The sequence below is a fragment of the Periplaneta americana genome, chromosome 13, assembly GCF_040183065.1.
Source record: "Periplaneta americana isolate PAMFEO1 chromosome 13, P.americana_PAMFEO1_priV1, whole genome shotgun sequence".
In the NCBI taxonomy this organism is placed as follows: Eukaryota; Metazoa; Arthropoda; class Insecta; order Blattodea; family Blattidae; genus Periplaneta; species Periplaneta americana.
The window spans coordinates 105,503,956-105,564,903 of record NC_091129.1 but is presented as its reverse complement, the minus strand read 5'-3'; the positions used below and the strand labels follow the sequence as shown (position 1 = coordinate 105,564,903).

Genomic DNA, 60,948 nt, shown 5'->3' with positions numbered 1-60,948 from the left:
AAATTCAGCAGTGGCAGCCTTCCGCCTTCTGACCGGGCATGATTGTTTGGCAGCTCATTTATATAGAATTGGCATCTCCCTCTCACCCAATTGTGTATTAGGTGGAAAGGACGTAATCATGGATAAGTACCAGCTGGAAAATTGTGAACCTTTGCCTGTTCATCTCAACATCACAGAACAATACTGGACTGCAAAATGGCTGATAGCTTCATCACCATGATACCAGAACATTGGTACCAACCAAGCAACCAACCAACAATTTTTTTTTATACTTGACGTGTAAAACCATGTACCTCTACTTCTCTGTTAGAAGTGTACTTTGAATTTGTTCATCTTAAAAAAATCCATCACCCACAACTGGGTTTAAGTTGCAACAGTTGCTTCCTAGGTAAGAAGAGTTACCATTACACCACTAAGGACAACACTGAGTTAATATAAGCAGCACGAAAATTGTAATATATTCTAAAATAACATCCAAAACATCATTTTCATGTAGTGGTTAGCTTGCCAGACTGTGAAGCACAAGGTCCAAGGTTTGCTTCCTGGCTATATCCAAGAAATGTTTTAAGGGAACAGGGCCCATTCACCCTCATGATTCGAAAAAGGGGAGAGCCACAATAGGTGACAAACTGTGGGTAAAGAAAAGCTGACCAATTACACGTTATGGGGACTATTAATCTCTGACTATGCAGCACCCCTACTCCATCTGATGGTTTGGCAGTTGACTACTAGATGGCAGGTGCTTATTTCAGACCTGGTCCTCGTGCAACTGTAATGGCATGGAGTTCAGAATAACACTCAGGTTGCTTTTCCATTATCTCAGTAAAAATCACATTGATAACTTGATTATTTAACATTTTACAATGGTGAGATTAAAAAGTAAGCTGAACCCTGATATTACTGTCTTACCATGTTGGAAGCTTTGTCAGTCCTAACCAATAGATAAATATATGAAAAGAGAATATGCCCAAATGCCAAAACGAAAAGTGTGTAATCTATATGGCACATAACTAATTAATCTTACAGCAGTATCCACCTATGCAACTTCTGTTGGACTTTAAACACAATTCTGAATTCTTTATCACTACATAAGGAACAGATATTGCCCATGTTAAATATATCACTACAATGCATAACATCCAATTTGGTTAATATGTGGATAAAGCAGTAAATAGGGATAGGACGAAAAGGATACAATCTAATACATAAGGTTCATGTCTTCCTGAACTGTCATTTAAGTTTGAGCCCGGTGTCTCTCTTAACAAGGCACTGCCACGGACTGAATTATACACCTGTCTACTCTTCTATAAACATTGCTTCGCCCTCGTAAGTACAGCCAGAACGCTGAATAATTTCTGTAGCAGCCCAAATTCCACATCGGATGCATGTTTCTATGGGCCTACCCAACACAAGTTGGGCAAGAAATCCTGGAAGCAAAAATAAAAATTTAATAATTTTCCACGTCTGTCACTGAAGAGTGTTTCAGTAGTGTTTGATCTTTTATTCTGAATGACATGTCTAACAAATTTCTCGTGTTTATCCAATGTTCTGAGAGAACAGGTGTTCGAATACAGGTATCCTCTGACAATTGATCTCAAAACTGTAATCATCGGTAACATTCGACAAATGCAACCCTTTTATCATGAGTATCAAGCCCCTAGAATTCCGAAAAAATGTTTTCCTAATATCATTTTTCAGAACCAAAATACCAGAGTGATTTCATTTTCCTTGCATGTACTTCCTTTCCATGTACATTTGATTGCCCAGTATTTGTAAGAAGTGTTCATTCTATGCACACTTCTCTTGTCCAAGGACTTTGCAAAGAACTGGTTTTAACATTGCCATTGTTCGTACAAGAAAGCCCAACTTCATCTTTCGAAGGAGATGTGTTCATTACAGCTTGGAGGAAGTTTTCAAAATGTGCTTTTATTGCAGATCTGAACCATTATAAGAGACTTTAATAGTAGCTGTTTTTTTTTTCTTGTGTTATATGAAGAGTCCACTGCAAGAGTGATGGATGTCACTTTTTGTCGAAAATGAACCAAAACTGTCAGTGCATAGCTTAAGACATATAGAATGTACATAGAGAGTTACATGGCATTAACACTGATAGTCATTGTCCAGTAATGATCGGAGCTTTGAGTGCTAAGCATTTCAAACTTTCAATCGCTTCTCCTGCAAAATGTATGCCAAATGACATCCATCATTCTTGCAGTGGACTCTTCATATATTAATTCCTCTAGATTGCTTTCAATTTCTGATCCTGGGGTATATGCTCTGCTTCGATCATTGTCATTATTGTAATCATAAGATCTGGCAATGAAGATCTTGATTTGTTTTGTGATCTGACAATAAAGATCTTTATTTGTTTTGTGATCTTTTAGCAAATGCTTGCCTCCAATAACATATTATCTGGTAATTTTCCCTAGTTCGACTGGTGACGACGAAATATTTTGTTATCATAGCAGTCATCTATAACAAATTTAAATGCCACAGGAATTCAGTGCATTCAATAGCCTTCCTGTACCGTATATATTATGATTATGATTATTTTGAGAAGTGAAATTCGAAGAAAATTTTATTTTATTAGACAAAAAATAACACATACAGAACCAACTGTATGTAGTAAATAAATATCAGTCACTAAAATCGTGATTTTAATTTGATTATCATCTACACAGCAAGTCAATTATCCTATTTTATATTAAAAATAATAATAACTACAGAAAATACTCCTATTAAAAACTTTTATCTACCATTGTCAATGTCAGCTTGCTTCTGTACAAGAAGACTCATTTTCTTTCTTTTGCGAAAGTATTCAAAATGCGGAGCTGCAGCACCCCCAGACATTTGTGGCTCTTGTCTCGTTTTATGTCGTGAAATACATTTATTAAACAGTCTATTTAGCGGCTCGAATTTTTTAAAAAATTCGCTTTCATTGACATGCACGCAATCATTAGTGAAGTCACTTCCTCCCCTGGTGCTGCCATAGAGAATTGAGAGACAAGGACGGATGGTGAAGCAACTTCCTACCCTGGAGCTGCCAGTCTCGTCTCGGATGCTTTGCGCGTTAGTTTTACCCCTCCCCCGGCTAGCCACTTTCCATGAATCCAGAGTTTCCAGGCGCTGCAACATTTGCAGCAGTTTGAAATACCTTTCTTTAATGTTGAGAGTATAACAAGTGCAACAATGTTTAATTCTGTACAGTATTTACAGTCTATTCAGTTAAGTACCTTAGCAATTCAGGAGAAATGTGAAATTAAGTGCCCATCAGTTGAATCTCATATAATGGAAAGAGCTGCTAAACAAAATAGCCTACAAAGCTTTCATATTTTTGCTGATTTATCCAGTATCCCTGCTTTCTTCTCTTGATCTCCACACTGTCTGTATTAGATTAATGTGTTTCAAAGACAATTCCATCAGCTGGGGCAACAAGATGGAGTTTTAAAATGAGAACAGTAAATGTTGTTATCAGTGACAGGTTATCATATTTAGTACTTAAGGGTAGATGGTGCGACATCATAGTTATAAATGCTCACGCCCCTACAGAAGAGAAAGACGACTATATAAAGGATAGCTTCTATGAGGAATTGGAACATACTTTTGATCAGTTCCCTAGGTATCACATGAAAATTTTATTGGGGGATTTCAACGCTAAAGTAGGACGGGAGGATATTTTTAGACCAACTATTGGAAAAGAGAGCCTACACGCAATTAGTAGTGACAATGGAGTTAGATTAGTCAACTTTGCCACATCGAAAAATTTAATTGTCAAAAGTACAACATTCCCCCATAAGGATATACATAAATATACTTGGACTTCTCCAGATGGATTGACACACAACCAAATAGATCACATCTTGATAGATAAACGGAGACATACTAGTATAGTAGATATTCGAACTTTCAGGGGTGCAGACTGTAATTCTGACCATTATTTGGTGATTGGAGAATTAAGAGAAAGATTATCAGTAGCCAAGCGAGTAGAGCAACAAGTTAATATTACCAAATTCAATATTTTGAAATTAAAGGACGAGGAAGCTAAGCAAAATTATCAGGTCGAAATTTCGAATAGGTTTGCCACTTTAGAAAGTTCCGACGAAGTTGAGAAAGAATTAGATGTTAATAGCGTGTGGGAAAATATCAGAGATAGTATCAAAATTGCAGCTGAGCAGAGCATAGGTTATTATGAAACTAAGAAAAAGAAACCGTGGTTTGATGAAGATTGTTGCATGGTAGTAGAAAGAAGGAAACAGGCAAAATTGAAATTCTTACAGGATCCAGTCGAGGAGAAGAGAGATAATTATTTCAATGAAAGACGGGAAGCAAGTCGTACACTTAGGAATAAAAAGAGAGGTTACTTGAAGGAAAAACTGAATGAGGTAGAAACAAATAGTAAGAATAAAAACATTCGAGATTTATATAAGGGTATAAAGGAATTTAAGAACGGATATCAGTCAAGGGTAAATGTGATCAAGGATGAGAATGGTGACTTGCTTGCAGACCCTCCATCAATCCTAAACAGATGGAAAAACTATTTTGCGCAACTACTAAATGTACATAGGCCAAATAGAAATGATCGGGACGATATTGAAATACAAACTGCTGAGCCATTTATACCCGAACCCACCCTTTCAGAAGTCGAAATTGCGATAGAAAATCTGAAAAAGTACAAGTCTCCAGGTATCGATCAAATTCCAGCAGAATTAATACAAGAGGGTGGAAGTGCATTATATAGCGAAATTTATAAACTTGTACTTGCTATTTGGGAAAAGGAAATTGTACCAGAACAATGGAAGGAGTCCATAATTGTACCTATTTTTAAAAAGGGGGACAAAACCAACTGTGGTAACTTTCGAGGAATATCACTTTTGTTGACGTCGTACAAAATTTTGTCCAATATTCTTTTGAGGAGATTAACTCCGTACGTAGATGAAATTATTGGGGATCATCAGTGCGGTTTTCGGCGTAATAGATCGACTATTGATCAGATTTTTTGTATTCGGCAGATAATGGAGAAAAAATGGGAGTATAAGGGTACAGTACATCAGTTATTCATAGATTTCAAAAAGGCATATGACTCGGTTAAGAGGGAAGTATTATATGATATTCTTATTGAATTTGGTATTCCCAAGAAACTAGTTCGATTAATTAAAATGTGTCTCAGTGAAACATACAGCAGAGTCCGTATAGGTCAGTTTCTATCTGATCCTTTTCCAATTCACTGCGGGCTAAAGCAGGGAGATGCACTATCACCTTTACTTTTTAACTTCGCTTTAGAATATGCCATTAGGAAAGTTCAGGATAACAGGCAGGGTTTGGAATTGAACGGGCTACATCAGCTTCTTGTCTATGCAGATGACGTGAATATGTTAGGAGAAAATACACAAACGGTTAGGGAAAACACGGAAATTTTACTTGAAGCAAGTAAAGCGATCGGTTTGGAAGTAAATCCCGAAAAGACAAAGTATATGATTATGTCTCGTGACGGGAATATTGTACGAAATGGAAATATAAAAATTGGAGATTTATCCTTCGAAGAGGTGGAAAAATTCAAATATCTTGGAGCAACAGTAACAAATATAAATGACACTCGGGAGGAAATTAAACGCAAAATAAATATGGGAAATGCGTGTTATTATTCGGTTGAGAAGCTCTTATCATCCAGTCTGCTGTCCAAAAATCTGAAAGTTAGAATTTATAAAACAGTTATATTACCGGTTCTTCTATATGGCTGTGAAACTTGGACTCTCACTCTGAGAGAGGAACATAGGTTAAGGGTGTTTGAGAATAAGGTGCTTAGGAAAATATTTGGGGCTAAGCGGGATGAAGTTACAGGAGAATGGAGAAAGTTACACAACACAGAACTGCACGCATTGTATTCTTCACCTGACATAATTAGGAACTTGAAATCCAGACGTTTGAGATGGGCAGGGCATGTAGCACGTATGGGCGAATCCAGAAATGCATATAGAGTGTTAGTTGGGAGACCGGAGGGAAAAAGACCTTTAGGGAGGCCGAGACGTAGATGGGAGGATAATATTAAAATGGATTTGAGGGAGGTGGGGTATGATGATAGAGACTGGCTTAATCTTGCACAGGATAGGGACCGATGGCGGGCTTATGTGAGGGCGGCAATGAACCTTCGGGTTCCTTAAAAGCCATTTGTAAGTAAGTAAGTAAATGTTGTTCATGAGAAGAAGGATCCATTGCTAGAATGTTTTCAAACCATAATGGAATCTGAAACATCTAACAACATCGCAATAAATGAGGCAAGTGCCCTGGTGCTTACTCTTGAAGATCCTGAATTCAATTTCTGGCTGTTTTTTTCATTTATTGATGTATCATGTAGATATATTATACAACCAACTACAACATCACCATTTAGATATTTCTAAGGTTCAAATCTGCAAATAAAAAAATTAAATTATGGTTTATTTGACACTCGCATCTGCAGGGGTTATATCAGCATCGCCGGTGTGCCGGAATTTTGTCCCGCAGGATTCTTTTAAATTCCAGTAAATCTACTGACACGAGCCTGTCTCATTTAAACACATTTAAATGCCATCGACCTGGGCCAGGATCGAACCTGCAACCGACTATGCTACCGAAGCCGACTATACATATCAAGCTTTGTTAATGCCATACAGACAATACGGAACAGTGCCAGTTGAGCAGCGAGATCTGTGAAAATGAAAACCCTAAAAAGCGTCGTAAGGTCGAATGGATTCAGACAAGGGTTGCGGCAGCCAAGGAAGTGTGTGACCTCATTATCACACAAGCTAACACCCAATTCCAGTTCATAGATCATCTGATATTATCTTCTCTTTTGTGTCAAGAAAAATTTGAATGCTACAAAAGCTCATTTCCTGAAAATGACCTAAATGTATGTGTGAAGCTTTTTCCAATGTGTTGTATCAGAGACAAGAATTAAAAAATATCAGTGACTCATTCAAGCTCTTGCAATTTCTCCTATCTGAGAACTTGCAGGCCTCATTTTCAGAAGTTGTGTAACTACTACACATAGCTATCACCACACCAATGACAACTTCCGAACCAGACCGTTGCTTTTTGTGTTTGAAGAGAGTAAAATCCTATCTCAGAAATACGATGAGAGAAGAGAGACTGACCGCATTAGCTATGTTTTCCATTGTAAAGACTATGTTAAACGACATCGGATTTTAATAAGAAGATGATTTAAAAAGTTTGCAACCTACAAGACAAGGCGCATGGAACTAATCTTTACATAAGGTAATTGCATGGTTTATTTTTGTATGCAGCCCCCTTGAATTCAATACCCACGAGCCGCCACTGGTCAATCCCCATTTAAGGTTAATTATTTTTTGTCCCAAGAAAAACGTTAAACAGAGGTTCCAGTGTAAATTTTTCTGTATATCAATATGCTTAAGTCATCAGGAAAAAATCCATTTCATCAAACAATTAGTCATTTAAGAGTTACATCGTATGAACACAGCAGCACACCTTCTCTCTGCAAACCAACTTGTTTTTCTAATTACTTGTACTTACCATATGATAAGCTAGAATTTCTGGTAGAGTCAGTTTCGGACTTTTTTTTACTAAAAAGATGGAGGAGAGTTCTGGCTATTGATTTATTCTGTTACCTTTCAAATCTGCAGCAATTACTGACAAAACTTATTAAAATATCTACTAGCATAAACTACTCACTTTTCAATACAATAACTAGAAACAACATCAAAGAGTCAGATTCTGAACTAAATAAATACAGTGGAACCCTGTTTATTTGAATTTCTGATTCATTTGGATTGATTCTGTAAAATTTATTAACTATTTTATTATAACTGATCTGAATCCATGACAGTGTCTGAGACATTACATTCAAGCTGCATGCCCTCGTATTGCATAACTACACTGTGGCTAGTTAATAAACTACCAATAAATGCTACTAAGAGAGCTACCAGCATTGAAAGTTAAAAGATACCTGAGTCAGTATCTTAGGCCTCTTTTTACATTCAACTCTATCATTCTGTCAATCGTCTCTAAACACATACCTTCATCTCAAACAGCAGAAATAACTAAAATGCTCTCTCAATTAATATCACTCAATAAAATAATTGTATTCCAATGGATACCATCCCATTGTGGAATCCTGGGAAACGAGAATGCAGATGCTTTAGCAAAGAAGGGCAGCACTGCTACTTACAGACCTGTTACTAAATCTACGTATTACTCTGTGAAGAGATTTATTAAATCTACATACATAGACTTCAACAAACAAAATTTGATAACACAATCCCAAGGGAAAAAATGGAACTCTCTGCATCAAAATCCACAGTTAATTCCCGATTTACCACGAAAATAGTCTGTAGCTGCATTTAGATTGGCAACAGGCCATGGCAAAACACCTGCATAGAATTGGAATATATCAGTCCCCTAACTGCCCATTGTGCAACTCAAACCAAGAAATGGATTCGGAACACCTCAAAATCTGTGCTTCATTGGCTGGTCATGATAATATCTTTGAAAAATATTGGAGTGCAAGAGGTCAAATGACTTTATTGTCAAACGCCTGGCATTAGAAAACCACAACATCAACTCTTTAAACTGTCTACATACTCAGCCATGTTAAGTCACATGAGAAAATTTTTAATATTAAAATGCGTGTGTAATCACAGAGAAGCATAATCCAGCATGGACTCAAAATCACTAACTTGACGATTTGAGCCTCTTTTACAGTAAATAATTAATCTGCTTTCTCTCACTCCTATTCATGTTTCTTAATTAAAAAACACGCTTATCTACTTTTTACGTGTAACTTAAGCTAAAAGTCAATTCATAAATATGAACTCACCTCCTACAAAAGCATCTCCAGCTCCATTAGTGTCTACTACTTTTTCTGGTGGCAACTGAATGGCAGCAAATTCATTTACAATACCATCTAAGTCGAGGGAAAGAAAACAAAACAAGTTACTCCAACTGAAAATATATTGTGCTCTAAAAAAAAAAGTTTCTTCGATATTGAAATACGTAAATGCTTATTCGCTTGAAATCCAAGAAACAGCACACAAAATAGTGCTACCTACTCTTTAGCAAATCATTACCAATATCTTGATCACAATTTTCAGACTTATAAATTAGAATGGAAATGTTAAATCATCTGTATGATATGACATCGATTCTGTTTCTCATTTTTCGCACCTCTATTTTAACTTTATGCTTGCTACACGTTTCAGTTTGATATCTGTATGGTTGTATATATCACAGTTAGTTGCTCCGTCCGTCCATCTTCCATCAACCTACCCACTCACGAAAGTTTTCATACTGGTGAAATGTACCTTGAATCTATTTCTTCCACTGTAACATTATAGTCCCTATCATACTAGGATGAAGATACAAAATGCGCTGTTACCACAGAGAGAAAAAAACACACACACAACACACCAAACTCTAGACCCACTCAAACAAACATCTGTAATGTGATCCTGCACTCTGGTAATATTTGACATGAAAAGAACATACACACTTTCCAAGGCGAAATTTAATAATCTATAGGGTTATAAAAGTTTTAATAGAACGAACACAATAATTCAAAAGAGTTTGTCAACTACGAGGATGATTAATAAAGTAAGGTAACAAGAGCTCTCACAGGTAACATATTCCCCTTCTTGTTCGAGTATTCTGCCAGACTACTGCAACAGACCACAGCTTTATCATGCAGCCATTAAATGGCGTATATGTTATGTCAGACCCTCGCAATATCAGTGGTGTATAGTGTGAAATGGCACTTCCGTGAGAGATACTGGACCATCCTCCCTACAGCCCCTACCTAGAACCCAGTGATTTTAATTTCTTTGGACTGTTGAAGAAGCACCTGAGTGGTAAGTGATTCAACACCAATAAGGCCATTCAGCAAACTCTCATGATGTGGTTTCAGGGACTTGACGTAGATTTCTTTTATACCAGCAACAATCCCTTGATCTACAATTGGAGCAAGCATAGTGACTATGTTGAAAAGTAATGCATAGCAGTGTCCTACTACTGTTTATCAATATATCTGCCTGTGAAATAAAGTTTGTCAACAAATCGAAGTTTTGGAAGCTGGTTAGCTAATTATTCTTAAGGGCGCCTACACACAGAGACTTGTCTGAAGGTAAATCTGCACAAGCCTAAATCCACAGGCAAATCTCGTGTATGGGCGAAAAGTATTGAGGCTTTTGGCCTTGAGATAAGTCTCCAGACTTCTGGGGCTGCTTGAATTTTTCTAACTGTAGTACTCTCCAAATTAAACGGGAGAAAAAGTGAACACAGAAAAAATGATACTGTGAGAATGTGGTGACATTTCGTCAGTGTTTCGTTTTAAGCAGTTCTCTGGACCAAAATGGCGGCAAGCTATGGAAGTACAGATTTGATAAACTATTCTCACGCATTTATATGAATGTAAAACCATGAAGGAATAGTATTTCTCGAGTGGTCGCATTTCTTCATGGAAAATGATCGATTTCAACGACCTCTGATGACTTCATTGTGAATTATAAGTCTAGGAGGTAAATCTGATTGTGTATAGACAATCATCCAATTCAGACATATCTCCCTGAGGTAAGTTTGTACAAATAAATCTCCGATAAGTCTTTGTGTGTACAGAGCACTTTAGAGAGCCAAAATCAGACATTTGAGTTAGAGGACCCTTGAGCAAACCATTAATGTTAGTGAATATTTTTGCAACTCTATATTAGTACAAAAAGGACCATAAGGCTCTCAGCATTACTCTTCTAAGGATGTTACCTTTTGCAAGAATAACTGGATTCTGCCCATGTGTAATAATTGCTATCCTTGCCCTTTTAGTGTTCTTCTTTGGCAACTGAGTTATTTTAAGAGCAATCTCCATCAGATCATCTGTTCCAAATCCCTGTTCTTTTGCAAATGCAGCTGCTTCCTATGACAGTAACAGTAAACCAAGATTAAATAACTGAAGTCTAACATATGCTTCCAATGTGAACTGACTGTAATTCTTATACCACCAAAACATAAAGGAATTAACCAATGATATCATTCAACACTGGGGAAGGACACATTATGAAGCAACCCAAGAGAGAAGAAAAGAAAATTGAGGATTGGAACGTGGAATGTAGGGATTCTTCTAAAAGCAGATTAGCTGGCAAACTTGAAGGAAGAAATGAGAAGAAGCAGAATGGATGTGATGGGAATATCAGAAGTGAGGTGGGAAAATAGTGGTAAGTTGGTGAGTGATGAATTTAGGTTGTTTTATTCAAATGATGAGAGCAAAGGAAGCATGTTCTAACTTCTCTTCTGCAGTTCAGTTACAAAGTGTCAATGATTTAGTGAATGTTCCTACATTGCCAATAATCAATGAGTGCAATGCCTGATCGAATTGGTATCAGTGATTTGGAATTAAATCATAGTTCACCATATAAAGAATTTAAAACAAATACAATAAAAGTGCTCATAAAATACTCGAAAAGCAATTTATAAACAATGAAATAGGTTTTATGTCCTTCATTCTCCATATCTTATTTTAGTTATCATAAACCAATTGTTTCATTTTTCAAATATGTAATGTAGGTGAACTGTAAGTAATGTAATTAATTTCAGGGGTTATTCTTTGAGGTATTTCAAACAAAAACGTTTAATACAATTTTGCTCCTTTTGCTCCTTTCCTCGAGAAAAAAATTGTTTTATATGAAACATTTCATAGTGTATTTTGGAAAAGCCACTGATTTAATTCCCAATATGCTCAGTCAATTTGAGAGAGCAGTGTATTATGATAATAAATGATTGAAAGAATTTTAGTTTTGTCCTTTAAATGTGCAAAAATTTGATCTGAACAATGTAACATTGTAAAATTCCTTTTCAGAATGAAAAGTTACGTATCAAATATCTGCACAATTAAAGGACAAAACTAAAATTCTTTCAATAATCTACAGTATTATCATAATGCACTGCTCTCTTAAACTGACTGAGCATATTGAGAATTAAATCAATGACTTTCCCAAAACATGCTATGAAATGTTTCACATAAAACAATTTTCATCCTGTACAGGAAGCAAAAAGAAGCAAATTTGTATTAAACTATTCTGTTTCTCAAAGAATAATAATCTGTGGCGCTACAGCCCGTGAAGGGCCTAGACCGACCAGCCAGCTGCTGGCCTCACGTCCACATGCCGAAGCAGAAGTGGATGATCATCCAACCAGAATGGAGGCATTGTGTGGTTAGCACAATGATCCCCCCAGCTATTATAGTTGGCATTCGCAACCGGATAAATTTCATGAGAAAATTTCTTCCCCCATGAGGACTCGAACCAGTCCTAGGCAGGATGCCTTAGATCACGATGCCCCAGAAATTAATGACATTACTTACGGTTCATCCTGTATGTAACCATAATTTATCGTTCATCATTGTAAAAACATTTAAAAAGACTATTACACGTTTACAGCTTAAGAAGTTTAAGTTCTGTTGCGTATAGAGGCTACACAGTCATTTATTTTGTTATTATTACAACACTATTGTAAGCCACAGAACATTACAACACCCTCAAACTCTAAGTTTACAATACAAATGTAAAATGTGAGAATGACAGCAAAAATTCTAAGTTATTCATAATTATCACAATACCTACTTTGATATGACTACAAACAAAGTTATATAAGAAATAATATATCCTGCATGATAACAGGACAACTTACAGTCTCATTTCCAAAGAGAATATCCACATATGGCATTGCCTGCATCATGGGCTCCTTGAAAAACTGAGAAAGGAACGGAGCACTGAGATTCATCATAAAGGGACAATCATTCTTCAGAGCATGATTTGCTACCTCCATGATGGTTGGCGGACTCACAGTCAAGAAGAAGCCCTACAAATTTATAATAAAAAAACAAATATAATTTAAATGTTTCTATAATTACCTATAATTACAATCACTTTATTTATAGAATATCTGTCTGTGCATAGATGGGGATAGAATGTGTTTCTTGGAGAGGGGGGGGGGCGCAAGAGGATGATAAAATAAACTAGCCTAGTTCATAAATATGTATTCTTATCATGAGCATAAAAAGACAAATGCATACTGTACAATACACATAAACAATGAAAAAATAAACATTCATTATGTCCTCTGAATCCTCTACCTTGCTTAGCTATATAGAGCAAAATGTCAATTATATAAAATGATATTTATTATTATTGTTAACAATATAAGATCCTTGTATGAACTACAGAGCTGTGTCATCACTGATTCTGTAGGATGCTTCATCACCTTCAATAATAGCAGATGCATTAACTATTATCCACAATAGAGCTATTAGCAGGTTCTTCATTATTAGTAATACATTTACTTGCCCACCGCTGTGAAGTGACAGTTGGCAAGTCTGACCGTGAAATGATCAGGCCTGAGTTAAAATTCTAGTTGGGACAAGTTACCTGGTTGGGATTTTCCCCTCAATCAATTGAAGCAGAATAGCTGGGCAACTTTCGGCATTGGATCTTGGACTCATTTTCCTATCATTAATTCACATATAATCATTATCATCATAATATAACCTGGATTAAGTTCATGGTGCGGAATACTGTACTTGCACAAGAGCACGGCCATTTGGCTACTTAATCTTTCACAGAATAGAAGTGGTAAGCACAATAAGCCTCAGGCTGCAGTGTAAGTCTTCGAATTCCTTCTCCGTACAAGAGAAGAAGAAGAAGAAGAAGAAGAAGAAGAAGAAGAAGAAGATTTACTTCCATAGGAACAGATATCTCGCAAACTCAATGTCATACGAAGTGACTTGAATGAACTTTCTCTAGAAAATGTTCCAGGCTTGTCCCAATTCTTTCTTATCCATACTATACAAGGATAAATCTCATAATGATGCCTACATTTAGAAACATAACGTTCATGTAATCGTTAATTTGTATATTAATTTGTAGATAAACCTATTACAACTTTTCAGAATTAGGTTTTCTTCGTATCTAATGCTAGAGAGAGACAGAAGGCAATATTACTTTGACCTGAAGGGGTGGGCATTGTCCTCTCATATTCCCCCTTATCTCTGCTTATGCGTCTGTTTATGATGCATGTTCTGCACAATTTATGTACAACTTTTAGCAGAAGTATTACTAATTCAACCATGATAAATGATGCTGATACCTACAACTCAGTTGACCAGAATATGTGCCCGAAAGTTACCATGCAATACACTTGCAACATTGCCAGTTCAGCTCAATTGCAAAATACACTTCATACAAACTGATGTTGTGTTAGTGAATGTTTAACAACATGGTAAATAGCCATGGTAACCTAAACTGATGTAATTCAGGGAACGGTTGCAGAAATGAGGTTATTCCTTTCCCATTCACTCAGGTAAGTTAGATGAGAGTTATGGATATGAACTTGTCAGTATTATAAAACTGTGAGATATATTTGCTGGATGGGAATAATTAATTCTAATTGCAAAAATTTAAATAATTACTCAAACTTAATAAGATTTTTTAAAGTTATTTTAATGAGTTTTACAGTATCACAGAACAAATGGATTATATCAGATCAAGACGATATAGTCACTGATTACATAGATAAAATATATTCAAGATTTCAATGTACAGTAGTGGCATAAAAAACCAGACCGACCCTTGTAGCTGATTTCAGAGCCTTATTCACTCCAGAGCACGATAGACTGGTAACTAAGACTTTCGTAGTTCGAATCCTGCCTGAGAAGGAACTTTTTTTTGTTCCTTATTCAAATTTATTCCCAATACTTTTCGATTGCTGGTAAAATTCATGTTCTGGGAATAATAAGTTAATTAAGTAGTAAAATATCGCTGCAATCGAAAAGTATTGTGAATAAATTTGAATAAGGAACCAAAAAAAAAAAAGTTTCCTTTCCAGGCAGGATTCGAACCACGAAAGTCTTAGTTACCAGTCTCTCATGCTCTGGAGCGAACAAGGTTCTGAAATTAGCTACAAGAGTTGGTCCGGTTTTTTTGCTACTACTGTACAATACATTATGGTCCACTAATAACCATTAATGACAAAATAGTACAATTTTATAAAATTATTAACTAATCATGAAATATACTTATTACGACTCACACAAAAATCGCTACTTAAGATATTTAAATTTATGATATTTTGTATGACGCAAAAATTCAGGTTAATTTATAAATGGAGAAAATTTCCTTGCTTTTACAATTTTGGGACATAAACAAAGCACCAAATTATAGTTTTTGGAAACAAAAATATCTTTGTCGCAACAAGATTACAGAATAACAACACCAAAAATTCATGAATTTGGAAACATTATGAATATTTTGTAATGACTTTTTACAACGTTTGATGCGATTATTACCTCTAAAACTACCGTATTTATTTAAAATCTTATGTTCAAGGAAAAACTGGTTAAAGAAAGCACAAGAACTATGATAACTATTAAGAAATCGATGAATATTCAACTTTACATTAAACAGCCTGTAATTAGAGAAAAAAATTATGCAAATAAAAAAGGGGAAAAAATAAAAAACGGTTTGAAAACATAGCATGACAAATTAAACTGATACATCCATTCAACAAATAATAGTATATACTTTAGAACTATAACAGATCATATCTGTATTCAATTTATCATACCGAAGTCTACACAAAACCTGCAGTATTGAAGGAACATGTTCTGACTTGAGGAAACCTAGACAGTGAAAAATAAAGGAATGAAGCACATTGTGATGCAAGAGGAAAAATGGCATAGCTGAATTTCTAAAAAGAATTAAAGTGATTTTTTACTTATGTATGCAATTTATATGAAGGACTTATACGATAAAAGAATAGCAAGTAACTGAGAACAGAACTAATTGAATCAATAATTTAACAAGAATTGCATACAACATGTTACACGGACTAAGACAAACTGGAATCACAGCTGTTGAGAATCCGCAAGTACCATAAATATGAAAAAACAAAAACAACAGATGAAACCTCTGTGTGGTTACATCATATGTTACATTTAAAAACACTTGAATGACGCAAATATTGATGACCTATGATACACTCTGAGATAGAAGAAAGAAGGCATTGTAGAAAGTGTAACTCATTTACATACATGAAACTGACGATCTACCTTAAACAGATAAGCAGAATTTATACCCGAAGGTTATTTCCACTCATTCATGCAAGCATACACAAACTAGTGACGTCAGCACTCCAATGTATAGATTTGTGGCAGGATACACTTCGATTGACAGAAAGAAACGTGAGGATATTACAACAGAATTAAAAATGCAGAACATCCTAACACAACAAAAGATTACCAGATTAATTGACGGAAACGTGTCAAATGTATGCTAGCCATATTAATCACAAGAACTATAAACAACTACAATCCACATGGAAGATCTAGAAAGAGATGGTAGGATGAATTCTAAATGAAGTCTGAAACAGACAAAGGGCCTAGACTGTATTGTAGATAATGAAGATCATGATCAATATACAATACAACCTCTACTTTCAGATATCTTTAATTACGGAAAATTAAAAATCTCCTTTACTCTCCTGGGGAACTCTTTAAAATATTAATTCTCTTAAGTGAGCACTTCAAAATGAACGAATTGCAGTTCTTATTTTCTCTGTGCAAAATTTAACTCTGTAGTGGAATACTAATGAAGTTATAAATCTTAAAGCTTAAATTTGTCTGTTATTTTGCCTTTATATGCAACATAAACAGTCCAACGTAAATATCCCATGCTTTCATTTCACGATGAGTAGAGGGATTGTCCAAACTTTGTCATTTTTACACAAGTTTGTTTGGTGGCCTTGAACCAATATTATTTATACAAGGTCATAATGATAAAATGTTCAGTGGTGTTGTTTATTAGTATGATTTCAAACATTAATGTTCGGCACAGTGCTGGATTTTTGGGCTTTTGCACTGTCATAAATTTAGAAACATCCAACATTTCACAGTTACATAATGGGTACACCATCAGAGGAGTATGCGAAGGAGAACTTATCTCTTAGATCCGTTACTAAGAGATTCAACAGTAATCCTTAAAGACAAGATTTCACCAGAATTTTCGTCAACAACATGTTCTCTCTGTAATCTCCAGCTTATACTAGAACAGTGCGCCCAAACTTTCTGAACTTACAAGTACAACCCACTTTTGGGCAAGATTTCTTTTCACGACACCCCATTACAGCATCTTTTTTTTTTTTTAGTAGGTTATTTTACGACACTTTATCAACATCTTAAGTTATTTAGCATCTGAATGAGATGAAGGTGATAATGCCAGTGAAATGAGTCCGTGGTCCAGCACCGAAAGTTATCCAGCATTTGCTCAAACTGGGTTGAGGGAAAACTCCGGAAAAAACCTCAACCAGGTAACTTGCTCTGACCGGGAATCGAACCTGGGCCACCTGGTTTCGAGGCCAGACACGCTAACCATTACTCCACGGGTGTGAACTATTACAGTATCAGTTCTTCACTCATTCGAAAAATACAAATACAGATACCTGTAAAATTGCAAACAACTATAACTTTACCAAAACAGTGGACACCACCCAAAGTATGATTTTAAACAGAAACTTTTTGAGTATTTTCCGGAAGAAACTCAAACCAATTATGGTAGTCACAGATGGATACTAAATCCGCTTTTAGAGAAATGAATTCAACTGACAGGAAAAAAAAAAAAACTCATTGATACTGATGGAATATTGAAACTAGTCTTTTTTCGCAGAACATACACCAGTTTTGTATCAAAAGAATACATCGAGCTTGCAAAAGAAGCTGTTAAATTTTTTATAATATTTGCAACCTCGTATTTATGCGAAATAAGTTTCTCGTCTATGATTTTCACCAAAACAAAAGGGAGAAATCTCCTTGAGCTTGAAAATATCACTGTGTATATTGAGTAATTAGTGCATATTTATCACATTATTTTTTTACTTTATAACTACTGAATTTTTTTTATTTTTATATGTTGTTTATGTTTATGTCTCCAACTACAAAATACGTGTATGTTAATAAGGCATTTTTTTTTTTATTTTGTAACTAATTTCGTGACCTTCCTCAACTCTTTAGACGACCCTCCTCTTTGGGAACCACTGCACTAGAACATTAATTACACCCAACTGTTATCATTGTTATTGTTTTCTAATGCCAGGCGTTTGACAAAGTCATTTGACCTCTTGCACTCCAATATTTTTCAAAGATATTGTCATGGTCAGCCACTGAAGCACAGACTTTGAGGTGTTCCGAATCCATTTCTTGATTTGAATTGCACAATGGGCAGTTAGGGGACTGATATATCTCAATTCTATGCAGGTGCTTAGCCAAACAGTCATGGCCCGGTTCCAATCTAAATGCAGCTACAGACGATTTGCGTGGTAAGTCGGGAATTAACTGTGGATTATGATGCAGAGAGTTAAATATTTTCCCTTCAGATTGTGTTATCAAATTTTGTTTGTTGAAATCTAAGTATGTAGATTTAATAAATCTTTTCACAGAGTAATATTTTAGATTTAGTAACAGGTCTGTAAGTAGCAAAAGAATACCCAGAGCTTGCAAAAGAAGCTGTTAATTTTTTTATAATATTTGCAACCTCGTATTTATGCGAAATAAGTTTCTCACCTATGATTTTCACCAAAACAAAACTGTCCGAAAATACGTTTGAACCTCATAAGTGACACCAATAAGGCAGCACTCAAGAGGCAACTAAGCCAGAAGATAATGGGGTAAGGTGGCCAGTCCTTTTCCCTCTCCTGACTAAAGTAACATATTACTCTAATCAAACTTCAGATGCATACAAACAATTATTGTTCTTCCCCTGACACATATCATTGAGTGAGATGTACTGCCTGATAATAGCTGTACAGACCTCAATTAGAGGTAATTGTTACCATTAATGGACAGGAATTCACTTAAATTTTTACCTACAAAATATCCATATATTATTTTTCTCCTTTTTTCACTGATGCTCTGCAGCTCAATTGCCATAAATATATTTGCATGACTGTACGTCTTCTCTATCTCACTTACTTACTTACTGGCTTTTAAGGAACCCAGAGCTTCACTGCCGCCCTCACATAAGCCCGCCATTGGTCCCTATCCTGAGCAAGATTTAATCCAGTCTCTACCATCATATCCCACCTCCCTCAAATCCATTTTAATATTATCCTCCCATCTACGTCTCGGCCTCCATAAAGGTCTTTTTCCCTCTGGCCTCCCAATTAACACTCTATATGCATTTCTGGATTCGCCCATACGTGCTACATGCCCTGCCCATCTCAAACGTCTGGATTTAATATTCCTAATTATGTCAGGTGAAGAATACAATGCGTGCAGTTCTGCGTTGTGTAACTTTTTCCATTCTCCTGTAACTTCATCCCTCTTAGCCCCAAATATTTTCCTAAGAACCCTATTCTCAAACACCCTTAATGTCTGTTCCTCTCTCAAAGTGAGAGTCCAAGTTTCACAGCCATACAGAACAACCAATAATATAACTGTTTTATAAATTCTAACTTTCAGATTTTTTTACAGCAGACTAGATGACAAAAGCTTCTCAACTGAATAATAACAGGCAATTCCTATATTTATTCTGCGTTTAATTTCCTCCCGAGTGTCATTTATATTTGTTACTGTTGCTCCAAGATATTTGAATTTTTCCACCTCTTCGAAGGATAAATCTCCAATTTTTATAGTTCCATCTCTTACAATATTCTGGTCACGAGACATAATCATAATCTATCTCACTATGACGTCAAAAACCCTACCACCATGGAAAAAATAGAGAATTTTAGTTAGTCAATTATATTGAGTGTTTCCATCCAATGCTTTCACTGAAATAAAATTTTCTACATAGTTCAACTGGAGAAATGGCAGAAACAGGAGTTCAATGAACTTAATAAACACGAGCTGTTGACTTATTTCAATTATTACAACAAATCATCTTCTTCATCTAGACTCGTGTCCCTGGCTGTGGAGTCGTGTATTTCAATTACAACAAATAATGCTGATAATCTTATGACAGTACTGTTTCCAATAATGCTTTGTTAGAGATGGCTAGAAACAGAAATCAGTAAGTATGAAATTGATCAGTTTCAATTCATTGCAAGCTGTGATGTGTGTTCATGTATATCTAATTGGCAAATAGTATCTTAAAAGTTGAAGTAATACACTTTGTTGTGGCTTTATTTAAAGGGAATGTATTTACTCAAACTCCACTATCAGTAATCATCTACTCTGATCTATATATTATTATTATTTTAATGTACCGAAGTACATATGATATTTCCATGCAGATATTCTGCGTCATCATACGATGTAAGAGTAATGGAACGGAGAAAAATTCTCTCCGGCGCCGGGATTTGAACCCGGGTTTTCAGCTCTACGTGCTGATGCTTCATCCGCTAAGCCACACTGGATACCACCCCGGCATCGGACTCTTACATTGTACTCTGATCTAGTTCACTGTAGTCATAAATTTGTTCCTTATTTTTAATTTGAGAATCTGGCAACCCTACAGGAGAGAGAATTGTAGTCATAAATTTGTTGCTTATTTTAAATTTGAGAATCTGGCAACCCTACAGGAGAGAGAATTGTACTCATAAATTTGCTGCTTATTTTTAATTTCAGAATCTGGCAACCCTACGGGAGAGAGAATTTCTTTATCTCAGTGAGTAGTAGAATTTCCTTAAAAGAGGGGAGGGGGGGGGGAGCAAGAAAATCCATTTCGAGATTTTCATGAAAATAGCTGGTTTTGGGCATCCTATTTGCCTGTGTGCAGTGACGAATAGCTATTTTGTATGACTTCATGCAATATTAACAACATACATCTGCACTTTAATCTTAAAATGTATAAATTAAATGTCTTACTTTTTTTGATTATCAAGAATATCTTTTGTATGCAATCCAGAAAAAGAAATTTTGTCTTACTTAGCTGCACACTGAATTATTTTACTTATATTATCTTTGGAGTAGGCCTATGGTGTAAGCAAATAAAACCACAAACTACATAATATATTGTATTATCATAACGAAATTGAGTTATAGTACACAAAATGTGTAAAAAGTACAATTTTATTTCTTTGACCTGAAATGTTCATGCTGGTGTAACTATGTCGAAATGATGCGAAGCTTGTAAATTTTCGAATTTATGGTTGCACACAATTCATTTGTCACAAGAGTCTGTATAATAGTGTTTTATTAGTTCTTGTGTAAAATGTATAATAAGAAAGTACGTTATCATTTATCTAGCAATGAATTTTTTTTTGTAAGAAATAAGTGAAAATACTGTTCGATATCCATCTAATACCTGTACTTGCATATATATATATATTTGATATAACTGTCACAATTACTCAAACATTGTCCTCCTTAATGGATGACTGTATTTTGACTTCAAAAGTCCTTGTAATAAATATGATAACCCTTATCAAATTATCCCAAAGTGATATATGAGCATGAACAAGTTACATAATTCTAGATAATGGGCGACACTTGGAAAATGTAGATAAGATAACATGTTGAAACACATTGCAGCTTATGGAAGTAGGGAACTAAACCACTGCCTGCTACAATTTCTTTCTAAAACTTTAATTTATAAATTATCACATTTTGTGTAAACTCTGGTATTACAATGTGCTTAAACTTCAAGGTTCAAAAAGTTTTTCTATTTTTTATACTAAGAAAACCAAGGCTGCAGAGGAACAAACGTTTCAAGACTGAATCAGTGATGATTACTATGCATATAAATAAATATTTTGCGAAGTTTGTTAATGCTTTCAAATCTAGAAGTGGTCATGGATAATAATCCACTTAGCTTAGGGATAAGATTCGGACTTAGTATTTTTTTTTTTTTTATATTTTACAGAATGGTAGCCTTTGCAAAACATAACATACACAACAGGTAAAAAGTCAAATTCGGCAAATATAAGACTTGTGATGAATTGACAATGTGAAGTTTTGAAGTAGCCTAATAATCGAATATCTTTCGTAAAATTTATATTGAAATCACTTCTGTATTACATGAATAAAATTTTTTCGACACTTGAAATTGATTGAAATACACTATCAAAGTTTGTCTTGTAAAGAATTTTTCAACCATTCTGTGGACTAATGGTTATGACGAGAGACTTACTTACTTACAAATGGCTTTTAGAGAACCCGGAGGTTCATTGCTGCCCTCACATAAGTCCGCCATCAGTCCCAATCCTGAGCAAGATTAATTCAGTCCCTATCATTGTATCCACCTCCCTCAAATCCATTTTAAGTGTCCTCCCATCTACGTCTCGGCCTCCCCAAAGGTCTTTTTCCCCCTCTGGTCTCCCAACTAACACTCTATATGCATTTCTGGATTCGCCCATATATGCTACATGCCCTGCCTATCTAAAACGTCTGGATTTTATGTTCCTAATTATATCAGGTGAAGAATACAATGCGTGCAGTTCTATGCTGTGTAACTTTCTCCATTGTCCTGTAACTTCATCCCTCTTAGCACCAAATACTTTTCTAAGCACCTTATTCTCAAACACCCTTAGCCTCTGTTCCTCTCTCAACCCCCAGGTTCTCTAAAAGCCTTAAGTAAAGTATCAGCATTATTCTAACTTTCTGTAACATAAATCTCGTTTGATTTCCTACCAAAGAAAGCCATGCAAAAATTTTTACGTTCTTAAAAAAGTGTCGCCTTTGAGCAGTTTTCAAGTTGTGAACAGTGAATCCAACGACTTACTGAGAATGTAAGCACTTTAAAGTGACTATAAAATTACATAAACACTACCATAAAAGAGAAAATGATATATTGTATAAACACAAATAACTGCTTAGTTTGCTTAAGTGAATTCACACTTACTGAAATATAGAAGAACTTGGCATTTTCTATATATGCCCTATTCTCTGGTTTGCGAATATGATCTATCGTAAAACAATTAGCTGCTGCTAAGCTGGCAACCAATGAGCGATCATTACCATTATTGGTAATAAGGACGCCACACGTTCCTGTAAAGAGAACCAAAATAATGTATCACTAAATAAATTTGAAACGAAAGGCTGATCATGTTAACATTAGACCACATAAGAATCAGTGATCAAGATTTAATCTTCTTATTTAATATAGGGATAACACAAAATAACTGCTTTAGATTTTTATTCACCTGCTAAGCTCTTCTGTCATTAAGAAACAACGCACATCTTCTATTGATGCAGAAAGGAACAATTAGGCCTAGCCTACTGCTTAATGACCTTTCAATATTATTTATATAGTCAATGAACGTGAATGTTCTAATGCTATAAAGATGTTTTGGTAGGTATTCACAAGAATCTGAACACACTTCAGTATTTTTGAATACAAAATAACCAACCTGTAGGCACTCGGTCTGTGTATTGATACTGTACATTTACACCTTCGTTTCTAGCTTTAGTCTCCAGAATTTTGCTGTATTTATCTTGACCGACACAACCCATGAATACAGTTACATTTGGCTTCTTCAAGATCCACTGTGAAAATTAATACACAATAATTACACTTCGATCACCATAAACATTTCCATGTTCTACTAGATTAAATACTAATTTCAAGAGTAACTACGCAAGCTACTACTTAAAATTAGTACTTTTCTTATTTGTTACAAGTATTCGCTTAATGTAATTATTATTTAATTCATTGAAGATTTCTCTTAGACCTATAATTTTCATTAAAGTACTTTCATCCTTTAATTTATTTTTTGAATACGTACAAAAATCGACATTTAAAACAAACAATTATTACCTGGGCCACTCTCAGAGAATTTTGTGTTGCTCCACCAGGAATGTAATCCACTTGGTACTTCTCAATCATTTCGTCGTAAAGAGGTTTATGTTTGTCTTCTGCTAAAATAGCGTTGTTGGGAATCATATCATATTTAGCCAGGAATTCTGCATCAACAATCGCAGAAATATCTAGGAGTGGATTACCCATTCCTACCACCAATCCTTCGCTAATAAAAGAAACAAATACAGAATTACATGTTTTGTACACATAACCTAATAAACATACATTCGCCGATTATTGTTCTAGCGTTTCGACCTTGTCGTTCAGAAGTGATGTTGTTACACAATATTTTAAAGTAAAATTAATTTACCGTATATCGCCTTCCATGGTATATGTCTTTGTAATATTGAGGATATAAAGAAGTTAACAAAATATATACTATTTTTAAGATTCAATGGCTTATAGACACTCATCCAAGCACCATGTGCAATGCCCCGCAGCCATGTTGAAAAGAAGGACTTATTTATGGGCATTTTTTGTTGTGCAAGTTATTGTCCCTGTGTAACTAGTGCTGCTCTCTGTTCAAAATTTATTCAAGGACAAGGATGTGACATTTCACAAAGACAGAACTATAAATTAAACGTTCGAACGTATATGAAGATAAATGACGTTGATACGTAAATCTTAATTAATTATGAACAACTAAGAAACAGAATATCTCTGTGAACTATTTTTGTTTAGCATGAGCATTATTACAAGTTAGTGTTGGTAGCATTGCAAATGTTGATTTTAAAATTTAAAAATGACTTACGTCTGAAATTTACATACGACCTTCGAATGATGTATGACCAATGGGTAAATTATTGATGCTACTTTGAAGAAGCACCGTACTTTACAAACTTTTTCGCAAAACCTTTCAACATGTAAATTATAAGAAAACAAAAATGTTATTAAAATGTATGTGCCCTGGACCTCTATTGCGGCTGATGCCTACCAGATAATTACCAAAACTTTTTTTGGAACATTATATAATCAAATTTATAGTCATTACATTACTTTAAATTATTATTCTACTTACCGAATATGTATCTCAAAACTTTTCATTCGCAATTACTTAGATCATTTTATATAGAGTCATCATTTTACCAGGGCTCTGCCATGGCCGCAGACACACACTACTCGCCTATCAACACTCCAGTAAGCCTACCTGTGCAGTCGGCAATCAGTGGACTGAGTTGACGCACACATATTTTAGTGAATCAAGACAAATCTGATAAATAGACAAGGCTAACTTAACACTATGTTGCAAATTAAAATAATTTGTGAACGTGCCTAACACTCATCTTTTCAAAGAAGCTGTTGAAATAGTTCTCCTTGTGCTTCGAGACATGTTGTAGCATCGTAACAAATTTTCCTTCACATATTGCAATTCTGTTTTGATTTATATACAACTTCAGTAATTTGCATTCTCCTCTGTGTGTCCCTGTCCTTTAAGTCTTGCACTTGTATGGGAAAAATTTCCACAATTCTCTAGTTTTACATCTGACGCAGTAGTGGTTGGTGACCAAAATCCTCTGTGAGGCCAGATGCAAATAGTTCAAGTGCCTCCGATAGGAAATGTTTATTCATGATATTAATTAGTACTGTTATTATATTATTAATGCCATTATTACTGTATTATTATCATTATTATTAATGAAAAATAATAATGTCACTCACCAAATAAGATTTATGCTGTGAGTTTGTTTCGGTGATTGTTCGAGTGTGAAGAAGCAATCCATATTATGCTCAGCTGAAGAAGTATTTCTTGAAATTTCCCTGGAAATATTTTTCAGATTGCTGAAGCTTTCAGTAGACACACCTTCCTTTCTTTCTTTCTTTCTTTCTCTCTTTCCTCTTTATTTTTTCCCTTTGACAGCAACAAACAAGATTTATTTTTTTTAGTTTATTTTGCACCACATTACCAACTAACCGTTTATGTTGCCCATATCAGGATGCAATAAAAACTCGCGTTTTAAGATTATCTGTCAGAAAAAATGGTCAGCGATGATGTAGGTATCTCGGCAGGCTATCTTTTTATTTAAAACTTCCTTTCTTTCAATATCATTTCTTCTCGAAAAAGGACACTCTAACAACGAATTAACTAAATCATCATTATTTCTTGTATCTATTTCTGTTTATATTTTCCCGAAACACATAACAACATTGGACCAGACTCACTACTGTACTACTGTACAATACCCTCGCTCAAGTCATAAACTGAGACATAAGGGGAGAGAACAGTGTGGGTCTCTGCCTGCCAAAGAGCGGGAATTTTCATGTTATTTATGGCCTATTTCGGAAGACAAGTCACCACTGCTATATCCACCCCATTCCACCCTTGAGGCCGGCCCATGGATGGGAGGAGTGGAAGCTGACCAGGCCACGAGGGCAGACGAATTGTGCCTCAGCTACAATGTTTCAAGCGCATCTTCAAAGCCCGCGAAAACATACGAAATGCAGAAGCCAGACCCGGCACGAGCGATCGTGATCTCAGGAACAAATTTTACTGCAAAACAGGTCTATATACATCACAAAGTTTTCAAATACTTCTACAGCGATATATGCTTCACTCAAATAACTAATATCTTAATATATAAAATTGAATGTGGGTATGTATGTATGTATGTATGTATGTATGTGTGTGTGTGTGTATGTTCTCTATACAAATCTACATGCTTTGACCGATATGTGCCAAAGTTTGCACACTTAACCTTCATAACCAGGAGAAGAACATAGGCTACATTAAAATTGTACAAATGGAAGTTAAATTAATTAAATATATAAAAAATAAAAATAAATAGATCAAATATTCATGTATTATATTAAAATGCTAAATCTTCTACAGTCAATTGTTCTTTATTATTGTCTGTTGTATTCAACATAGACTTTCACGAGGCCTTGGAAATTTTAACACGAAATTAAATTACATTGTTGTTACACATCATGAAGGCTAAAACTAGATAATTCATGCAATAAGTATCTTTACGCAGTTCAGGACCATATTATGAATTCCTCGATGCAGTTTTGTAGATAGTGAGCAGACTGTTTTATCCAATTGAATTCTAGAATTCTTTCAAACTACAAGGATTCCTACCACATAATTTACTTAATATTGAATAGCCATAGTAGACCTACTATTGCGAAATACTGACTCACCAAAATTATGCACTAACAAGAATTTGTGTCAATATGAGTGGCAATATTAACTGGAAAAACGAAAGAAGATGATGTTTTTATCCCACGTATTGCTATTATAGCTATTCGATTTTAAGCAATTATTATAAGTTATAGTAATATTTGTGATAATATTACAATATTATAATATTGCAATAATAATATATAATATTTTACTGTTACTGTTAACCCATCTCTTATTAATAAGTTATGGTCACTAATGACTTGGCCGTTTATAGAAAAATATGATTTTCTGTTGTGGTAGTGTTCTACATTGCCTTCTCCAGGAGAGTGAATTCTGATGAGTATAAACTCCGTAACTGCAAAACACCCTGAAATCCATGTATTTGATAGAATCCATCTGTTACAGATTGTAGTTTGGCCTTGAAAGAAATGACATATATTGTGGGCAGAAAGGCTTAATAATGCATAATGCCGTGGTACGATAAATATTATCATCACTCACAATGTTAAATGTCTTAAATATCCCTGTAGCATAAGGTCTTAATGTTGTTAAAACTCTATTCATAGGTGAGATGGAATTATTTCGATTAGTCAGTTTCTTTGGATATTAGTGGCACTTTCTTTAATATTCGTCACTAGGGAGGAGAAAACATAAGTAAATATGGTTCGTTTTGGTTTTATATAGTTCCCTTGCCGAGGTCTCCGATAAGTCTAACAAACAGTTTATTTAGAAATAGACGAAAATTTAAAACCCGAGCAACGCCAGGTAATTTAAGCTAGTATTATATAAAAACATAAAATTTGATTTCAGTTAAGCCAAGTGACTGAGACCTAGCCTCACTTGTCTCAGTCAATCAGCCACCACTGGTCTGATGCATACTGACTTCTGCTTGCTGGGCCAACTTAGAGGCTTTCATGACAAACATTGTAATCAAGCACCAATATCAAGATTTTTCTTTGTTAAAACATGATGTCTTCAATTTTTTTTTATCTAATAGGCCTACCACTCCTGCTGTTTTGAATTTGTTGACTGTTTTATGAATTGTACATCTGTTAGACAGCTGAACCCCAGAAAAGCATTCCCAAAATGCTGTTGTTTTCTAATGCCAGGCGTTTGACAAATTCATTTGACCTCTTGCACTACAATATTTTTCAAAGATATTATCATGACCAGCCACTGAAGCACAGATTTTGAGCACAGCCATTTCTTGGTTTGAGTTGCACAATGGGCAGTTCGGGGACTGATATATTCCAATTCTATGCAGGTGTTTGGCCAAACAATCATGGCCTGTTGCCAATCTAAATGCAGCTACAGACGATTTTCGTGGTAAATCGGGAATTAACTGTGGATTTTGATGCAGAGAGTTCCATTTTTTCCCTTGGGATTGAGTTATCAAATTTTGTTTGTTGAAGTCTAAGTATGTAGATTTAATAAATCTCTTCATAGAGTAATATGTAGATCTAGTAACAGGTCTGTAAGTAGCAGTGCTGCCCTTCTTTGCTAAAGCATCCGCATTCTCGTTTCCCAGGATTCCACAATGGGATGGTATCCATTGGTAAACAATTCTTTTATTGAGTGATATTAATTGAGAGAGCATTTTAGTTATTTCTGCTCTTTGAGATGAAGGTGTGTGTTTAGAAACGATTGATAGAATAGCTGCTTTGGAGTCTGACAATATAACTTCATTCCTAAATTTATTGATGTGGCATAGAAGATTCCTGAGACATTCACTTATTGCAATGATTTCACCATCAAAACTTGTTGTTTCATATCCAAGAGATCTATAAAGTGAGAGGAGACAGCACGTAACACCTGCACCGGCACCTTGTTCTCTGGAGATCAAGGATCCATCGGTGTATAAATGAAGCCAGTTTTGTGGAGAGTACCTAATATTAATTGTCTCTAAAGACAATTGTTTCAAACATTCCCAAAATGCTCTACTGTATACCACTGAGCATGTGATCATTTTTTTTATAAAGTTACATGAAATTAAAACTCTTTGTTCTGTACTAAATTTCTGTAGGTACGATGAGTAATGCACTCACAATCCAAGTGAACAGCCTTGTCTTGTTTGTAGCTGACCTTGCATACAGTACATCACTATTCGTTCTCTGGTGAGCTCTGCTTGGCCATGGAACTTAAGTCCACTTAAAATGGTGGCTATGTAGCTGTGCACACAATCAACAATGTTCATGTTTGAATTTGTTAACTTATCCTAACTTTTGCTTAAACTTTTTATTATTGCTTAGTATCTATAGATGTTGCGTAAATAAAAAACTGTTATACTATTCAGCTCTAAAATGTAATATTAGAAACATTTCCCTTAAACAATTTAAGTGTTATCAGGTGCAAGAAATAAGGGTTTGGATTGGCATATTGGATAATTCAGCTCCAATCCCACTCATCTTTAGGACTGTTTAATTCATTAACAAAGCAAACATATCTAAATTGCCTCTCTCTTATAACATGTATCCTGAATTCTGCGCTCTGGCATCAATAATTCTCCTGAAGGTGGTGTTCTTGGCAATTTCCTTATTGTGGTACTGATAATATAAAGATAGAAGATATGATAGCACAGAAATATACTAAAAGAATGGTGCGTAATTACTAGAGCACGGAATTTTAGGTGTTAAAAGTTAATATTATTCCTCGGTATAGTTTATAAAATAGAAGCCATGCCCCCATTTCTTTGACATGTCATTCTTGTCATTCAGTATTTTCCTTTTGGTACTGATAAAGGTCTTTAATCCTCTTAACTACCACTTAGAAATTAGCGCATGGTTTAAAAGATTTACAAGAACTAGGCTTAAAACCCTCCTCACGGGCACCACATCTATTCATCTACACTCAGTGTCATTCTTAACTTTTAGCACCTAAAAGTTCGGGCTCTAGTAATTACCATTTCAGTATCTTATTAGGAACAACTGCCTCTATAATGCATTCAAGCACACACCAATCAATTTCCATTAAGGCTTTGTAAAAGAAAATGGTATGCAGAACTATGGTATACAAATATAAATAATTTTAGTTTTCTTGCTTATTTCCTTCCAAACCTCTGCTAGTCTCGTTTTCATATCCTGAAAGTAATTTTAAATTGAGTTTCTTATTTCTGATATATAACATGGTGATCTAGTAGCTAGAGTGCTGGACTTATAATCTTGAGGACCTGTGTTCGATCCCTAGCATACCCCTGATTTATAACTTGTATTGGGCAAGCCTGTGGTCCATGTAACCAGGGATTTCCTCTGGGAGCTCTAGTTCCCCTGTGGCATCTCAACAAAATCTCAATCATCATATCATCGTGGATGTAGGTAGTGTAGATCAGCCTCCCAGTGCACCCTGGTCTAGGACTGTCTCGCTACATTGGTTTCATGTGGGTGAATGACGAACAGTCAAGTAGCCACCATTAGTAAAATAAAAAAAAGTTACAATAAACATATTTTTGTTTCTGATATATTTTATTAACAATAAAATGAAATGGAAAAGAACGAAGTAACTTACAGATACAAGTCCATTGTAATATCACGAGTCTCACATGAGGTGCATTATTTTTGGAATACCTACATAAAGTGAGAATTTTGACTCCCGTTTTATTAAAATACCAGTATACAAAATTTTTAATATCATAATCCAGACTCTGGCCACACTACTCCACTATCTCCTATCTCACTGATTCATATGTGGTCTAATGTTAACATGATCGTTTAATGTTAATATGATTAGCCTGTTTGTTTCAAGTTGATTTAGTGATACATTATTTTGTTTTTTTTTACAGGAACGTGTGGAGTCCTTATTACCAATAATGGTAATGATTGGTCATTGGTTGCCAGCTTGGCAGCAGCTAATTGTTTTACAATAGATCATATTCACAAACCAGAGAATAGGGCATATACAGAAAATGCCAAGTTCTTCTATATTTCTATATTGTGTCAATTCACTTAAGCACACTAAGCATTTGTGTTATGTTATATACTATGTAATATATAATTTTCTCTTTTATGTTAGTGTTTATGTAATTTCATATTCACTTTATTGTGCTTACACTTTCAGTAAGTCGTTAGATTCATGTTCACAACTTGAAAACTGCGCAAAGGCGACACTTTTTTAAGAACGTAAAAATCTTTGCAGGCTTTCTTTGGTATGGAAACAAAACGAGATTTATGTTACAGAAAGTTAGAAGAATGCTGATACCTTACTTACGGCTTTTAGAGAACCTGTAGGTTGAGAGAGGAATAGAGGCTAAGGGTGTTTGAGAATAAGGTGCTTAGAAAAATATTTGGGGCTAAGAGGGATGAAGTTACAGGAGAATGGAGAAAGTTACACAGCATAGAACTGCACTCATTGTATTCTTCACCTGACATAATTAGGAACATAAAATCCAGACGTTTTACATAGGCAGAACATGTATCATGTATGGGCAAATCCAGAAATGCATATACAGTGTTAGTTGGGAGGCCAAAGGAGAAAAAGGGGAGGCCGAGACGTAGGTGGGAGGATACTATTAAAATGGATTTGAGGGAGGTGGGATACGATGGTAGGGACTGGATCAATCTTGCTCAGGATAGGGACCAATGGCGGTCTTATGTGAGGGCGGCAATGAACCTCCGGATTCTCTAAAAGCCATTTGTAAGTAAGTCTCTCATCATAACCATTAGTCCACAGAATGGTTGAAAAATTATTTTCGAGATAAAGGACAATTTAACGAATATTCAGCATAGTTTAATAAATGTCTTAGTTCATGAAATTACTTGAATTCATGTTTACAACAGAACGGACAGTTTATGCACCCATTTCTAGCTATATTTTTGGGCTTCTGTTCATTCATGTAATTTATTTTAAAAGAATTACAGTACTACCGAGGTAACCTCAGAATTCCCTGTTTTGGAATTACTATGACCAAATTTTGCTGTCATATATTATAAACCTCATAATTATTTGCGATATGAGTACATTCATACAATGTTAAACTTTTATTTACATTAAAACACATAATACAAAACAACTTCCAAGAACAGGCCAACACAATGTATACAAACTTTATGATACTAATTGCACATTTATTTTCACGAACACGTAAGTTGTTTCCGTATAATTAATACGGTACTAATGTCTGATATTAATATTTAACATAGTAATTCAATATTATTTAAGCGACACGATTATGTTACTCGTGGTTGGTAGAGTTGTTACATGAACTGAATAACTGTTGGCATGCCTGGTATGGTGCTTTGTTGCTTTCCTAACAGATGCCGCCCATAACTGTACTGAATTTTGCGCAATCTGGTGTCAACTGAATGAAATGTTTACATAATAAATCGTAACGAAATTTGGCATTACATTTGCGATATGAGTACATTCATACAATGTTAAACTTTTATTTACATTAAAACACATAATACAAAACAACTTCCAAGAACAGGCCAACACAATGTATACAAACTTTATGATACTAATTGCACATTTATTTTCACGAACACGTAAGTTGTTTCCGTATAATTAATACGGTACTAATGTCTGATATTAATATTTAACATAGTAATTCAATATTATTTAAGCGACACGATTATGTTACTCGTGGTTGGTAGAGTTGTTACATGAACTGAATAACTGTTGGCATGCCTGGTATGGTGCTTTGTTGCTTTCCTAACAGATGCCGCCCATAACTGTACTGAATTTTGCGCAATCTGGTGTCAACTGAATGAAATGTTTACATAATAAATCGTAACGAAATTTGGCATTACGTCGAGGTCAGTTTTTGACTGGGGGATGTGAGGGGGAAAAAAATTCTATTGAAAAAAAAAGTAAAACCAAATTATTGAATAACACTATGCAAATCAAACATTATCCATAATTAATAAAACTTCATAATTATTATCTTGCTAAAGAAAACATATCAGCATAATAAACACGCTGTTGTTCACGACACGCCTAATTATAGTTTCGGTTCTAGTATTCGAAAATAAAAAACGACAACACTCATCGTGAATGCATTAACTAAACAGAAATGGACGGGATTGGTATTTACATTCGGAAAGTACTGGTTGGATTGCCCAGACAGTAATTTATTCTCCTTGCCTTAGTTTATTTAGCAGAATAATGAGGTGCGCCAATGAAATAAGAGTCTGAGCCACATTTACTAAACTTCAATTCTGAATTATATTATCAATATAATATAATACAATATAATATAATATAATATAATATAATATAACATAATATAATATAAATGTGTATGTATGTATGTGTTTATTTATTCTGGCGTAGTTAAGGCCATCAGGCCTTCTCTTCCACATCATCATAAAAACAAATAAAATAATAGAAAAATCAAACTATAAATAAAGTAAAACCAAACGGAAATATAATAGGCTACAGTCACCCAAACTTTAAATGAAAATCGATAATAAGCGAGATATTTCGATTCATTTTGTAACCCGCTTTTTAAATAAAGTATTTTGAATGTCATATAGCCTAAAATCTAAGTTAGAACGAACTTAATTTATATTCCAATTTTCATAGAAATCGGTTCAGCCATTATAGCGTGAAAAGGTAACAAACTTCCAGACAGACATATAAACAAAACATTTCAAAAATGAGATTTTCGATCTCGGGATGGTTAATTGTACATGTTAACATCAATTATTTTTGAAAAAGCGAAAATTACCAGAAAAAATTTTGGTTACAGATTTATTATTAGTACAGATTACATTTTTATCCTACAGCTTTGCTATTTTCACAGAATGTAGATACATCATTTAGGAACAAAAGTCACTTCTCTACATAATCCCCGTCCCTTTCAACTGCCTTAAGCCACCTTGGAACGAGGGCCTGTATACCTGCAAGGTAAAAATCTGGACCAACACGTCTGAGCTACTCTTTAGCAGCGTGCATGAGGGAGTAGTCATCTTCAAACTTCGTTCCGCGAAGTGATTCCTTTAGTTTACCAAAGAGATGGTAATCTCATTGTGTCAGATCAGGACTGTAAGGCAGATGCTCTAGTGTTGTCCATCCAAGTTTTCTGATCTAGTTTGTGGTCTTGTGACTGACATGTGGCCGTGCGTTGTGCAATAGGAGAACATTCTTTTTCTCCCGATAAGGTCGAACACGAACACTTGAAGTTTCTTGATAGTTGCCACATACGCGTCAAAATTAATGGTGGTTCCGTGTGGCATTGTATTGTATTGTATTGTATTTATTATCATTCCATGGTATTCATACATTGCTTTACAGCTAGAATATGGAACAAGTCAAAAAATTTAATACTATTATAAAGTCTTAATTTATAGTCATAGTCTAGATGAAATATATATACAGACGAGATTTACAATATAGTCTACTAGTACAACACATAGTTTTAGTATCAATTTCATGAAGTGTTATTGAATGTCATGAATTCACTTACAGAATAGAAGGCGTGAGAAATTAGGTACTTCTTTAATTTGGCCCTAAATCATCTTATGTTTTGAGTTTCATTTTTTATATCGATTGAGGGCTATTAAAAATTTTTACTGCCATATAACGCACTCCTTTTTGATAGCACGATAGACTTGCCGATGGAGTATGAAAGTCATTTCTTTGACGTGTATTTATGCTATGAACTGTTGAATTAGTTACAAAGTTTTCAGATTACATACGAGGAAGATTATTAATGAAAAGATATATTGACAAGCCATGGGCATTATTTGTAGTTTTTTGAAAATAGTCCTACAAGATTCCCTAGATTTGGCACCTACTATTATTCTAATTACTCTTTTTTGTAATAGAAATATACTGTTACTATCTGTGGAATTTCCCCAGAATATTATTCCAAAACTCGTTACCGAGTGGAAGTATGCAAAGTATATTGTTTTTAAGGTATTGATATTTACTATCTTTTGCATAGTTCTAATAGCAAAACAAGCTGAATTTAGTTTGGGGGTAATTTCTTTAATATGATTTTTCCAATTTAACACATTATCGATTTTTAAGCCAAGAAATTTGGTTGTCGTTGTTTCTAATAGGGAACTGTCGTTGTTTCTAATAGGGATGTGTGGCATGATGCCCACAAGCAACAGTCTTTCTGAATCGAAAAACACAGAAGCCATAACTTTTCCTGCCGAAGGCGCAGTTTTGAATTCCTTTTTCTTTGGTGAATTTGCATGATGCCACTCCATTGTCTGCCTCTTTGTCTCCGGTTCAAAATGGTGGAGTGATGTTTCATATCCTGTTACAATTCCTGCAAGTAAGTCGTCTCCACCATTCTCATACTAGTCTAAAACTTCGCTGCACACTGTTTTTCGAGTTTCTTTGTGGGCTTGTCAATATCTTCGGAACCTTCCAACTGTTTCAATATTCTGCACACACTTGCTTCTCCTATTGCAACTTGGAGTGACATTTCTTTCACTGTTACATGTTTGTCAGCCACAACCATGTTGTTAACGCGCTGTACATTGTCAGAACTTCATGTAGTGCAGGGTCTGCCGCTGCGAGGAGTATCCCGAATATCTTTCACCAGATAATCTGCTTGCCCACCGACTAACCGTAATGCGATCGACAGCTGCATCTTCATAAATATTTTTCAACCTCTTGTGAATGTTTCCCACTATCTCGCTTTCACAGCACAGGAACTCGATAACAGCACGTTGGTTCTGACGAATGTTAAGTATAGCAGCCATTTTGAAGGAGTACCATCATGGCACCATTCATAGGAACAACTTAAATTAAATTTGAATACAAGCGGGAAGGATGTATCTACAACCTCTATAATTTGCAAAGGTGTAGAATAAAAATAAATATAAAAAATGTGCATTATTTTTGGAGTGACCCTCGTATTTTGTATACAGAATACTGTACTCTAAATGACCAACCATGAATGATATAAAATCAAATGTCACTTTAAGCAACAAGAAAAGTACCGTAATGACCTTCCTTTCCTTTTATATGTTCAAGGTCATTGAAAGAAATTATACCTACAATGTCCATACAAATAAGAGAACTGAAACCTAACACTTTAGCAACACAGTACCTGCTTTTAGAGTCACAGAACATATTCCAAGTGGCGACCATTCACGTCAACACACAATCGAAGGCGTTCTCTGAAAGACTGTAATGCTACTTGAATTGTTGCCGTCTGAATGGACGCGCAAGCCTGTAATATGCGTTGCTGCATGTCTTGGTGTTGTGGGGATGTTCTGGTACACAATATTCTTTACAGTTTCCCAAAGGAAGAAGTCGAGCGGCGAAAGTTCCGGTGAACATGCAGACCACTGTTACGGTCCAAAACGACCAATCTGCCGACCAGGAAATTTTCTGTCGAGAACATGACGCATTCGGGGAGAACTGTGTGCTGGACAGCCGTCCTGTTGATACCACATTGACAGTCTATCTCTCAAAGGTATACCTTCCAGCAAACCAGGCAGAGTTCGTCGTAGAAATCTACGGTGTTCGGTACCATTTAGATTACTACCAATGAAGTGTGGACAAATAATGTTGTTACCAGCAATACCATATCAAACATTTACCTTCCACCTGTGTTGATAATCGACTTGGCGGAATCATCGTGGTTTCTCTACAACCCAATAATGCGGTGTTCCTGGTGTTCAGATCTCCATTAATTTATAAACGCGACTTCACCAATAAACAGAACATTTGAGAAATAGTTTTGATTTGTTAACAACTGTTGTAGGCTCCGCTGAAAATTACACACGGTTCTAAAAATCGTTATAACCAAAACCACCGTTTCTGCCGTGTGAAATAAGTAATGGGAACGTTGAGAGAGAGTATCTTATCTTTACCACAGTCTGTGGGCGAGAAAGCTGACAATTGTGATTGGCAGATTGCTGACGTCACTTCTGTTTGGGAGGTGGTACCATTCTCAGCCGAAGTGGCAACAGATGTCACTAACTGGATAATGTGCTCAAGAACACATCCCAGTAACGTAAAGTGCGAGTATATTTCCTTTGCCGCAGTCAGTGGGTAATAAGACTGACATCTGTGATTGGCAGATTGCTGACGTGACGTGCTGGGTGGTACCCTTCTCAGCTGCATTGGTAACAAATGCTCACTGACTGGCCTTTTACTCAAGGAAACTCGCCAGTAACGCTGGCTATACTATGCAGTTCTTGAGGAAGAGAGAATATGTGGTATGGATGAAATTTGTGGCGTTGAAGTATGCGATGGGCACTTGATTTTGAAAGTCAGTTTGACGTTCAATACCTTTAGTAGTGGGTCACTTGCGGATTATTTGCAACAGCAACCAGCACTGCAGCTTCTGCATCTTCACCAGTGCTAGTTCTGCGGAGATGTCGTTCTCGAGAAGAAAAATCCCTGTTTCAGGGAGGTTCAAGACAAGACGAGTGAAGATCATTCGAGATGGATCGTTTCTCTGAGGATATCTCCTCCTGTAAAGCTCCTCTGCTCTCAGAGTGTTTCTTTGACATTCCCCGTAAATGAGGAGCATGACAACCTTCTCATCATTAGAATACCCAACACGGAACACTGTACGACTACTGTACGAGTTAGTCAACATGAACCTTAGAAACGAACCTGGATTTTGGCTTAAATTGCCGTTTTGGTTTGTTTACACATTGGGTAGTGCATGCAAGGCGTACATGTACGTTTTCTTCGAACAATATCAGAAACAAAACATGCTGATGTGATTGATCTTTCGTTATTGTTACGGATGATAGAATTATGATACATTTCTGAATTCGTCTTAAAGAGCATAATTCATTGGACATGGTTAAATGATGTGATGCTATTTCAAAAAGTGATGACATCACTTGTATCTTGTACAATAATGCAGTTACATGAAGTGTGTTGTGTCAGTGAAGTGTGTTGTGTAAGTGAAGTGTGTTGTATAAGTGAAGTGTGTTTGTGTCAGTGAAGTTTTATAGTTTATAGTAGCAGTGCAAAGTATTTGAACAGTGAAATGTTTTTGAAGTGCTAGTGAAATCAGGATAGAATCAGTGAAATGTATCATAGTTCCAATGCAGTGAGTGAGTTGACAGCGAAATGAGTGTAGTGCTGAAAGGTACTTGTGCAGGTATGAACATATTATACTCGTGGGTTTTAGTTCGAACTTAGGTTTAAGATATAGGCCTACATTAGATTTACTTTAAATGTTATTTTAAGTGATCGTGCTTCATTTAATTTAGGATGCTCCCTGTTGTTGTTGTTATTATTATTATTAATTATTATTAATTTATTAATTATATTTGTTATTAGTTGTGTTTATTTTTAATTGTCATTAAATAATATACTTAGGGTTGCATGTAATCGAGAGAGGAGGTAGAAAGTGAGTGCAAATAGTGAGAGTGAACCGTAAAAGTTATCCAATAAAGTGAAAAAGTGTTAAGTAAATTGAGCAAGTAATAGCAAGTAAGTACTACAAGCAGGAGAACATTGGAACAATAAATGAGACAAATAATATGATACGGTAATGTACAGTAGATGAGAAAGTAGCAGAACCTTCAGAAATAAGATCACATATCTTCGTTATGTAGGGTCTTAGTAAATCAAACATACTTAATACTTTTCACAATACCAGACTTCTCATGAAAATTTCAACAAGTAATAAATTACACACAACACATAAAAACTATTGTGACTCAGCAAATTCTTGAGAAGTTTGACAGATTACTCGTTTTCTTCGTACTATTAGCGTAGAAACATCTAGAAACAGAAAATAATTATTCTTTATTAAAGTGACTCGTTTTGTGGCCGTATAACAGAGAAATCAATATTCTTCTCTTCAATAGAGATGAACTAGAGAAATTAACTCGAAATTACTGTCTAACTGGCTTGTCTGGCGCAGCACGCTTGTCTATTAAGCGTTTACTTCTTGTCATTGGCCAGTCGTAGAAATAAACTGAAGCTTGAAATATTTACGACACAACACTAGTTCGTGCATGTAATTGGACTTCTTAAACTTTCCCACACACATTTCATTGTCTCCACAAAAGTCCTCCACTCAGGATTTTAACTTTCTGATAGATAGTAGACCCACTACTGAGGAAATCATAGAATCTACTTCAAACCTGAGACTATTTCCGAAATTATCTTGGCTTCACTAAGCTGATGGAGAGTGTACGAAGTGTTGGACGACTAATTAGAAGATGGTCTGAAATCGTAAGCCCTATCCTTGAACACCAAGTGATGATGGGGATGATAATGTTCTATTTAACTTTTCAGTAACCTCTCTACATGGCGCCAGTCACACCTTAAGTTAGAGTAAAGTTACATTTATATAAATTTTGTCATATTTTAAATAAATGCTTACTACGAACCATGTGCTGTTTTCTCCTTAAGCACTTGTAAGGAATTTCCCACCTTCTTCGCCAATATAAATCCAATGTGATAGCATCGAACACACAATTTTATATCTAGTCTTGCAGCCTGGCTAATAGGGAAAGTTGATCACAGGCGACCGTGTCTACATAAAAGACTCTTAAGGAGTGAGATTTATATTTTATACGATCTTGAAGCTAAGATCTGAGGTTTTGTACAACCATACTAGCTATAGGTAACAATGTTTATAAGTTGGATCATCCTCAGTTGAATAGTTTTTGAGTTATTAGAATTTAAAAAAGAAAACAATTCCATATTTTCAAAATCATCCTACAAAATTTAAATATCACACTTGAATTTTTTATTACAGCATTAATGGTATCTGTGTGTAAAAACATAGGATCCTAAGTTTTAAATTTAAATCTAGAAATACAGAAAACAATTTTCACATTTACTCATTTTTTAATGTCAACTCAGTATGTTTAATTAAATAAAGTGGCCGCACTCGTGAACAGCGAATATTTTCAAAGTCCGCTTCAGATTACGGTGATGTTACTCAATGCATGCGCTTATAGAAGCAGTTTCGGAACTATGATGTTTAGGCAGGAGTCATGTAACTTCTGCGTCTCACAGAGCAGTGATAGAGTGTTCGCTTAATGATTCGAAGGTTTTGAGTTCGAGCCTTGTTCAAGTTATCATTTTATTTTATTTCGTTCGTTAGCGATATAAATAATATTCAAGTTATCATTTGTATTCTGTTATCGTTCGTTAGCGATATAAATAGCTAATATTGAAGTTATCATTTGTATTCTGTTGTCGTTCTTTACCGATGTAAATAATATTCAAGTTATCATTTGTATTCTGTTGTTATTTAGCGATACAAATAATATTCAAGTTATCATTTATATTCTGTTATCGTTCTTTAGCGATATAAATAATATTTAAGTTATAATTTATATTCTGTATTGAAATTATAATTTATATTCTGTTATCATTCTTTTGCGACATAAATAATATTCATGTTATCATTTATATTCTGTTATCGTTCTTTAGCTATAAAAATAATAGAAATTTAATGTTAGGTTTTGAACAATAGGCCTGCAGCTGCATAATGCAAGTGTTAGTTTTTTTCTTCTTATATTATTACACTATATTATCTTGTAACATAATAATATCAAAAGGAGTGACGAGGATTTGAACCTGAGACGTTCACATCTAAATTCCGACGTTCTTCCGACTGAGCTACGGGGACAGAAGTAAAGAAAAATTGGTCCAATCCCGCTCTAAGACGTCCTGATGATTTGTGGAAGCTCGTCCAGGATGCCTGGGATGTCGAAGATGAGAACAATCGCTATTTGAATAGACTAGTCAATTCCATGCCCACTCGGCTGCAAGATGTAATCGAGATGAGAGGAAGATGGACTAAATATTGAAGCGTGGCTTTTTGTTGTTTTCTTTTTTAACTTTTAACTGTTTGAATTTTCTAAGAAAGACGCCAGTAAGTTGTTTTGTTTATGCCACGAAATATATTTTTGTTGAGAATGAAATCTTTCTTTCTTTCTTTCTTTCTTTCTTTCTTTCTTTCTTTCTTTCTTTCTTTCTTTCTTTCTTTCTTTCTTTCTTTCTTTCTTTCCATTTGCAGCCATAAAGCCATAATAAATAATGCTAAAGTCGTAGCATAAGACATTCATGAATCTGATGTTAATTACTAAAACAACAGTCGTAAAAGAGACAGAAGCAATTATATTTTCTCTCTCTTAAAAAAAAATATAAAAAGCACTAGGTTGCGTTTGAACGCACGACCGCACGAAAACCAGCACGGAACGCTACCACTACGCTAGACTAGTAACATGCAGATCACTTCAATTATAACTGCAGATATCAGGCCACGTGGTTCACCAACATGTAACATCGCTTGTCTTCGAATTGTAGCGGAGATACCCGAAGGGAATTTAGTTTCTAGAGAGCGGTCACTTTTTCTTTTGACAGCTGTGCATCTATTATAATAGATATATCAGGCAGTACATCTCACTTGACGATATTATGTCAGAGTAAGAACAATTGTTTGTATACATCTGAAGTCTCATTAGTGTAATATGTAGCTAGTTAGCGATGTATGCAGTGGAGGAGGATAGAAACTGGCCACTCTAGCCTATTATCTCCTGGCCTAGTTGCCTCATAAGTGATAACTTGTTGGTATCACTTGTGAGGTTCAGACCTATCTTCAGGCAGTTGATTAAACAACAACGCTATAAAATGGAATTGTGTTTTGTTAATCAAGGTTTAAATAATATATATAAAAAATTTCAAGTTCCTAATGTCAAAATTGTGAGAGCCTTTAAACTTATACAAATGAGGAAATGTGCTGAAAAAAAGTGTGAGAAAACAGCTTTTAAACTTTGCACGCCAATCAAATTCAAGAGCGCAGCCATTTAATTATGACGTAATTTTTTATGCTTCCAAGCGCCGCTGAGCTCTGGTCAATGTATAAATAACAGAATGTCGATTCGTTAAAAAAAACTATTTTTGATCGAAAATGATCAAAATTTCATCCGTCTCCTACCTTAAATGCTGGTTGTACGCTATTTTTGAAATCTGTTTTTCTGTCTTTCAGTTCTTACTTACAGCTAATTTTTAAAGGCTTTCGACTAGATAACTTTGGCAGATTTTCTTGTAAGAAATAAAAATAATCTTAAACGTAATAACCGTAACAAAATACAGAATTTTTATATGCTTTATTTTTTATTAGATCTGTGTATTCAAAAGACAAGGGACGTTTAATTAAAAAGGAAAAGAAGAAATAAGATCTCTCTTATTAAAAATAAATTTACCCAGAGGAATGAACTAAGACTAGAAGTTCAGGTGAAATTGACAGCTGAGTTTGAAACTTTGACGACTTGATAATTTGATATAAATAATTAATTCGACCACCAAGTAAACGCCAAAGACACCACGAAAAAATTATAGGTTTGGAGGGGAATAGGCGCATCGAGAGAAAAAGTATTATTGACAGTTTGAATCAGAATCACGACGAGACATTGATTTATTTCTTAAGAGTATTGCGATGTCCGTCAAGAAACTGAGACCAGATTTGATTCATGAGGCGAAAATGAGATCATTACAGATGGTTTTTGATTTGGAAAGTCGCTACACAAATCCTTTCATTTTGCTACCGGAACCTTCAGCATCAACTAGCACTAGTAGTTGCATGACATGATCGTCACCTTCAACTTCGAATATCAGCAATTATTCAACCGACCGTAACTCGTATGATTACACGGGACTTGAAACGCCGGCAACTTTTGAATCATTGTGATTGTTTTCCAGTGTTACAAAATAAAAATTGATTAAACTACTACAATTTATACCAATAAAGCAGTCTATTATTACTTTACAGTTTTTGCATTGTTACATTTCAGTGTTGTAAGGAAACATTTATGAAATATATTACTACAATAAAAAAAGAACTAAGGAAGAGACCAGTGAAGTGCTTTGTGTGGAGTGTAGCATTGTATGGGGCAGAAAGATGAACATTACGACGAAGTGAAGAGAAGCGACTAGAAGCATTTGAAATGTGGATATGGAGAAGGATGGAGCGTCTGAAATGGACAGACAGAATAGGAAATGAAGCTGTGTTGGAAAGAGTGGAAGAAGGAAGAATGATGCTGAAACTGATCAGAAAGAGGAAAAGGAATTGGTTGGGTCACTGGCTGAGAAGAAACTGCCTTCTGAAGGATGCACTGGAAGGAATGATGAACGGGAGAATAGTTCGTGGCAGAAGAAATCAGATGATAGACGACATTAAGATATGGATCATATGAGGAGACAAAGAGGAAGGCAGAAAATAGGAAACACTGGAGAATTCTGGGTTTGCAGTGAAAGACTTGCCCTTGGGCAGAACATTATGAATGAATGAATGAATGATTACTACTAAGCATTTTTACTTTACTTACCTCAGTGTTATGGCTAACTTTTCGTCAGGAGTTATAGGGTACAAATATCTACCTGAAGAATCCTTCTTGAGATCGTCTCTGATTAGATCGAGAACATAGTTGAACTGAGCAATGTTTAGCCTGATAAACTCCCGGAATATCTTGTCATCTTGTAGCAAGTGCCGTTGATTAGTGTTGTAAAAAGACCTTCCTCACGCCTATTCTAATAATAGGATGTACTTCAGCGTTTTCCTCATTTAATTGTTGGAGCAGAATTTCTTCCTCTTCATTTTCTTCCAAAAGTAAATATAACAATATATCGCGCTCACTCATTGTGCAAGTGTACGTTCACTAGCAAAGATCGCACACGTCTGACGTTTCATAAGAATCACTTACTAATACGTCAGCCGTGAACATCACACGCACTATGTCAAACGCGTGCGTCAGCTGCTTCATAGGAACAGTATTACATCAGTTATTCATAGGTTTCAAAAAGGCATATGACTCGGTTAAGAGAGAAGTTTTATATTATAATATTTTTATTGAATTTGATATTCCCAAAAAACTAGTTAGATTAATTAAAATGTGTCTCAGTGAAACGTACAACAGAGTCCGTATGGGCAAGTTTTTATCTGATGCTTTTCCAATTCACTGCGGACTAAAGCAAGGAGATGCATTATCACCTTTACTTTTTAACTTTGCTCTAGAATATGCCATTAGGAAATTTCAGGATAACAGACAGGGTTTGGAATTGAACGGTTACATCAGCTTCTTGTATATGCGGATGACGTGAATATGTTAGGAGAAAGTAAAGAGATAGGTTTGGAAATAAATTCCGAAAAGACAAAGTATATGATTATGACTCGTGATCAGAATATTGTACGAAATGGAAACATAAAAATTGGAAATTTATCTTTTGAGGAAGTGGAAAAATTCAAGTATCTTGGAGCAACAGTAACAAATATGAATGACACTCGAGAGGAAATTAAACGGAGAATAAATATGGGAAATGCGTGTTATTATTCGGTTGAGAAGCTTTTGCCATCCAGTCTGCTCTCAAAAAATGTGAAAGTTAGAATTTATAAAACAGTTATATTACCGCTTGTTCTGTATGGTTGTGAAACTTGGACTCTCACTTTGAAAGAGAACAGAGGTTAAAGATGTTCGAGAATAAGTGCTTAGGAAAATACTTGGAGCTAAAATGGATGAAGCTACAGGAGAATGGAGAAAGTTACACAACGCAAAACTGCACGAACCTGACATAATTAGGAACATTAAATCGAGACGTCTGATCTGGGCAGGGCATGTAGCACGTATGGGCGAATCCAGAAATGCATATAGAGTGTTTGTTGGGAAACCGGAGGGAAAAAAAGACCTCTGGGGAGGCCGAAACATAGATGAGGGGATAATATTAAAATAGATTTGAGGAAGGTGAGATATGATTGTAGACACTGGATTGATTTTGCTCAGGGTAGGGATCGATGGGGGTCATGTGAGGGCGGCAATGAACCTCTGGGTTCCTTAAAAGTCGTAAGTAAGTAAGTAAGTAAGTAAGTAAGTAAGTAAGTAAGTAAGTAAGTAAGTAAGTAAGTAAGTAAGTAAGTAAGTAATTAAGTAAATAAGCAAGCAAGTAAGAAAAAAAGAAAGTAAATGAATAAGTACACTAAGTAAGTTAGAAAATAAATAGATAATAATTAAATAAATCAGTACTTAATAAATAAATATATAAATAAATGAGTATAGATAAGTAAGCAGGAAAGTAACTATGTAAGAAAAAAAGAAAGTAAGTGAATGAGTAAGTAGACTAAGTAAGTTAGAAAATAAATAGATAATAATTAAATAAATCAGTACTAAATACATAAATATATCAATAAATGAGAATAGATAGGTAAGTAAGTAAGTAACTAAGCAAGAAAAAAGAAAGTAAGTGAATGAGTAAGTAGACTAAGTTAGAAAATGAATAGATAATAATTAAATAAATCAGTACTAAATAAGTATATAAATATATCAATAAATGATTAAAGATAAGTAAGTAAGTAAGAAAAATCGTTAGAATCTAGGTAATCGCCATGATTTTTTCAAATATATAGCTATTAATTTTGCTCGAAAATTCTTAAATTTAATGAGCATAATGTTTAGATAAATTTGATAGCAGAAAAATACAGAATAGGAACAAAATTCGTTCAATAGTTTAAGAGAAAGCGCTGTACAAAAACAGAGAGAGGGAGGGAGAGAGAGAGAGACAGAGAGAGAGAGACAGAAAAGCAGTCGTCATGTCTGAAAATCTTTGTGATACCTGGGACACTGAAAACTTGTACACAGTATTTTCTCAAGTGAAAAAGCAAAATTAGACACTCGCACACTTCGACAGCCCGTTTAAGACTGCGATGACATGTGAAGGAATATCTTGATCGCAGAGATACTAGTGTGATACTTAAAAAGAAATGATATTGATGATTATGATGATGTTGATTTAATAAAGTTGTTTTGTGCTGACGTGTCTATGAAACACATACGGTAGACTTTATTATTGGTCGATGTAGTCTTCACACAAATCAAATTTGCTTTTAATTGCGTTTAATTTATTGAAGCCCCATCCATAAATAACGATGATGCAAGCAAGCCGCTGCCTGTGTGAGGTACCTACGTAATTAAGTCCAGTTTCATAGCAACTAAATTATTATTTACAGGCACATAATGAGCGTATAAGTGTTGCGTAACACATACCTTGCTTTGCTTGGAATATATTAGAGCGGTAATGACGAAGTGGTCGAGTGGATGCAGCGATGCACTGCTTAAGTGGCAATAATTCATACGGGAGAGAGTACACACAATGGCTGGAAGGTAAGAAAATGGCGCAAAAACTGTTAGTATCGTAGCAGCGATAGGAATGTAGGTTGAGAAGACAGGGATTATGTTTTAATTTTGTTATATAGGAGTTCAAATTAAACAAATATTGTACAGGGTTGATCATAACTTTGGCTAGAGATCCAACGTAAAAATAAACCGTTATAAACATACTTGTCTATTATAATATAATTATTTAATTATCCATTTCTACACACATTCGACATCAATAATTAATTTGTGTGTCCGTTTCTTACTGTACCTTACCTCACAAGCCAGAAGGAAGTCCAAAATCTCCATTCTGAGATATTGTGAGATGAATGTTCCATTTTATAAACAGCTTTATCACTTTCTTCCTTTGAGTATATGCGCAACTATCCATCCCTGCAATTCGGAAATACCAACATCTAAAAGTATAAAAATTCCAGGGCCTACATATGAATCAACCATAACCTAAATATCTATGCTTACTTCCTTTTGCATTCTGACGAAAGGTTTGCTCTCGGATAGCACGCAATCTTGTGTGCATTGTCAAAGAAGAAGATGTATCATGGATTGATTTCTATTTGAGGAATACCGTCTTAGCAAACAAAGTATTTCCGGGTTCGTTCTTTTGTCCACTGAACATTCATTAACGAGAAAACACACTCAATATTAGGATTATGAAGTGGTATACGGTACTAAAGACATACTAGCACAAACTTAACAACTCTGAGAATTGCTCCTCAAGGAACTGTAAAGAAAAATCAAATCTTGAGGGAAACATAATAAAAGAAAGACATAGGATATGTAATGTAGGTACTAGTAGGCCTACTTATATTTATATTTTAATATAAACGACAACTAATTTTTAATATGAGTATGTATCATGCAATTTTATTCTTTTATCTCAATGCACTTATGCAAAGATAATTCAAAATAATTCAAATTCAACTTGGTATCCTGCTGAATATGGAAATCATATTTGAAATATACTCTAGGAAAAGTATGTAAATGTCTTCGTGGATAAAAGTTTAAACATTCTGAGTAGATTTACAGTACATAATAATTCCTGACGATTGTGGATTTATGTAATTATACAACAAATAATATACCGTATACGAGCATAACATAATATACTCGTATTAAATTATCACGTAACGTATGTTCTTTTCATATCTAAATACAATATATGAACAATATTAGGCTATCGTATATAAGAATGTAACTGATTACATTGTGTACAATTTAGTGATAAGCGGAATATGATAGTCTATTGTCACCATTTGCTTTGTAAACGCTTAACGACGTTGTTTTGTTTCTCATAGTTCCGCCATAAATGAATGCTGCAAGCTTTCGTGTTTCTTTTGTTTCCCTGAGCTCTGAAGACGCGCCGAGCAGCCTGGACTTGTCCGCCCCACATCGGCTTTCTTAATTCCGTCTTCGTCTAAGTACGTGTAATGACGGGCCGAATCAATATATCTACATGCGAGACAATAAGGAGCCCAGAGACGCACATTCCGCCAGTTAACCCTTGCTTACACTCCACCCTCATGATTATCAACTAAGTTACATTTGTGTGCGATATCTTTCATATAAACATTCATATAATTTTTATTAACAGTATTTTGCAATCAGACTAACAATCAAATACAAAGCATCACAAATAATATCCGTTTTTATAACATTATTTCTATCATTCATTTTTATACACACACCAGATGATGAATTATAATCTACAACAAATGAGATTTCGTCAATAGGTAAAAGACTGCACAACGTTCGACGACAGTCTAGTATATACAGTCACGAAGCTCAATATGTAGTAAATATGCATCCATAGATAGTTGCTAACCACTAGGATCGCTACTATCGCGTCATTACAGACAATGCGTAATAGTACTTGCACAGTCTGTTGTTCCTAGTACCCTCAAAACTCAAGCTTCGTGACTGTATATACTAGACTGTGATTCGACTACATAAAGAATGAATGAAACATCTACACCAAGAACGTGTGATGAAGAATATTAAAAAATCAGAGTTATGAAGGAAAATTTTAAGAATTATATTCTTTTGTGAACATTAAATTTGTCAGCGCGTAACAAATTGGTATAGTGGTATATAGTTAATGATGTGCAGTTATTTTAAGAAAGAAGAAAAGAGACCTCCAATGGCCTGTAATTCTACCTGGATTTCTTTTTAGCAAGAAACGATTTCTGAGCGTACATAGCAGGGTGTAAAAAATTAAAAAACAATTTTTTTATTATTTAAATCAGATTTATTTGGTGTATGCTTCAGTGTTTATGAAGCACCTACCTAGAATGAATAATGAAGAATCAATCTGCATGCTGTGTTTTAACAATAATTTAAATTGGGATATGATAGCCTACATTATCATCATCATCATCATCATCATCATCATCATCATCATCATCATCCTCCTCCGTCACGAATTAGGCCTATGTAGACCTGTTTCGGCCCCATTTAGCAGTCTTCTAAAGGGTCTTCCTAACCGTCGATGTCCTCTGGGTTGATATTGCATCATCATTTTAGGGATTCTTGAACTGTCCTTCGTTTTACATGGTGTAGCCAATTTAGTTTGTATCTGTTTATTTTTTGTTCTACTGACTCTACTTCTAATTGTACCAATATTTCTTCATTGCATTACATGTCTGTCCAGAGGCTAAAAGTGGCAGCCCCACTACTGGACTACCTAACGATAAGGCTAGTAACCTATCTTAGGGAAAACTACATTACTTTCAAGCCTCAGAAAAGCAGTATAAGGATAGATAATTTGACGACAACTCAGAGCAAGTCACTGGTTAAACGAGATTGGAAAAAACAAAGTATGTTCACATACGCTACCTAGAATTAATCATATATAATGGGGTAAATAAGACGGCAAGAACAAAGGCTGGTATAATGATTTGGATTCATAAATCAATAAAAAACGACAGCCTACATTATAACATATTTTTGAACTAATTCTTCTGTCTTATAGCTGAATGCAACAAAAGGAACTGCTTATTGTGTAACAGAATTTTGCAACTTGTTTATCTAAGTCATCTTTCTGTTTTTCACTTGTTCAGACAACAAAGACACTAAGCTGACTTCGCTTAATTTTCAGAGATAGTCTTTCAGTGGACAGGTGATCCTTAACTAATGATATCTTTTGTTTTGATACTGAAGGTGCAACTACTGGACCTGTCTATAAATTCTGATCTTCAATGTCAGATACTGGAGCAGGTCAGAGTGTACAAGACAGCGACTTACAAGAACAACTCCTAGCATTATGATCTGGAGAGAAAATGCCTACAATGACCATACGCCTCTGGTGTTTGTTGAGGGAACACTGAACAGTGCACGGTACATACAGCCCATTCTGTTGCCGTTACTACGTCAGGAGATGTGCTCTTTCAGCAGGACAATGTCCTTACACACGCTTCGTGTGTTACTCAACGCGCTCTATAAGGTGTTAGTCAACTCCCTGGCCAGCACGATCACCAGACCTGTTCCCAATTGAAAATGTGTGGGACATGATGGGACGACGTCTGGTCCGGTCTGCAATACCAGCAAGAAACCTCCACAAACTGCAACAACAGGTGGAATTAGAGTGGAACACTATTCCCCATGATGATATCCGACACCTCTATGATCGTCTCTATGCACGATTACAAGACTGCATTATAGCTAAAAGAGGCTACACAAGATACTGACATTGGTTTTGAAGACAATATGTAGCCTCGTCCATAGGTATATGAACCTGTGATCATGATCACTGATCACATTCAGTGTACAGCCTATATAATTATTCAATAAAACTTCATTCTTGTGGGACCATTACTTTCATTTTTCATTTTCCACTAATTAATGAATAAAAAAAGTCACGGAAGCATATACATTAATAGAAATTTAAATCTAGATATTCTACTATTTGGCGATGATGTAGTAGATCTACTAGGCCTATTTGAGAAATCAGAAGATGAACTACAACTTTCGACTTATCAATTTTCTGGCTAACAAATATTACAGTGGAAGCTCTTAAGTTCGACAGAAATCAAGTTCGATATCCTCTAGTTCGACTGCTCACGTAGGAGAATTAGACACGCCCCTATACGGGCACTAAGAAATGGGTTTGCCATTTGAGTAGGAATTGATTGTGTCTTGTAGTGATACTTTTGTTAAAGGAAAACAGAATATTTTATTGATTAGGACATCCATATTGATCGCTGATTTTAAATTAATGAACTATTCTTTTTCTATTTGAGAATTGTGCCGTTTGTGAGATGGAACTGCCGAAACCCACTGTGGTACTAGAAGCGCATACGCAAGTCTCGGGTCGGGCAGGAAATGCAAGTACAGTACTGTATTCGTTGATGGATAACCAATAAGAATTTTTGTTCATTTCACCTGCCACACCCACTACCCTTATTGGACAGAACTTTCAATTCTGTTCCGTCGAACTTAGGAAAGTCCACTGTAACTTGAACACTTAACTCCATATGTAGATGAAATTATTGGGGATCATCAGTGTGGTTTTGGGCGTAATAGATCAACTATTGACCAGATATTTTGTATTCGACAGATAATGGAGAAAAAATGGGAGTATAAGGGTACAGTGCATCAGTTATTCATAGATTTCAAAAAGGCATATGACTCGATTAAGAGAGAAGTTTTATATGATATTCTTATTGAATTTGGTATTCCCAAGAAACTTACTTACTTACTTACAAATGGCTTTTAAGGAGCCCGAAGGTTCATTGCCTCCCTCACATAAGCCCGCCAGCGGTCCCTATCCTGTGCAAGATTAATCCAGTCTCTATCATCATACCCCACCTCCCTCAAATCCATTTTAATATTATCCTCCCATCTACGTCTCGGCCTCCCTAAAGGTCTTTTTCCCTCCGGTCTCCCAACTAACACTCTATATGCATTTCTGGATTCGCCCATACGTGCTACATGCCCTGCCCATCTCAAACGTCTGGATTTAATGTTCCTAATTATGTCAGGTGAAGAATACAATGCGTGCAGTTCTGTGTTGTTTAACTTTCTCCATTCTCCTGTAACTTCATCCCGCGTAGCCCCAAATATTTTCCTAAGCACCTTATTCTGAAACACCCTGAACCTATGTTCCTCTCTCAGAGTGAGAGTCCAAGTTTCACAACCATAGAGAAGAACCGGTAATATAACTGTTTTATAAATTATAACTTTCAGATTTTTGGACAGCAGACTGGATGATAAGAGCTTCTCAACCGAATAATAACACGCATTTCCCATATTTATTCTGCGTTTAATTTCCTCCCGAGTGTCATTTATATTTGTTACTGTTGCTCCAAGATATTTGAATTTTTCCACCTCTTCGAAGGATAAATCTCCAATTTTTATATTTCCATTTCGTACATTATTCTGGTCACGAGACATAATCATATACTTTGTCTTTTCGGGATTTACTCCCAAACCGATCGCTCTACTTGCTTCAAGTAAAATTTCCGTGTTTTCCCTAATCGTTTGTGTATTTTCTCCTAATATATTCACGTCATCCGCATAGACAAGAAGCTGATGTAACCCGTTCAATTCCAAACCCTGCCTGTTATCCTGAACTTTCCTAATGGCATATTCTAGCGCGAAGTTAAAAAGTAAAGGTGATAGTGCATCTCCCTGCTTTAGCCCGCAGTGAATTGGAAAAGCATCAGATAGAAACTGACCTATACGGACTCTGCTGTATGTTTCACTGAGACACATTTTAATTAATCGAACTAGTTTCTTGGGAATACCAAATTCAATAAGAATATCATATAATACTTCCCTCTTAACCGAGTCATATGCCTTTTTGAAATCTATGAATAACTGATGTAATGTACCCTTATACTCCCATTTTTTCTCCATTATCTGTCGAATACAAAAAATCTTATCAATAGTCGATCTATTACGCCGAAAACCGCACTGATGATCCCCAATAATTTCATCTACGTACGGAGTTAATCTTCTCAAAAGAACATTGGACAAAATTTTGTACGACGTCAACAAAAGTGATATTCCTCGAAAGTTACCACAATTGGTTTTGTCCCCCTTTTTAAAAATAGGTACAATTATGGACTCCTTCCATTGTTCTGGTACAATTTCCTTTTCCCAAATAGCAAGTACAAGTTTATAAATTTCGCTATATAATGCACTTCCACCCTCTTGTATTAATTCTGCTGGAATTTGATCGATACCTGGAGACTTGTACTTTTTCAGATTTTCTATCGCAATTTCGACTTCCGAAAGCGTGGGTTCGGGTATAAATGGCTTAGCAGTTTGTATTTCAATTTCGTCCCGATCATTTTTATTTGGCCTATGTACATTTAGTAATTGCGCAAAATAGTTTTCCATCTGTTTAGGATTGATGGAGAGTCTGCAAGCAAGTCACCATTCTCATCCTTGATCACGTTTACCCTTGGCTGAAATCCGTTCTTAAATTCCTTTATACCCTTATATAAATCTCGAATGTTTTTATTCTTACTATTTGTTTCTACCTCATTCAGTTTTTCCTTCAAGTAACCTCTCTTTTTATTCCTAAGTGTACGACTTGCTTCCCGTCTTTCATTAAAATAATTATCTCTCTTCTCCTCAACTGGATCCTGTAAGAATTTCAATTTTGCGTGTTTTCTTCTTTCTACTACCATGCAACAATCTTCATCAAACCACGGTTTCTTTTTCTTAGTTTCATAATAACCTATGCTCTGCTCAGCTGCAATTTTGATACTATCTCTGATATTTTCCCACACGCTATTAACATCTAATTCTTTCTCAACTTCGTCGGAACTTTCTAAAGTGGCAAACCTATTCGAAATTTCGACCTGATAATTTTGCTTAGCTTCCTCGTCCTTTAATTTCAAAATATTGAATTTAGTAATATTAACTTGTTGCTCTACTCGCTTGGCTACTGATAATCTTTCTCTTAATTCTCCAATCACCAAATAATGGTCAGAATTACAGTCTGCACCCCTGAAAGTTCGAATATCTACTATACTAGTATGTCTCCGTTTATCTATCAAGATGTGATCTATTTGGTTGTGTGTCAATCCATGTGGAGAAGTCCAAGTATATTTATAGTTCGATTAATTAAAATGTGTCTCAGTGAAACATACAGCAGAGTCCATATAGGTCAGTTTCTGTCAGATGCGTTTCCAATTCACTGTGGGCTAAAGCAAGGAGATGCACTATCACCTTTACTTTTTAACTTTGCTCTAGAGTAAGCCATTAGGAAAGTCCAGGATAACAGAGAGGGTTTGGAATTGAACGGGTTACATCAGCTGCTTGTCTATGCGGATGACGTGGATATGTTAGGAGAAAATCCACAAACGATTAGGGAAAACACGGAAATTTTACTTGAAGCAAGTAAAGAGATAGGTTTGGAAGTAAATCCCGAAAAGACAAAGTATATGATTATGTCTCGTGACCAGAATATTGTACGAAATGGAAATATAAAAATTGGAAATTTACCTTTTTGAAGAGGTGGAGAAGTTCAAATATCTTGGAGCAACAGTAACAAATATAAATGATACTCGGGAGGAAATTAAACATAGAATAAATATGGGAAATGCCTGTTATTATTCGGTTGAGAAGCTTTTATCATCTAATCTGCTGTCAAAAAATCTGAAAGTTAGAATTTATAAAACAGTTATATTACCGGTTGTTCTTTATGGTTGTGAAACTTGGACTCTCACTTTGAGAGAGGAAAATAGGTTAAGGGTGTTTGAGAATAAACTGCTTAGGAAAATATTTGGGGCTAAGAGGGATGAAGTTACAGGAGAATGGAGAAAGTTACACAACACAGAACTGCACGCATTGTATTCTTCACCTGACATAATAATTGTGAACATTAAATCCAGACGTTTGAGATGAGCAGGGCATGTAGCACGTATGGGCGAATCCAGAAATGCATATAGAGTGTTAGTTGGGAGTCCGGAGGGAAAAAGACCTTTGGGTAGGCCGAGATGTAGATGGGAAGATAATATTAAAATGGATTTGAGGGAGGTGGGATATGATGATAGAGAATGGATTAATCTTGCTCAGGATAGGGACCAATGGCGGGCTTATGTGAGGGCGGCAATGAACCTCCGGCTTCCTTAAAAGCCAGTAAGTAAGTAACTTGAACATTTATTCTAAGAAAACAAAAGTAATGGCTTTTCAAGGTAAATATCCCATCAGAAATAAAATATGTGTAACAGCAAACCTATATAACAAGTATATTCATTTAAATATCTGGGACACAACAAATCCTACAGAAATGAAGTTGATATCCCAACAAAACCCTCAATTATAGCAGCGTCATGAGTATCACTAGTCCAAAAACATACAAGAATCAGAGCATATAAGACCCTAGTCAGGCCTATTTTAGCCTATGGCAAGCGAAACCTGGACAATACGTAATTGTGACAGGACCAGAACTGTGGCTAGATAAATTAAATTTTTACGTCGTACAGCAGGTTATATACGATTAGATAAAAGAAGAAATACTGGTATTTTGGAAGCGTTACACATTGCATCTGTTACAGAATATATTGACTCATTACAGAACAATGGGAAAAAGCATGTCCAAAGAATGGATCAACCCTCAAGTTCTAAATTATCGTCCTAAAGACAGAAGATCACTGGGAAAATCACTTAAACGTAGGCGAGAGACTGTAACAGGTCATTGGCCTAATAAATGAGAGGCTGAAAAAGAAGAAGAACTGTGGTATTAAGCGTAGATGTTATACAACGATGTCATGGAAACGCGCGCCGTAAGTTCAAGTCGTCTCATGCAAAACAAAAGACATTCGATTAATATTATTAGCGAGGTTTGAGTCCGATTTTATAATTGACTTTGATGTACAGCGAGATAAGGAAATAAGATTATCGTTTGTAGGAAGAAAGAAACGTAATAACAGAATGACTATAGCTGAGAAAAAATCAGATCACCTAAATGGGGTAATATGGAAAGAGTAAGTACTTACGTCACCAATTTACCTCGCAGTAGTTGGTAATTGAATTTCTGTTACTATATGTCGTTAGGAGTTCTTGAGAGCCGATAATAATGGAATAGATAGGCCTATATTGCATAGACACAAACAAAACACGAATTAAGACTAAAAGAAGAGCATGATAAAAAGTGTACATGAAGCATTTTCTCAATTATTGCATTTTACAATTATTTCAACGTGCATATTTAACATTACATCGCAATGATGTATAATAGTTTCAATTTTTTTTTAAAATTTCGTTTAATATTCACCATGCCCCATAACGTATAGTCATATTACATGGTTTATTGAAACTTGTTTATCACTTATGTGTTCATTGATGTCCCATTGTCTTTTGCTTCACTGTTTCGTGATTTTGTTGATATTCATTATGTTATTCACTGTTGAATGTTCACTATCACTATCTTTGCGTTAATGATACTTGTTCTATTTACACTGTTTACATATATACACTTTAGAAATTGGATTTTCACTATCACCATCTTTCAGTTACATATATACACTTTTAGTAATTATAATTATAGTGATTATAATGTTTTGCTTATTGAGTGTGTATACGCATGTTACAAAACTGAGGCATATATTTACAATTGTTCAAAGTTTATAGCGTTAATGTAGTGCACAAATGACCTCAAATGCTCTTTTATGATGTCTCTATAATTTATTGGCTAATTTCTTCCACTCCTTGTTGCTGCCTTGAAGACACTGCGCTGTTGGTTCAAGATTTGACAATCCCACAGAAGATGATCGACTATTTGGTCAGCTTCTCCGCAAGGACATCCTGGGCTTTCCGAAATCCTGAATCTGTAGTAATAAGATCTGAGTTTCCCGTGACCAGTTAGTATTGATGTAAGGTTTGGTGTAGCTGGTATGTTGATTTTCATCCTGTCTGTCACTGAAGGAAAATATCTCTTCGTTAGTGCTCCTTTTGTTGTGTTTGACCACATCCGTTGCCATTTTTCAGCGCTTTTCTTTTTCTCGGCATCTATTATTGTACTCTTAGGTATCTTATTGTAGATTACTGGTATGTGATCTTCTTCGTAACTAGATTTCACGTTAAAAATTAAAGTTTAATAAAACGGTCGCCATTCCTAGCGTGTAGTAGGATCAGTATGGATAGTAACGATTCATTTGAACATACATATTAAGCTTGATGAACTATCAAATATCCCAGTCCGTAGTTTGATTCAGTTCATTAAGAACATCAAACTATTGGACTGATAGTATATTATGACGGGGATGCGCAACAGATCTTTTAGGGTGCAATGCTAGGGCTGTTATAGCCCTCCCCCTATTAAATTCAATTCAAATTCCATTCAATTCAAGCGAGAGGGGACAGAATTTGATTTTGTTCAAGGGATTCAAATCGCTCGGGAAGACGTGGAAGTCACTGGTTCGCTGTGGTCGCGGGGCCGCGCAAGCACCGTTATGGTACCCCAAAGTGCGCCCCCATCATTTCCACTAAGAGAGCAGCGCGCGATCGAAACTTACACAGTTATGTGCCCACATCCTTTCTCTTTCGAACCGCATACGGTGTTTGCAGTTTCCACTTCGTCGGACTCTGTGACGACGTTTTTGCGTTACATTTAACTCTGAAATGTCAATCTCTGAGGAACGATAGGATAGACGTAATTCTATGTAAAAACTAGCAGTGGAGTGTGATTTGAAGACCTGTGAAAGTTTGCGAAATGTGGCGAAGTGGAGTTTCACAAACACGCGAGGGCCAAAAAGATGACTTTACGAATGTGTGTCATACAATGTTTTTTCTAAGATAGCACAAATTTACATTAAATAAATATTTCAAGTAGGAGAGGTTATAAGATCACAAACTCAGAACCATTAAGAAGCAAGTTTCTATGGTTACGATTTAATGGCCGTCTAAACTGACCATATAATCAACAAAGCGGTTAGGAACATTGAATGATAAATCTTGTTACAATAAGTACTACATGTAACTTCAGAATAATAAGGGCTAAAAGATATGGATGTTAAATTTGTTATTTATTTGCCTTAGTGTAATATTTAAGTAATGAACGATCGAGGTAATGCATTAATTTCTTACTGAATGAAGTTTGTACATTGAATATTACTTTTTATTTGGCAGTGCGTGAAGTGAATAGCTATGCCCAAAGTGATTATTTATTTTTTTACGTACTAGTGTCTTAAATGCTCACTTTAGGCATCATAACAGTGAGTAAATTGCAACTTTACGCGCTATCGTAGAAAAAAATATTTTGTGCATTTCAGAGATGCAAGTTTTTGGCATCTGAAGTGTATTTTCTGAAAATTTACATGTCAGGTTTTGAAAGTTTGCTCCTCAATTATAGTCTACTGGTATGAATTTCCGCGAAGAAAAAGTAAGATAGGTAAAATTAGTTTCTAACGTCAATTTAGTTATGTTTTGGTGGTAGGACTACCAATTTTTATAATGTATTTCCAGTCACGAAGCTTGAGTTGTGAGGGTGCTAGAAACAATAGGCTGTGCCGGTACTATTTTGCATTGTCTGTAATGAGGCGATATTAGCGATCCTAGTGGTTAGCAACTATCTATGGATGCATATTTACTACGTATTGAGCTTCGTGACTGTATATACTAGACTGTGGTATTTCCATAAATCGTGCATATACGAATTTATTTTGATAACGAGGAACAAACAGGTTTTCATCTAAAACCCGAGGTCCATATGTAAGATGTAATATGGATATTTCATTTGAAAGTAACACTGGGACTGAATCGTAGGGAACTCTTCAGCGCACCGCGCACCAAGTCTCACCCTAGAGGCCGCGAATGAGTGGCAAGGGATGCTATCACTCATTCCAGATGCGTCGTCCATTCCCTTTGTTAAGGTAAGGATAGTACGCAGTCTGGGCCATATTATTGGAAAGACCCATCATGTACGATTATTTCCTGTTTCGGATTATATTCCAACCGATTTAGTTCAGTCGATAGAGAAAAGTCTCTGTTACTTCTGGCATTGCAATACTTACTATACAGGAGGTTAATGGACTCAAGATGTCAATCACAACACAGTTTAGATAAGATTCATATAAAAAGTTGGTAAATGAGACCGATAGGCGGTTTAAGGGAAGACTCCACTGAAAATCATGAAATTTTTTCCAAATTTTTTTTAGCTATTTCACTTATTCAGAATTTATATTTTCATACCCCAAATGGATTCAGCTCAATTCTGATTACAAATATTCGTATGTTTACACTTTTTAAATTAAGACTGGAAGGTGGCATGGAATTTAAAGAGCTGTCAAAATTGTTTTTCATCGAAGAATTCTTTTTTAAAATTTCTGATTACAAATCTAGTAACTTTTTGTTGGCTCCCTGAAGTTACTAGATGAATGTAGCGGAGGAGAATATTAATTTACATAAATATTCATTTTATTTTCAAATCTATTTTTCTGTGTTCATTTTTGTTGATTCAACACCAACTTTCTTATGCCAAAGATTAATCAATCTTCTGGATGAAATTTTTACTGCAAGTATTTATGAGGTAGCTGCATGTTTCTATGCATTTATTTTGTGAGAAATGATGCTAGTTTATTTTATTAATATTTTTCTTAAGAAAAAAATTTATAAAGTAAACTAGCAGCATTAAGAAAAGTATTAATAAAGTAAACTAGCAGCATTAAGAAAAATATTAATAAAATAAACTAGCAGCATTAAGAAAAATATTAATAAAATAAACTAGCAGCATTTCTCACAAAATAAATGCATAGAAACATGCAGCTACCTCATAAATACTTGCAGTAAAAATTTCATCCAGATTGAGTAATCTTTGGCATAAGAAAGTTGGTGTTGAATCAACAAAAATGAACACAGAAAAATAGATTTCAAATAAAATGAATATTTATGTAAATTAATATTCTCCTCCGCTACATTCATCTAGTAACTTCAGGGAGCCAACAAAAAGTTACTAGATTTGTAATCAGAAACTTTAAAAAAGAATTCTTCGATGAAAAACAATTTTGACAGCTCTTTAAATTCCACGCCCCCTTCCAGCCTTAATTTAAAAAGTGTAAACATACGAGTATTTGTAATCAGAATTGAGCTGAATCCATTTGGGGTATGAAAATATAAATTCTGAATAAGTGAAATAGCTAAACAAATTTGGAAAAATTTTCATGATTTTCAGTGGAGTTTTCCCTTAAGTTACTCCTGAACGTGTCAGATACTGTACCATCTGTCATATAGTTTACGGAATGTCCTTGCTTGTTGCAGATCTTCAGAGCGAATAGCTTATGTGGTATGTAACAAAAAATTGTAATACCATATTGGTTGAAAGTTCATAGTTTTCTCAGAAAAATGTTTTGTGTTTTAACGTCATTTTGGAACTAAAATAACGTTTTTTTTTTAACATTACCGATATAATTTTTATAGCGATTTCATTTTGTCTTCCCAAACGGAGCAGGCTGTACACTACTAGACACGAATATACCACGGATTCTGATATGACGTGGTGGGAAGAAAGAAAGAAAAGAAAGAAAGAAAGAAATAAAAGAAAGACAGACAGAAATATTATCAGTTAATATAAATTCAGTGTAAAGTTCTTTAACTTCTGCGGTGAGATTTTTAATTTGTTATTCTCATTAGAGAAAGATTTGTGATGCTGTTACGGTCTAAGAAGTGTATATTGGTTTGTGAGAATTATCAGATCTCGAGCGACTTCACAATTCTTTATGGATGGTTATATAACACCTTAACAAAACTTTTAAAGAACAGGGACTATCTACACCTTTTCCAGTTGTATTTCAGAAAATATCAATTTTATTTCAGATTAGTCAATTCAATTTCAGATAGCTTAGTATCATTTGTATTTCAGATTAGTCAATTCAATTTCAGATAGTATCAATTGAAGGGTCTAGGAAAAAAACCAGGTAAGTCACTTTTTCCATGAAACCTGGTTTTTTCGCTGAAACAGTTGACTTACCTGCTTTTTTTTCCTGCACGCCAAAATATTTGAAGGCAAATAAACCCATGACTAATCTGTTTCTTTTCCTGTTTCATACCTCTAAAAGACAGTCCTTTCCATAGACAATCTAATGACACCTCAAACTCCATCTCGACAAAAATGTGACTTACTTGGTTTTTCCCTGGACCCTTCAATTGTATTTCAGAAAACATCAATTGTATTTCAGATTTGTTAATTGTATTTCAGAAACTATCATTTGTATTTCAGAAGGTACGGTTGGCACCTTATTCTCCAATGTTAAATCCAATCGAGATCATTTGGTGTAAAGTGAAGACGTACGTAAAAACCCAGCTTGGAATTCCTGACGTCATGGCTCCTGGTGTTGTAGGCTAATTCACCTACTGTAGAGAGTAAAATTGATGAAGCAACACACACAATATTGTTGGTGGTGATCGTGCTCGTGCAGTACAACATAGTACAATTCATAAAGCTGCAGCTTTAGCTATGGTGAATATGCCTGTCGGACCATAAAATGCAAGAAAGTTGAGGATTTTTTAAATCCATTTTCCATTTTTTAAAAATATATGTTAAATATATGTTAAAATCTCAAGTAGACCTACATTTGTTATTTTGCTTTGGCGACATCGTTAAAAACTTTAAATTGGGAGATTCATGAGGAAGTACATCGTGTATCATCAGATGGTTTTTTCAGACGGGCAGACATTATTGCTATTAGCGGACGCTTAAAATGGGCTCTTGTTCTTGACCCTACTATCCGTTTCGAAAGAAACCTAAATCAGGCCACCGAAGTTGATATTGAGAAGAAATCCATATATGAACCTTGTCTGCCTTATCTTTCTCAAAAGTACAACGTCCCTCTTAAACAATGGTCTGTCATTGGTTTGCTGTTTGGCAGTAGAGGTTCTATTACAAAATTCACATGGAATTATCTTAAGGAACTTCACATTCCTTTTGATTATGTAATGTCTGTCCTTATAAATATTATCAAGAATTCCCTTCAAATATTACATCATCATCTGTATTTCAATTAATCCACTTATATTTGCCTTCAACAATTAACTTTCTTTTTTCTTTAAT

At 35.2% G+C, this 60,948-nt stretch overlaps 1 protein-coding gene across 2 annotated transcripts; it reads right to left on the bottom strand.

Moving 5' to 3' along the window:
• Positions 1 to 841: 841 nt before the first annotated feature.
• Positions 842 to 24,227, bottom strand: Adk2 (Adenosine kinase 2). 2 transcript variants are annotated; one of them, XM_069843713.1, is made up of 8 exons: positions 24,088 to 24,227; positions 23,736 to 23,943; positions 23,329 to 23,464; positions 22,821 to 22,966; positions 12,682 to 12,852; positions 10,762 to 10,912; positions 8,831 to 8,917; positions 842 to 1,427 (listed from the first exon to the last, which is right to left on the bottom strand). In XM_069843713.1, the coding sequence occupies exons 1-8, from the start codon at positions 24,102 to 24,104 to the stop codon at positions 1,297 to 1,299; spliced, it is 1,047 nt and encodes a 348-aa protein (XP_069699814.1). In that variant the 5' UTR covers positions 24,105 to 24,227; the 3' UTR covers positions 842 to 1,296. The 2 variants fall into 2 exon arrangements, with proteins under 2 accessions (XP_069699814.1, XP_069699815.1); XM_069843714.1 differs by lacking the exon at positions 842 to 1,427 and adding an exon at positions 3,077 to 3,126.
• Positions 24,228 to 60,948: the final 36,721 nt, after the last annotated feature.

Coding starts and splice junctions, on each gene's coding strand:
- Adk2 (XM_069843713.1), bottom strand. Junction 10,913..12,681: donor TTCTCTTTGGAAATGAGACT/GTAAGTTGTCCT, acceptor TTACTGTCATAG/GAAGCAGCTGCATTTGCAAA. Junction 1,428..8,830: donor TGGAGATGCTTTTGTAGGAG/GTGAGTTCATAT, acceptor TTTTGCTTCCAG/GATTTCTTGCCCAACTTGTG.